Raw genomic sequence first — 72,089 nt, 5'->3', positions numbered from 1 at the left:
TTCTTTAAACAACATATTCATCACTTTCTTCATAATCAAAATATCATGTGCAATCATATATACACATATAAGTGCAAGGTCAATTTCAAGGTGTCCATAGCCATCCAAAACACAAATTTTAACTAACATGCAAGAAGCATGAACCATGCTCATGAATGCATCATGGCGAATACATCACAATCATGCCCTTTCAACTTCAATCATGGTTAAACAAAAAACTCAATGTCTTACTTAAAATTGGTACAAAGAAGTTTCAAGGGTAGTCAATCCATCATTGCATGCATCATTAGCAAGCTTCACATTTAGCATGCAATGGCTTTAACACAATAACAACTTTGGCCAAATGCCATTTCCATGGCATAACAAGGATTTGAACCATGGCTAACATGCACATCAAGTTAGCAACCAAAACATGCATGAAACTCCTAACACAACCTCATACATACCTTAATCTTGATGCAAATTTAGCCAAATCTCCTTCTAGATCTCTTCTAAACCAAGCATGAAGCAAAATCCTATCTCCTCCTTAGTATTTTAGGCCAAAAGGAAAGAACAAGGATGAACAATTTTTTCTTGTTTTTCTTTCACTTGCATGCAATGGGGAAAGGATGAGCTATTTTTTGATTTTTTTTGTTTCTCATCCAACATCATTAATTATTTTATCATTTAATTCATCATGCATTAACAAAACATGTTTCAACATGTTTTCTTTGCCCATAAACCATGTCATGGCCGGCCACTAGCTTGTTTTGGGGAAATTTGACATGCAAGTCCATAGTTTTGCATGCATGCTTTAATTAGTCATCACACATTTCCCTATCGTACTTTCAAAGTTCACTACTAAGTCCCTTCTAGTGAAATTCACCTTTATAACACTAAATCAATCATAAAAAATGTCACACATGAGCACACACATATTATAGGCATCAAAATAAATTTTAAATTATTTTTGTGCCTCGGTTTTATGGTCCCGAAACCACATCCCGACTAGGGTCAATTTTGGGCTGTCACATCGTCAGCGAGGCTCATTACACTATCTGCTATTTTGGGTACCTTTATAAATTAAATGTAAATTATGGCATGTATAGACTAAAGTGTGCTTGACTTGATGAATTTTGGTTTTGTATAAAAGCCATGCGAAAATGGCTAAATTATTATATTAATGATCGGTTATGATAGGTAAGACTTATATTAACCTTGGTTACTAAGTGGTGTGCCTTGAATGCATAATGTTTGTGATGAGCACTATATGTTTTGATAATGGCTTGTAGATTATGCTAAAAATTCTTAGTCAAATGTTTAATGAGTCTACCTATTGATAATTTATGATGGAAGTTTGGGTGCATATATGATTTTTTAGACAGTAAGGTTCGCCCTTGAATGAGTATAGATAAAACGTATGTATGGTATATTCATTATCATGTGATGGAAATATAAGATGTGACATTGTTTTATTGTTAGGGATTTATATTTTAATTTTATTAGCTTAATTAATAATGAATAATACTGCATGTGGTTCATGATTTAAGCTGTCAACCATTTGATATATTTGGGATACTTTAATATCAAGTGTTGCCTTGGCTTTTTAGGTAAATGCGTACCTTGCATTAGCATAAGATGATTATGTTACATAAATACATGTATACTGGGTTTTGAATTGAATCTATATACAGGACGTAATTATAATGTATAATAGACTTATCTTGATTATATGTACATTCGGTCATATAGCCTATTATGAATGACATTGGATTAATATAAATTATAAAATATTAGGTAAAAAGAAAAGTATATGCAAGTCATAATTGTAATGCTCATTTATTCAATAAGTTAGTACATGCGTACATGCATTTGGCCTTACATGTTAATTAAGTTTTCATGAGCTTGGTACCGGAGATGTATTACTAATTATGTATGTCTAATACTTATATGCTAATGGTTACATGAACTTGTTAAATAAGTGTAAATAATGAATGCGTATAACATATATATGATAGCCAGTCAAAGCAAGGGATGAAGTAAGTTGACTTATTACCAAATGCTTGCTATTAATATTAGTATGTAAAATATATGTCGTTCATAAAAATTTCCATGTTAGTGTCGTATTTATAGAATTGTTGATGCAATATAATTTAATATAGTTACATATAAATGTTATGCCTAATCTATATCAATAATATGAAATGTTCAAATTAAAAGTTCCATTAGCATACATTTTAAATCTTAATGAATTTTTCGAAACATATTCTTGTGATTATTTAAATGTTTATTCAATTGTTCGAATTGTGTTTTATTCTGTAATGCCCTTATGACCCAATTCCAGCGATGGATACGGGTTAGGGGTGTTACATAGGACATGGGCATGTCCCTAGGTGCTTAGGCCATGCGTGTCACACAGGCGATTAGCACGACCATGTTCAAGTTCCATACGGGTGTGTTGCCCATCCGCACAGGCATGTTGCCCATCCACACGAGCGTGTGCCCTAATCCAAAGGTCATTTTTCTAGTGTTGGTTATAGGGCCCGAGTTGGTCTCGGGTAACTTTCAAGCGGTGTTTTGGGCCTTGTAGGCCCAAGATAAGGAGTTTTAGAAAGTTTTAAGTTTTAATAGGCTTGTATAATCTAACCTGTCTGTATATATGTGATTTGTGAACGGTATTACCTCGTACCCAGTGTTAGCGCCAAACCCGGGTTAGGGGTGTTACATTTAGTGGTATCAGAGCTATGGTATAGTTGGTTCAAGGACTAACCTAGTGTAATTACGCGTCTAGCTATACATGCCGTAATTGTATATTAATAGTGTGACAACTCCTGACGAGATAAATTGTGTTTTAATTTATATAGTAAATGGATCCTGACGTAGCTACAGCGGATGATATGGAAAGTAATGCGTCGGCTTTTACTGAAGAGATTGCACCAGTAGATAGTGGGCCCGTGACACTGAGTCAGGGTGGAGGGGCTAGAGAAGCTTACCTCTACATGATGGACGCTTGGTACACGGAGTTTGTTCGAGCGAATCCGAACATTCCACCTCCCCCACCACCTCCGATTCCTCAGTATGGCCTTGTAACTCTACAAAGAGTGGATATGGTTAGGAGAGAGAAACCCTTATAGATAAAATATGAAAGTAAAGGGCCGAGAAATTTCGAGCTAATGTTAATGATGACCCAGAAATAGCAAAGTTCTCGTTGGAAAATACCATTAGGGTATTTGATAAGCTAATGTGCACGCCTGAGGAGTGCGAGAAGTGTGCAGTGTCACTCGTCCGAGACTTTGCCTACCATTGGTGGAATACTCTCGTGTCCATTGTACCAAGAGAGAGGATAACTTGAGAATTCTTTCAGGAAGAGTTCCGGAAGAAGTACATTAGCCAGAGGTTTATTGACCAAAAAAGGAAAGAATTTTTAGAGCTGAAGTAAGGCCATAGAACGGTGACGAAGTACGAGTGAGAGCTTGTGAGACTCAAAAAATATGTACAGGAGTGTGTATCTACAGAAGCTATCATGTGCAAGAGGTTTGAAGATGGTTTGAACGAAGATATTAGTCTATTAGTTGGCATCTTAGAATTGAGGGAATTTGTGGTGCTTGTGGAGAGATCATGTAAGGCCGAGGAATTGGCCAAAAAGAAGAGAAAAGTTGACATTGAGTCCTGAGACTCAAGGAAAAGACAGATGGGGAAATCACAGCAGACCCCATCTAAGAGATCGAGAGAGTTTCCTATCCGATCAAACGCGCCAATTGGTTTCTTGAGCTAGAGCAAGAACAAGCAGAACACAACGTCTAAAGCTCAAACCACTTCTATCGCTAGTATTGGTAGTGCTCGACCAAATAGGCCAGAGTGTTCACAATGTGGTAGGCATCATTTCGACGAGTGCCGAGGGAATGAGAGAGGCTACTTCAAATATGGATCACTAGACCACTTCATCTAGAACTGTCTGGAATGAGATGACAAAGAGAAAAAGAAAGATATGAGGGAAAATAGTGCTCTTTCGAGGGGTAGACCAAAGAAGAACTTGGGTAATGGAGCTAGCAGTAGAGGTACTCCTAGAGATTCGACTGTGAGGTCCGAGGGCCGAGCGCCTACAAGAACTTATGCTATTTGCACTCCCAAAGAGGCATCTTCACCAGATATGATTACGAGTACTTTTTCTCTTCACGATATTTCTATTGTTGCTTTAATTGATTCAGGGTCTACCCATTCTTATACCTGCATGAGATTAGTACTCAATACGAATATGCCTGTTGAGTCTACTGAATTTGTGATAAAGGTGTCAAACCCATTAGGCAAGCATGTGATAGTTGATAAAGTGCGTAGAGATTGTCCTTTAATGATTAGAGGTCATTGTTTTTCGGCTAACTTTGTGCTACTACCATTTGATGAATTTGATCTAATTCTTAGCATGGATTGGTTGACTGCTCATAATGTGATAGTGAATTGTGGTAGCAAGTTTATTGAAGTGAAATGTGAGAATGAGGATATTATTCGGGTTGAATTAGGTGAACCAGATAACTCATCAGTACTAATCTCATCTTTGATCACCGAAAAATATTTGAGAAAAGAGTATGAGTCCTGCCTAGAATTTGTGTTGAACACCAAAAATTCTGAAGTGAAAATTGAGACAGTGCCTGTGGTATGCGAGTAATCGGATGTATTTTCGGAAGAGTTGCCCGGGTTGCCCCCAATCAGAGAAGTTGAGTTTGGTATCAAGTTAGTCCCCAGTACGGCACTTACCTCGATTGCTTCGTATAGAATGGCTCCAACGAAGTTGAAGGAGTTGAAGAATCAATTACAAGAGCTAACGGATAACGATTTTGCGAGACCGAGCTATTCACTGTGGGGTGCTCCAGTACTTTTTGTGAAGAAGAAGGACATATCAATGAGATTGTGCATAGACTATCGACAGCTCAACAAAGTGACTGTGAAGAACAAGTATCCCTTGCTAAGGATCGATGATTTTTTCAATTAGTTGAAGGGAGCTCCAATTTTCTAAGATCGACTTAAGGTCTGGCAACTACTAGTTAATGGTTAAGGAGCAAGACATACCGAAAACTACTTTTCAGACGAGGTACGGCCATTATGAGTTCCTCATGATGCCCTTTGGTTTAATGAATGCTCCTGCGGTATTTATGGACTTAATGAACTGCATTTTCCGACCATATTTGGATAAGTTCGTTGTCATTTTTATTGATGACATATTGATTTATTCGCGTGATGAGAGCGAGCACGTGGAGCATTTGAGAATGGTTCTACAAACCTTGAGAGATAAGCAGTTGTACACCAAGTTCACTAAGAGCGAATTTTGGCTACAAGAGGTTGGATTCTTAGGACATATTGTGGTAGGTGACGGGATCAGAGTTGACCCGAGTAAGATCTCGACTATCATTGAGTGGAAACTGCCGAGGAACCTGATAGAGGTTCGAAGCTTTCTGGGTTTGGCGGGATATTAAAAAAGTTTATGAATGGATTGCCTATGATAGCCACTCCGGTGACAAGGTTGTTACAAACTCTAATGACAAGGTTGTTACAAAAGGATGTTAAGTTTGAATGGTTAGAGAAGTGCCAACAGAGTTTTGAGAAACTAAATTTTTGGTGACTGAAGCCCTAGTTTTAGTGCAACCTGAACCGAGAAAAGAGTTCGTGGTGTATAGTGATGCATCCTTGAATGGGCTAGGGTGTGTGCTCATGCAACAAGCCAAGGTAATAGCTTATGACTCGAGACAGCTAAAGCCACACGAGAAGAATTACCTGACCCACGATTTGGAGCTAGCAGCCATCGTGTTCGCATTAAAAATTTAGAGACACCATTTGAATGGCGAGAGATGTCGAATGTTTACCGACCATAAAAGTCTCAAGTATTTAATGACTCAGAACGAGTTGAATCTACGGCAACGAAGGTGGCTAGAATTGATAAAGGATTACAAGTTAGTGATTGACTACCGCCCGGGGAAGGTGAATATAGTCGTCGACGCTCTGAGTAGAAAATCATTGTTCGCCTTGAAGGCTATGAATTCTTAGTTGACCGTGACTAATGATGGTTTGATTCTGGCCGAGATGAGAGCTAGACCTATGTTCCTTCAAGAGATTTGTGAGGCTCAGAAAGGTGATAGGGGCTTACAAACTAAAATGGCTCAGTGTGAGATGGAAAATGAATCAGAGCTTTGTTTTAGTACCGACGGTTGTATGATGTACCGAGATAAAGTTTGTGTACTCAAGGATAATGAGCTTATGCAGAGGATTTTGCAAGAGGCACATAGTGGTTGCTTGTCTATCTATCCAAGTAGTGTAAAAATGTATAATAACTTGAGGAAAATGTACTGGTGGTCGGGGATGAAAAGAGACATTTCTGAGTTTATTTCTAAGTGTATAGTTTGTCAACAAGTGACGGCTGAACACCAAGTACCCTCAGGTTTACTTCAATCTATAATGGTTCTCGAGTGGAAGTGGGACCGAGTAACCATAAATTTTGTGTCAAGATTGCCTTTGACACCAAGGAAAAAAGATTCAGTTTGGGTAGTTGTTGATAGACTTACTAAGTCAGCACATTTTATACCAGTGCTTACTGACTATTCCCTTGATAAATTGGCCGATCTATATGTTTCTAAGATCATGAGACTTCATGGAGTGCCCTTGTCGATTATTTCGAATAGAGATTTCAGGTTTACCTCGCGGTTTTGGAAAAAGTTGCAAGAGGCATTGGGAATGAAACTGAATTTTAGCATAGCTTTCCACCTGCAAACTGACAGACAGTCAGAGAGAGTAATTCAGATCTTAGAAGATATGTTGCGGTGTTGTGTTCTCGAGTTTCAAGGTAGTTGGGAAAAGTATTTACTGGTAGTCAAATTCGACTACAACAACAGTTATTAGTCAAGTCTGAAAATGGCGCTTTATGAGGCTTTGTATGGGCGTAAGTGTCGAACACCCTTGTATTGGACCGAGTTGAGAGAGAATCAGATACATGGGCTTAACTTAGTTAAAGAGATCATGGAGAAAGTAATCTGTTTGAAGGCCGCTTCGGGCAGACAGAAATCCTATGCAGATTTGAAATGGAAAGATATCAAGTTTCAAGTCGGGGATAAAGTATTTCTGAAAGTATCCCAGTGGAAGAAGATTCTCCGATTCGGAAGGAAAGGAAAATTAAGTCCACGGTTTATTGAACCTTATGAGATTACAGAGAGAGTAGGGCCTGTTGCCTACCGATTTGGCTTTGCCCGAAAAAGATTCATGACGTGTTTCATGTATCCATGTTCTGTAGATATAGATCGGATCCTTCGCATGTGACCACGCCAACAAACGTTGAGATTAGCTCAGAAATGACTTATGGCGAAGAGCCACTTAAGATTTTGGCTCTAGAGGTCAAACAACTGAGGAATAAAAGTATAGCAGTCGTGAAAGTTTTATGGCATTGACATGGAGTCAAAGAGGCCACATAGGATCTCGAGGAGACCATGAGAGATCAATACCCGAATCTATTCATCGGTAAGATTTTCGGGGACAAAAATTCCTAAGGGGGAGAATTGTAACTACTCGATTTTGGGCCTAGTCGGAACAGTGGTTTTGGAACCACTGACTTGAGGGCGGAGAAATTATTTTTAATATTATTTTATGTGTTGTGGCATGATTATATGGGAGTATGCAAATTTTGGTGAATTAATTTTAGCGATTTCATACTTAATTGTAAAAAAAGAACTAAATCGCATAAAGTGTAAAAGTCTTAATTTGATAGCTAAATGTGTTAAATTGCCATGTATCATAAATTATGGGTTTTTAAAAGGCAATTAGACCCTTTAGAGAGGCTTGGCCGTCCATAAGACAATGAAAAATAAAAGTCAAATTGTTAGGTATTTGATGACCTAACGTAAGATAAAAAAATACCTTAAAGCCTAGCCTTCATCTTTTTCATTCATCCTTTCTTCTTGACTGGAAATATCAGCCATAGGTCGGTTTTGGGAGCTTCAAAAATTTTAGCCACTCTCTACTCTTGCAAGTAAATGACTTTAATGGACTTTCTTGAAAATTTTTATATTTTTAGAACCCTTGTAGCATGAGCTTCCAAATGAGAGGACTATTTTGCAAAATGGTTGAAAGTCTATGGTTTTACCATGAGTGTGTTCATGTTGTTTTCTGAAATTTTATGGAAGAAAATGAGTTATGGTGGTGTAATAAACAACTTTTGTGGAGTAGTGTTCATGAAAACCCTAGCTAGGGAATATTTTGTATAAGTTGAAAATTAGATGATAAATGTGAGAAATAATGAAAATTTTGGGTTGCTATAAGAGTAAAAAGGGTTCAGTTGGGTTAAGATATGAAGAAGTTCGACAAAAATCGATTTTTAAACCTAGGGGTAAAATGGCCATTTTGTAAAAGTTTAAGGGCAAAATGGTCATTTTACCCAATTTTTAAATTGTTGAGTACCTAGGTTAATAAAATGATTAAATATGTGAATTTTCATCATTATAGATCAAGAATTACAAAAAATGGGCCTAGACTAGGGAAAAACAAAGCAAGTGGACTAAGCTGAACTAGTCGTCTACATTTTGTAATTCGAGGTAAGTTATATGTAAATAATAATACAACTACATTGTTATTATATGTGTTTGAATTGATATAGCATAAATTGCTTATTTGTGGAAATGATTATGTATGAAGAATATTGAAATAGTAGAACTCCCGTTTGAACCTTAAGAAATAAATTGGATATTCATGCCATGACATTCGGGTTATTTGTGTGCTAGTGTAAGACATGTCTGGGACATGCATCGGCCACATTATGAGAGCCAGTGTAAAACCATGTTTGGGACATGGCATCGGCACTGAGACGAGAGCTAGTGTAAGACATGTCTAAGGCAAGCATCGACCTCGAGATGTAAGCCAGTGTAAGACATGTTTGGGACATGCATTAGCTACGAGATGTGCCAGTGTAAGACCATGTCTGGGACATGGCATTGACTTGATAGATGAGACAGTGTAAGACTTGGCATCGGCATTATACCCTATGTTTTAGGCTTAGTGAATATCCGATAACTTTCCAAATGGTTCAATGGTGAGAGTTATAGTTTAAGTTAAATGAGAAAAGTATAACCATGTTGTGAGTGGTATAGGTACCTATTTGAAATGTATGAGACTTGAGCTCAATATATATGCTATGTTAATTGTATTGGTTAGTGACGAGTAAATTGTGCTTATGCCTACTTTCGTACTATAAGCTTGATGATGAATGGTAAAGTTGTTGTTATATTTATTTGCATGCAACTTATTAAGCTTTATGCTGACTCCCTCTCTTTTCCATTTTCTTATAGTGCCGCCTAACTAGCTCGAGGATCAACAGACGTCAGAGGCATTGATCACACTATCAGCTGAAGCACTCGGTATAATTAGATTTATCATTTTGAATATGGCATGTATAGGAACTTAGACTTTTGAGTTTTGTGTCATTGTTAATTGGCCAAATTTGATGACTTACCTTAGCAGTTGATTCATTTTGTATAAGGCCATGAAAAATGGCTAATATTGAAAGTTATTATATGAATGCAAGATAGCCTTTCATGAATGTGAAATTGTTGGCATGTTTGAGTACATGAAATGTATATAAGCCTTAAATATGATTGTTTGGTTGAGAAATCATATTAAGTTAGATTTTGATATGTTTTTTGGCATTAGATTGTGTTTCATGGTGGCAAAAGGCTTGGTAGATAGCCTCATATTGTCTACACGGGTAGACACACGGGCGTGTGTCTAGGTCGTGTATGACACACGGCCAGCCCCATGGGCGTGTCGTCTGGTGTGTCCCCCTGCGTAAAATTTCAAGTCAAGTATGCATGGTAGTAAACACAGGCAGAGACGGTTTGTGTGTCTCGGTAGTGTGAAGAAGTGCAGCGTAGCACACGGGCGTGTGTCTTGGCCGTGTGACCTTTAAGGATTGCTGACGTTAGAAACAGAATGTTAAGGTTTTCGAACAGGGGCATGTCGAGGCCGTGTGAGGGACACATGCCATGAACACGGGCGTATGCCAAGCCATGTGAAAACCCTTATAGGTTCGAATTGAAAAATAAGTCTACACGGGTATAGGACACGGGCGTATCCCTAGGTGCTTAGGCGATGCGTGTCACACAGGCCATCAGCACGACCATGTTCAAGTTCCACACGGGCGTGTTGCCTATCCATACGGGCGTCTGCCCTATTTAAAGGTCATTTTGCTAGTGTTGGTTAAATGACCCAAGTTGGTCTCGAGTAGCTTCCAATAGGTGTTGTAGGCCTTGTAGGCCCAAGATATGGAGTTTTAGAAAAAGTTTGAAAAAGTTTTAAGTTTTAACAGGCTCATATAATCTGACTTGTTTGTATATATGTGATTTGTGAACGGTAATGCCTCGTACCCGGTGTTGGCATCGAACCCAGGTTAAGGGTGTTACATATCACTTGTCACATCCCAAACATCAGGTTAGTAGAAATTGAGTTAATGAACCGAGAGTGGTCTCGACCAAATTTTTATTTAGATAATCTTTTACTTATTTGATAATAAATAAATATCAATTATAGTGATTGAATAGTAGTGGAGTTGTCCTTGATGATTTGATTTCAAATCCCTTTCCTCTCATTAATTTCTTTTTGGTGTAATTTTTTTTTAAACCCTTAGCAAATGTCATCTCATGTTTTTAAATATTTTTTTATTTAAAATAATAATAAGGAAGTGAAGTGGTTAAGTGTTCTTAAGCTATCTTAAAGGTTTTATGTTCAAGTCGCCTTGTTCTTATTTTTTTATTTAATTTTTAACACAAAAACCCATGTGATTGTTAAGCTTGGCCTCCACCTTATAGCTTCCATGAATAGGAGGATTCTTTTCCTCTATTATGGCTCAAACTTACCATAAATTGAGGGAGCATGATCTCCCTTTTTACTCCATGTTTCCCTCTCTTGCCATTTCATCTCACCCTTGTCATAGAAGAGGTTTATTGAACCTAAATCAATTGACCAACCTCTCTTCTCACTCACCCACCTCTTATTTCCATCCCTTCCTCCCTCTCTCCCATTTCTGTGACAGCCCTAAAGTGACCCTAGTCAGAAAGCGGTTTCGGGACCGCTAAACCAAGTCACCAAATTATTTGGATGTGATATTTATGGTCTAAAATATGTGAATATGAATGTGCAAAAAAATTTTTAAGCTTCAATTTAGTTAATTGCATATGAATGGAGTACATAGGACTTATGTGAGAAAATTTAGAAATGTGCTAGGCAAATGTAAAATGGTCTATCAATACATGTGGGAAAGTGTTTGTCCTTGCATGTCAAATTAGCCAAATTGAAGCATAGTGGCCAGCCATGCTATGGGTGGAAACATGTCACAAACATGTTGGGTTAGTGATGTATGTAAGGAAGAATTAAATAATGAAAGGAGGAGTGATGAAAAAAAATGGTCTCATCCATGCCCCCCTTTTGCCGTGAATGGAAGAAAGAAAACAAAGAAAAAATGTTTTGTTCATCCTTGAACATCCTTGGCCAAATAGAGGAAAGAAAGGAAGGGAGGAGCTTGAGAAAATCGGCTATGGTGATTTGCTAGACAAAGGTATGTGTGATGTTGTCCATGAGATGCATGCATGTTTTAGTTGGTAGCTTGAGTTCTACCTAGCCCATGGTCTAAATCTTGCTAGGTGATGGAAATGACACTCGGCCATGGATGCATCATTCTTGCTTGGTGTTGATGTCATTTACATGCTAAAATGAAGCTTTGTAATGATGCATGTGATGGTGGATTGATGTTTTAAGGTTTAATAGAGTTTAAGCTAGTAAATACTTAATTTTTGGTATTTATATGAGAAAGAGATGAACTTGAAATTTTGAATTTACATGAATAAATCTTTTGGTTTGTCTTAGTATTAAATTGAAGGGAATGCCATAGGTGCTTGAATGTACTAACTAGATATTGTTGTATATACATCTCTCAATGGGTTCGGCTTTGTGCATGAATTTGGGGGATTAAACCTTGAATGATGTTATGTATAAGTTTCGACTATGAATCTTTGTGTTTAATTTCTTTATGTGTTGATGCTCAAATTGAAAAAGGGATGTTAGTTATGTTATAACATTTGTTTAATAAGGAAAGGACATGAGCTTAAAGCTTGAGTAGCATTCGGTATTAGAGTAAGTTAAAATTTGTTAGAAAATAACTCCCAAGTTAGTGAATCACGAGATAAGAAAGGATTTGGGTTGAATATATATATATGTATTCGCAATGGGATAAAATGTGTATTAAGGTAAGTTTCAAGGTGATTAATCGGCTATGAAATTAGCTAAATTGAATAGGTATGTTCAATGATATGCTTAGTATAATGTATGATCTTATAACTTCGGTTTGGTATTGAGATAAAGGTTAGATGTATGATTGGATTTTGGTATGTGTTAAACTGGTCAATCAAAGATTAAATGATATGTGAGTGCCAAATGTGATTGTTAAGTGACTAATATTAGTTAAGTACTTAAGCAAATCTATTGTTTTACTTAAGCTTAAGAGCAAAGAGGATCGAAGTCGGATGGGGGAAAAGAGAAAGTAAACGAATAGCCGTGGACATCTAATCGTCGACCACATCCGAGGTAAGTTTTAAGCGATTAATCGTTGAGTAAATTCACTCATAATAGGACATAATGAGTTGATTTGATAAGATATGATGTGGCTATGATATGTCTTAAGCCCAAATGGTAAGTTCATAAGTGTTTGGACTTGGAAAGTTAAGAGCAAATTGTAATAAATTGCTTGGACAGCAGCAGTAATGTGATTTTAGAAAATCACTATAAATTGTTGGTGTGGAATTATAGGCTGAATAAAACATGTAATCAAAGCTTAGTTGGTCTAGTTTCTTATAAAAGAGACCGTGGAAGCAAAGAAATTTCCTATGAAGAGATATCTAAAGTTGTGCGGGACAGTGTCGGAATGACTCGAAATCCCTGTTCTGTTTTTGGAAAATCATTATAATTTGTAGAAAAATGGTTATGAGATAAGATTTATATGCTTAGACTCCTTAATGAGTCTAGTTTCAAATAAAATCAAGTAGAACATACTTTGAATTCTGTACAATGAGAATTTTGATTTGTAGTGAAGACTGGTCAGGTTCGTCAAACAGTGAAACAGGGGAAACTTTAAGAAATATCTGGTATTGATTGGCCAAACCAAAAATTCTGAAAATTTCATGGATGGAAGATATGTGAGCCTATATTTTGAGAAAATTAACGGCAAGTGATTTGGAGTCTTGTAGCTCCAGGTATAAATAATTTAGTGACCATTGCTCAGGAAAACAGCTCGTAGCGAATATGTGATTTTGTTGTGATTTTGTTTTAGTTGCTCATAAGCTATTGATTGATCCCATATTGAATTCTAAAGTGTGATAGTGTAAAATGATACATGAGTGTTAGATGGATCTCTGATATCAAGATTCGTGAAAATGTATATATATGTGATGAGGCCTAATGGTCGATGTGATGAATGTGAAAATATATGTATATGTGATAAGGCCTAATGGCCGATGCGATGAATGTGAAAATGTATATATATGTGATGAGGCCTAATGGCCGATGCGATGAATGCGAAAATGTATGTAACATGTGATTAAGTGTACATGAAACTTGGAAATATGTTCCGGGTGAGACCCGATGACTACGTGTGGAGATTATGTCCGGGTACGACCCGATGACTACATGTAGAGATTATGTCCGGGTAAGACTTCGTAATAAGAATTGCTTGTAAATATACGCAATGCGAAAGGTTAAACAGGTATGTACTCCAAGTTTACATGTGAGCTTAATTTAAACTAAACCATAAGGTAGTTATGTGATGTATCTGAGAGAAATCTATGAGGCTACTCCCATGATTATGATGAGATGTGCATATTAGGAAAAGGGATGGTATGCCCGAAGGAAGAGTGAAATAAAATACGAACAACTATGTGATAATTTGATTGTTATCTGTTGACACTGCTTAAAACTTACTAAGCATTGTAATGCTTACTCCGTTTACTCTGTTTCCTCGCCTTATAGGTCTCATTGCGAAGCTACTGTGCTCGGGATCGTCAACAACTAGTCACACTATCGCTATCCTTTGTTTGGTACTGCTACGTTTTGGAATATCTTATGGCATGTATAGAATAGACTAGTAGTGAGAGGATATCATGGTTAATGTATAGGACTACCCTTTGCTGTTTTTCAAGTACGTTTTGTGATGTATGTATGTACAGACCATGCGAAAATGGCTCGTAAAAGTGGAGTATGGCATTAGACCATTTGTGTTTATGTATATATGTATGGTTTCATGATGTGACTACGGACTGAATGGAAGTGTTGGGCAAATGATTAGCCATTGGAATGGCTAAATATGATTATATGTGGACCTATGTATGACAAAACTCTAGTTGGTCCATGGAAACTAAGAGATAGGTAAAGTTTACCTTGAAAACAGATGCTGGCAGCAGCAGTTGTGTGGATTTGAAAAATCATTAAAATTAGTAGGAATGGAATTAAATAGTGAATAAATTATGTAAATGAACCTTGATGAATCTACTTTTATATGGAAGAAACTAAACGGTCATATGAGTTGTATGTTAAGAGATATTAAAGTTCTCGTGAAACAGGGCCAGAACGGTTTCTGGATCCCCTGTTCCAATTTTGGAAATTCATTGTAAATTAACCAGAGATAATTAGGAGTCATGCCATACATGTATAGATTCCTATCTGAGTCTAGTTTCTATAGAAACAAACGGCATCAGTATTGAAGCCCTTTACAGGGAGATATCTAATTCGTAACGCATGAAGGTCAGTGTAGTCGATCCCTGCAACAGGGGAGACTTTAACTAATAAACTGTACTAATTGACTGGACCAAAAATTCTAGAAAAAAATATGTAGATGGACATATGAGTCTAGTTTCAGGGAAAAATTACGAATCTGATTTTCGAGTTGTGTAACTCAAGTTATGATTTTTAAGGTGACAGTGATGCAGTTAGCCAGTCGTCTGAAAAAATTTTTAATTGGACTGCGAGAGTAAATGAATTAGTCGGTTAGCACCTCGTGTTCGACTCCGGTAACGGTCTCGGGTTCGGGGTGTTACAATTTCTTTCTTTTTATTATTCTATTCTCACCTATTTTCTCATTTTTTGTAAAACCACCACCCATTTCTCTTTTCATTTTTGTTTTTTACTCTACCATAATCGGAGCCTTCACCATTGACCACCACGCCTTTTAACCACTGTAATTCCTCCTTTTTCTCTTTCTTTTCCTCGTCACCGTTAATCGCCACCATGATCACCATCGCGCGCCACTGCAGATTTCCCTTCTCCTCTATCTCTCTTCCTTTCATCTCATTATTCCACCATTGTTTGTGCCAAACCCTCATAATTTTTTCCTTCACCCTTCATTGGACCGTCACTCCCCTTGTAGTCAGACTACCATCGCCGCTATTGGACCACTGCCAGTGGTTAAGTTTTTCCTCTTTTTCTTCTCATTTCTTTGCCATAAATTTTGTTATGGTTAATCTTATATTCTCTTTGCTTTGGTAATTCTTCTAGATCACCCAATTCTCTGATCTTCATTGATCCTCCGACCATTCTGAATTGATCAAGTTGTGTGAGTGTCGATTATACGATCATCAACCCTTCCTTTTTAGTATTTTCTTCTCTTGGCCGAATGGTATATTGGCCATGGAAGTTATTTTTTTATTCACGTGTTAACAATATTTCTTGTGCTCTTTGAATGTCCTATAGATAACAATAGGAGAGATCCTTAACTTTGGATCGGAGAACATCGATTAAAGTCTACAAACATTGGGGTAAGTGTTATGGTGAGATTTTTTTAGTGACTAACCTTCTAGTAATATAACATCTTTGACAAATCCTAACCAAAATACATTATATGTGTGTTAGATATGTCTATTAGGTTTAGATCCAAGAGAAATCACTACTAGGAGATTGTGACATATCGGACCTACGAAAAAGGTGTGGGTTCAATACTATTATTTGTGTGTGATGTATTTGCTTTTGTTATGTTAATAAATTAATTATAATTAATCATGAGTGCACTAAGTATTCAAAGAGGAGTTGAAAGTTGAAAAACTCATCAAGGGGAATCCAAGTAGTGACTCTAATCGATGTAATTGATTTGGCTTTCTGTAAGGACACGTTAACCCATTGATTTTAGGTTCTAGACACTGGTAACGAGGGCATTACTCCCTCTTTTGTTGCACTTTCGATATTTTTTAGGTTGGGGACGGTTTGGGCAGCTAAATTGGTGTTTTTAGGCTATTTTGGGGTGGTTTCATGACCCTTCCAGTGGCCACGCCTTGTGGATTTGGGAACTAGGGTTTTCGACCCCATTTGGGTGCCACATGGCTGTGTGCCTGATTTGGGCATTTTGTCAGAATTCACACTTCCGTGTCCCTTAGGCAGAGGGACGTATGAGTTTGGGAAATAAGGATTTGAGTTTTGGAGTCACACGGCCTAGCCACATGGTCATGTAGCTAATTTGGGGATTTAGGGATTCCACGTGGATGTGTAAGACCCTCACACGGTTGTGTCTTCCATGCACTTTATTTTAGCAAAGCTGAACAGTAAGTCACGACCTGTCAATCCCTGCTTCACACGGGCGTGTGCTTCTGTCACATGGGCGTGTGCTGCCCTTTACACGTGCGTTTGGACTCCCACATGGCCTAAGTTGCTCAACATGGCCAGAGTATACTGCCGTGTGGCCTTATCTCGCCAAGTTTTGATTTTAGGTCAATTTAAGTGCAATCGTGACCCTGAGTGTGTTTTAACCCTTGGCTTAGCCTTACTAAGGGTAATTGTGACTTTGTTCTAACTGCGGTTTATGTATTACTTGTGATTGGTTGTATGATATGTTAAGTACCGAATCTAAGTGTATAAGAGTGTACATTTCTGTAACTGATTGACTGGTTGTAAGTGACTGCTTCTGAATAACTATCTCAAATTGCATTCTGAATTGGGACATCTGCATACATACATCTGCATACACACATATGCATATAAAGTTTTTGGGTTGGGATTTTGAAAAGAAGGAATATTGAGATTGACTGAACCAGTAGCCAGTCTGCTGGTTGTTAGCCCCTAATACCTAGAGAGTCGTGGACTTTACTAATAACAGTATAGCGGATTACCTCCTTGCATTGTACCACTCGTACGTTAGCTACGCTGCATACCATTGACTGAACTGGCAGTTTTACTGCAATCTATCAGTATAGCGAATTACCGCATTGCACTGTATTGCATGTACGTTAGCTATGCTACGTACCACTATCTGATCTGGCAATTCATACTGCATGTCTGTACCACGGTTCACCGCATTGCACAGTATAGCCTATACGCTAGCTTTGCTGAGTAATTTATGTGATTGGCAGTTTATCTGCATATCGAGGGCAGTCCCAATACCCTGAGGGTCGTGGACAGTACTGATGATCATCGTTGCCGGGCAACCCAGGATGACATCATATAGAGTGCAGGGTTTGATGGGCTTTTCGAGGTCCTACTTGGAGTGTAGGGATAGGTGGGTTGATTTAATCCCCGCAGGGAGTGTAGGGTTGGATGGAGATGATGTGTTGGCTGGATGCGTGGGTTAATTTATAACTCATTTGCACTCGTATGCATCTGATTGATCTGTTGACTGAATTGAAACTTGTGAATGGTTGAGAATTTCTGATACCGTGACTGAATGTGGTACTGTGATTGAGTGCGTTACTGATTGACAGAAAGGCACTTGTGTCTATGTGATTTTGGTAGATTCTCTATGCAATAGTCTGGCTGAATTGTTATTATGATTGTGTGACTAACTTGTGAATTATTGCTACTGTATATTAATGGCACGTGAGAATGGGTGTGTCTAATTGTCCCATGTGATCGAAAAGTACCTATGGTATGTTGGTTTTGGGCGAATATGCTCAACTGTCATCTGTTGGTAAATTGCTTTGCATATATCGACTGGTTTTGAATAGTTTTGTAATGTTGTTCTGCTTCGCATCTAAATCTGACCTACTTCCAGGCTTTCTATTACCGTTCTATAGTTAAGTGGTTTGATCTCACACTGAGCTCTAGTAGCTAACCCCCTCTGTTGTTTCCCTTTTAGCTACTATTCTGGATTTTGTTGATGGACTTAGTACACGGAGATCTCGAACAGTCTCAGTGGAAATGGATTATCAGTTTGTGATTTCCAATTTTTATATTTGGTTATCATACTGTAAGACTTTATAAAACCGTGGTACAAATTCTAATTTAAGTTTTATTCGTTGTAATTATGAATTTGTATACTAAACTTAACTGAAATTTTACTATTCAAGTTTTATATGATTAAACGCTTTGATCGACATAATAATTTATTTTTGTAAAAATTTACTTACGATCACCTTGGTGATCAATGTAGCATTCCAGATTCGGTCGAGACTTATAGGTCGGGTTTGGGGTGTTACAAAATCAGTGGTGGCTTGACCACAAAGTATTTCAGTGGTAGTATATCTACATATTTGGTGGCTTGTCCATAAAGTGTTATCAGTGGCAGTTTATTTGCAAATCAGTGGTGGCTTGTCCACAAATGGTGTTTCGGATGGATGAGTTCTAGGGAACTCGATACTGGTGTGTAGCGGAGATGGGTAGGAAATTTTATAAAATGTGCATCGTTTTAAAATATGACTTGACATGTTCATATATAAGTATCAGAATTATAATTTATGAATATTATGATGATTGATATTTTGTTATGTATGTGATTATGTTTGTGTGGATCTCACACTAGGCTCTTTAAATCTCACCCATTTTACTTATGTTTTTTAGATAATCATCATGCTTAGGACTCAAATGTGGTCATTAGAGATGCTCTCAGAAAATGGTTTTTAAATAAATATGCACTTTAATTTATGATTTGGATTTCTATGGAGTTTATTGCCATTTGGGACTTTTTATGTTAAATTATGGTATTGTGTCATGGGAATTTACTTTAGGGGATTTTATTTTGATTTCCATGACTTGATTTCATGACATTAAGTTTTAAAAAGCTGCAAAAGTTAGTATTTGATAAGATTTTGTATCAAACTCTGTTTTTAAAATAAAATCTGTGAATAATATATTTTTGCGCTGCATTTCTGAAAAAAATGAGTTTTAAACAAAATTAGACTTAGTTTTCAAAATTATAAATGTTTACAAACGAGAATTCTAAAGGCATTTGATTTCTGAAGTTATTATACAAATTATTTGGAAGTATGATTGAAAATCAGAAATAGTTTTGAATAAAAGATTGAATGTCTACAATTGATATATTAATTATTTCGAATCCCAAAATTTGCATGGTTTTTACGCAATTAAAATAAACACTTTACTTCATTTTTTTTGAACTGATATGCAAATAGATTTAAAATATATTTTTTAAAATTCTAAAAGATTATTTCAGCCATTTTCATGGACTAATGGATTCGAAATGTGATTGACAATAAAGTTGAACATTCGATTTTACTAGTTTTGAATGAACTACGCAAATGGTTCAAAAAGTATGTTTGAAATTATGAAAGTTTTTTTTTTACCATTCTAGTGGCCAATGTAGCTTTCCAAGTTTGACCATTAAAACTGGGTCGGATTTGTGGTGTTACATGACTAGTTTATAAGTAAGTCAAAATTAGGTCACCAAATGTCTTAGAAGTGGATTTTATAATTGGAAGCATGTGAGGATTTATTAGTTAGTTTGACCAAGGGCCCATTAGCAAAAATACCATTAGATGAAAATAAAAGAGAGAACAATTATCACTTTAATCATTTCATAATAGGTTTGCAAATATATTGAACCATCTCTCTCAAAGTTCTCTCAGTTCATTTTTCATGTTCTTGATTCAATCTCAATTTAGGCTTGGTAAGTGAGTCCTCCATTAATTTCATCATCAAATAATAGTTTAATCCATGATTTCACAATTTTATATCTTTTTTTCTTTTTTCAATCCAATTATGAGTATAAGAGCGGACGTTCAAGTTTGGTGTTTTCTTGATGTATTTGAGTGAGGTACTTGTAAACTCGAAAATATATAGGATTTTTGTACACATTTTTACCACCCTTTTACTTAATTATTGACTTTACTCGAGTAATTATACTTGAAATGAGTGAATTTTACTTAATTAGTAATTTTAGACATGAATTTAGAAAGTATGTTAAATTATGCTTAATTATATGATTTTCATGCATATTTTATATTAATTCATGTTAATTTATTAATGTATGTATTTTTCACTATGTAAGAGGTTCATTAGAGACATGATTTAAATAAATAATAGATGACCATGCACAAATTATCCATGTGGACGGCAAGACCATGCAATTTTGGGCATGGGATTGGCTACTTTACCTAATAAAGAAGGTGATAAAAGATGGACATGTCTGCGAAGTTATTATACCGAAAAAACTGCCCAACAAGGGGAATTAAAAGCCCAATTTTGGCATTTGATTTTGGCTTCCCAAAATGTGTTTTGGGATATTTAATTGAAGGTCCTTGTAGTTGGAAAATAATCAGAATTCAGTCCAACAACTTACCTATTGAAACCATCCACACTATAGCTATTTTTAGCTTGAATTTGAATTCAAATTGAGAAGACTTGGTTATCCCTTTTCCTTGAAGCATGGTCGACCACATGAGAAAAGGAAGAAAGGAAATTTAAATGTATTTTTAGTAAAACCCTGACCTTCACCTATAAATACCTTGCAATTCCTAACTTTTTAATCATTCCTTATCACTTAACATTCTGCACTCACTCACTCTAGTTTTCTTTCAACTCATTTTCCCATTTTTCCCTTGCATAGCTATCCATCCCTTCTCTCAGTCTTAGCCTCAAAAGCTTTGTCAAAAGCACTCTCTATCCAGCTACCTTCTAAACCCTTAGAAAAAGAAGCTTCAATTGGAATAGAGGAGCACTTCAGTTAGAATAGATCCAAAAGGCTGCTGAACAGAGCAAAGTTGAGCACATCAGTCAGAATAGATCTGAAAAGCTACTGAACTGTGTCTACTATTTCCTCTTGGTTATTTATTTTAACATGTTTTTTTTTTATTTTATGCTTTTGACATCAACTATGAAGTTCTAATTCCTATTTGCTAGGATAATTATATTAAGTAAATTAGATTTATTTCATTCATGTTAACATGTTTTGTGACTCTGTCAATTACGTTTTCAATTAATATAATGATGCATTTCATTCATACGTGATTGGGTGCCCTCAGATTAGCTGAGCAATCCTAACCAGACGATGGGTAGTAGACGCATAATTGAAAAGTGCAATGTTTAATTTAGGTTATTGAAATTGACTAAGTTGACGTTCATAATATCTTTAGTTAGCTCTATTATCTTATATGGATTTTAGGTTTATGTAATTAAACTGTTGCAAACATAAATGTCCGTGTGACCTTGCATAAATGCTACAAAACCCTTAAGGTACGTTTGGTTTATTGTAATGGAATAGAGTTGTATTTGAATAGGGCTGTAATTGAACAGAGTTGTAATCAGTAATTCAACTGTTTGGTTGAATGGAATGGAATAGAACTGTAATAGTATTCTTGTGTTTGATTGAATGGAATGGAATAGAATACCTTTAGTAGAATTTTTTTAGGTAGATGATTATTATTATTGTTATTAAATTTTAATAATATTATTATTGAAAATAATTTAATAATTTAACCATATTTTAATATAATTATTATTAAATATAATTTAATAAAAATATTATTTAATAACATTTTTATATAATTATTATATGAATTAAAAAATCAAAATATATAATACTAAAAAATATATATATATAATGTATTTTATTATTTTAAACTGTAATACATATTTAATGTGCTAAAATATTATTAGTGAAACAAATAATTTAATTATTCTACAATAAAAATAAAATATTAGAAGTAATAAATAACTTGAGAATTATATTTCATATCCAAGCATAATATTCATATATTGATAAAAGTTACAGGCCAAAAGTTTTAAGAACCAAGTTGATAGTCAAATTGATTTTACCACTAATTTATCAATGAATTAATTAAATAAATTATTAAAAAATATAAAATAATATTTATAAAAATTAAAACCGGTTAACTAGTTTTTTAACCTAATTCAACAATTTATAAAAATACATAAGGCAACAAATTTGATGCCTTTTCCAACTTGATACCCAACCAATTCCTTATTAAACCAACCAATTTGATCAAATCCAAACATCCATGATGGACCAATTTGATCGAGTTCAAACATACATGATGGAAACAAGAGTTTTGCAAGAATCAAACATGTTTTGGGTTTTTTATAAATAAATTCCACATGAGCATTAACTTGTAAAACTAACATCACAAGTTACAATTTTTGTTTAAGGACTACCTATGATATGAACAACAATAATAAAACCTACAAAATTTTAATAAAAATATCACCATACTATTTTCATTAAACATTCCTACTTATAACATGAGATTCATATAAAACATTGCCAAAAACATAAAAAATGCGATTGATAGATTCATAGTTCATTATGTTCTACAACTCCAATATAAAATATACCAATATAAAACTATGAAAAAGGGCTCATAAAGAACAGTTATTACCAAATAACCAAATGCCAGTGCCACCAAAAAAACACTTAAAAGGATAGATTTGCTACAACATAATGTGATAGTTTAAAGCCTTCTCCCTCTTCTACCACACTTTCTTTGGGTGCTATTAGCCGGAATGGGCGTAACATCCTCTGAAATAACATAAAGAATAACATCGTAAGGGTTCGACAATAATATGTAAGGGAGAGCAACTTTCAGTTTCAACCAAAAAATTTGGAAAAAAAAACCTCACTTTTGACCTTTATTTAATTGGTTAATTCAATAAGTTTTTAATCAGAATACCAAACTGACTGAAAAATAGTTCAGTAAGTTTTTAATGCCAATACCAAACTGACTGAAAAACAGACTTATTTTATATCATCTTAAAATTATTTAAAATATATTTATATTTATAATATTTAATAGATATATAACCATATAAGCCGAACAGCACAAGGTCAATTAACCAAAAAAACCAACCGAACCCACCAATTAAACCAATTGCTCTCCCCTAGTAATTTGAAAAACAAAGATTGCTCCTCTGCATTTTAAAATACTTTCAATTAGTTGTGGCCCTTTCGATACGGCCAATTTTCATCCCGGAGCGAGCAAGAGCCTTGAGAGCTGCCTGAGCACCTGAACTAGGGGTCTTGGTTTTGCTACCTCCTGTAGCACGTAATTTGATGTGGAGTGGCGTGATTCTGAGTTCCTGCTCAGCATAAAGATTTGCAACTCGTCAACAATAATATAAATCTAGCAGTAATGTCAGATATTGTATGTCTTCTAGTAACAAGTTAATGTAATGAATGTAAAGTGGCAATTTCGGGTTTTTCTTAAATGATAAAAACGAATGGAATGGTATATGACCTTGCATCTCTAGGAAACATCTTGTGCTACAAGCATAGCAGCATAAGGTGAAGATCCAACCCTCCCTGTCAGCTTTCACCTTCATACCACCTGGATTTATTCAAGAATTTCAAACTCAATCTAAAGAACAAATGTTCAACAATACAAATGTCAGGCTATCTTTAAGTACCTAAAAACTTGTATCTAACACATTTATATATGGATATAATTGTGTCAAGCACATGCTTTACTCACATTGACACCCAAGTTAGAGTAACATACGTCCAACGTTCAATTTTTGTCATTATTTATAGACATTTCAAACAATCCCTTTCCACTAGAATATAAAAATTGGCAGCTAAATGATATGTTAATGCAATCCCAATATCGTACTTGTAATACAAACCATAGTCTCTCTTCCAGAAAAATCAGTCACATGCTATCATTATCAAAATACCAAAGGAAAAAAATAAAACCAATTAAAATTCATAGCTTAAAAAAATCATATCGAAATAGAAAGAAATATGTGTTACCAAGTAAAAGAATTCAAAAACCATGTAACTTACAATGGAAGTGTGGTTAAAAGATGCAAAAATGTGGGCAACATCGAAAACATGGTCTCCGTCTCGTACAGCAAGCCCAAGGGTCGTAGTCTCTTCCTTTGGCTCCCTAACCTTTCTTCCCAACTACAAAATCACCAACATAATGAGTTTTGTGTAAAGCATAAATAGAAGTAAATCCCCAAAGTTCATATAAAGATTCAAACAAAGGAAAAAGAATACCATTGCTAATGCTAACCATAGTATACATTTAGCTAGACTTGATACATGAATCTTTCAAAATCTAAATTAAATTTGATTATAATATGGCAAATACACGAGCACAAAGCGCATACACAAATTGATAAGTAAACATTCAGGCATTAGACCCCAAAATCTATAAAATTATAGTATGCCCCCAAGAATGATAAAATATTGATTTAGTCCTAAAAACTATAAAGATATAAGATAATACAATGGTAGAATTGCATTTTAATTCTCATAAAAATATATACCTTAATCTCAACCCCAAAAAAAATTACTGGCTTTGCCCTTGTTATTATACAAAATAAGACTAAGATTTACACACAATCTTAATTTTCTTCAATTTTTAAGCTAATGATCTCAAAATCAAGTGTTTTGTTCGATTAAACTGATCATAATAAGCTTACAAACTGACATAAAAAAACACCTTCTTTCTTCCCAATCTTATCCTCGTTTCCTCGGCAACCAAACAAAACTTTTCCAAGTAAATTCAAATGCATCGAAATGAAAGTCTAAAGCTTCTTCAAATAGTTTCATGTATATATCAAGGAAAATCTAAAAATAATAATATTGCATTTTAGCTCTCACAGAAATGATAAAATTGTAATTTAGCCCAGGTTACTATACTAAATAAGACTAAGATTTACACATAATCTTAGATGTGAAATGAAAAATGCATTGCTCTAAGCATCTATTAATACTTTATTAGTTTACATTCCATTTTAATTTTCTTTAGTGTTTAAGCTATTGATCTCGAAATCAAGTGTTTTGTTCGATTAAACTGATCATAATAAGCAAAAAAAAACATAAAAAAATTAACGCCATCCTTCTCCCCGATCTCACACTCGTTTTCTCGGCAGCCAAACATAAATTGCCTAAGTAAATTAAAATGAATCAAGATGAATGTCTAAAGCATCCTCAAATAGTTTTATATATATAAAAGAAAATCTAAAAATGTAGAAAAAAATATCATTTTAATTAATCTAAGGGTTTTTCTTACGATGGCTGAGGATGCAATAAGCAGAGGCATCAATGGGGAACGAGATTTTAAATGATAGAGAAGATGAACAAAACTTATAGTGTTTGTCAAAGGGTTGGTCAGGATAAAAGCATGAAAAAGAGGGAGAAGGTTGGAAGGAAATGGGAAGAAGAATGAAAAAAGAAGATGCTTCAGATGTGAGAATGAAAAAGAGAGAGAAGGTTGGAAGGAAATGGGAAGAAGAATGAAAAAAAAGAAGATGCTTCAGACATGAGAATAAAAAAAAGGGAGAAGGGTAAAGTTGAAACTCACACACGCTGAATGGGTATTCCGTGGGTAGAGTGTCGAATGGTAAACAACAGTTTTAAATTGAATAAGATAGTATGGAATAGGGCTGTAATAGCCATTACAGCCAACCAAACAATGGAGTAAGGATGGGCCACTAAATTCAGCTATAATGGTTTAGCATTACGGCCAAGCAAACATACTGTTAGTCTTTTATGATCAGTAACATGCATATTTAACTAAGTAAAAGATCCGAAAGGACTTAGTTCCGTTTCTGAACCTATAGGAGATCAAGTTACCATAGAAGTAATTTCGAACATGTTAGCATGATGAAAGTATATTGAATTAATTAATATAATTATACTAGCCAATTTAATGTTGATTGTTTTAGTTGCTAAAGCCTTCATTCATACACTTAGGTACATTGCATTTAGATTAAAAATTACATTAAGGGATCAATCTTGCATTTAATGAATCTAATCATGACTATCCAAATTTATTGAGTTTTTTTTACATCAAATTGTTAATTATAATTTTGCAATTAATTGCTTAAGCTTATACAATCCCTGCGGAGATGATAACTCATTTTTACTTATTTATTACTTGAACGACTACGTACATTTGTGTAAACACATTACAATTCGTTACAAGTTTTTGGTGCCGTTTCCAGGGACTATTATCTTAATCATTCTTTGTGAAATTAATTTCGTAGTTTGGTTTTTATTTAATTTTTAACACTACTAATTTATTCTTTATTCCTTATTTTATTTGTGATTTCTTTTCAGGTGTTTATGAGCATAGATCAAATAATTGATCTATTACTCGTGGACCCTAAAATTGAGCAGACTTGTAGACAGAGAAGACACGAGAGATTTGCTTAATGACAAAATAAGATAGACCTTGGAAATCAAAACGAGGAATAAGGTAATTGAGTCAATCAAGTGCACAACTCAATCCTTATTGTTGATGATAGGGATCGTGCCAAAAGATAATACGCTGTGCCACTCTTAAATGATTTAAATCTGAGAATTAAAAGGGTGGATATCGAGGTACCCTAATTTGAGTTAAAACCAGCGATGTTTCAAATGCTTCAAATTGTGGGCTAGTTTGGTGGTATGCCCATGGAAGATCCACACTTACACCTTCAATTATTCATGGAGGTAAGTGATTCATTTAAGTTAGCTAGTGTGACTGAAGATGCATTGAGGTTGAAACTATTTCCATACTCGTTCCGAGATCAAGCACAAGTATGGATGAATTCACTACCACCAAGTTTAGTATCTACTTGGCAAGAATTAACAGAAAAGTTTTTGGTAAAATATTTTCCACTAAGTAAGAATGTAAAGTTGAGTAATGATATAACAAGTTTACAACAATTGGATGTCGAATCTTTGTATGAGGCGTGAGAAAGATTCAAGGAATTACTTTGTAAGTGTCCTCATCATGGGATTCCTCACAATATCTGATTGGAGACATTTTATAATGGTCTCAACGTATACACAAGATTAATGGTGGACACTTTTGCGAATGGTGCAATTTTGTCTAAGTCTTATGACGAGGCTTAAAAGATCATTGAAAGAATCGCAAATAATAACTACCAATGGCCGACAAATCGAGCAGTTTCACGAGTAGCCAGAGTGTATAAAGTGGATCCAATAACCTCACTCTCTGCTCAGGTATCTTCTATTTCCTCTATGTTAAAATAGTTTACCACTAATGGTTTGAATAATTTTGCAGCTGAATCACCAAGATAGTATGAGGTAGTTTCTTGCATATACTGTAGGGATGAACATTTTTTCAAGAATTGCCCTTCGAATCCCGAATCAGTGGACTGCGTGAGGAACCAATACCAAAATAGAAGTGGACAAAGATTGCAGTCCAATTTCTAGAATCCATGTCATAGAACTATCCGGACTTTTCCCAGAGTAATCAAGGAAATGGACCGAACAACAATCAAATGCAGCATAAACCCAACCAAACCCAAGGGTTTAATCAACAAGCCCCAAAACCACCTCAAATTGAATCATCAAACAGTTTAGAGGACATGTTGAAGGAGTACATGGCGAAAAATGACACATTGATCCAAAGTTAAGTAGCAATGCTGAAAAATCTAGACAACCAGATGAGTCAGTTAGCTACTAAGCTTCGTAGTAAACCACAAGGAGCCTTGCTGAGTGACACAAAAAATTTGAGAAATTTGTGTAAGGAGCATTGCAAAATGGTAAACTTACAAAAGTGGTAAGACTTTGGAGCCTAAGAAGGTTGTGGTTGAAGATGAGCCTACTGAAAAGGAGGAAAGTCAACCAACGGTTGAAGTTCCCACAATAAAAAAAATGATATGATGAAATATTTGATGAGGTAAACCCTAAAATAGTGAATTCTAAAAAGCTAACACCCTCTTTTGTAGTTTTACTGACACTAAACTAACTAAAATCACAAAAAAGGCAAGCGCACCTATCGAATAGAAGTATAGCTGTAGTGAGTCGGGAATATTGTATCCACAAGGACTAAAAGTACTAGTAATTACTATCTTTTTATTATCTAGCCTATAAATTAAAGGGGATGTTTTTAATCTAAATTTAACTAAACTAATTATTAAGAACGCGACAAAGGATAGAATGAGAAAATACTTGAATATAACCAAAGAGAAACACAATACCCAGGAAAGAGTCCACCTAGACTTCACTTATTATTCTGAATCTGAATTAGACGATTTATTCACTTGTATCTTGATTCGTAGAAATCCATAAATTATGTTAATATCTCTTTCGAGAGTAAGAACAACTAACTCTAGGTTGATTAATTGAAATCTCTTTCTAATTAAAACCCTTATTGTCACATTAATTCGATCTATGGATTCCCTATTAGATTTGACTCTAATCCAGTAGATTTATGTCGTCCTATTTCTAGGATTACATGCAACTCCACTCAATTATGCCAGATCTACTCTTAAACAGGGACTTTTGCTCCACTGAAATAAGCACATCACACTTGAATTAATATCCTGAAAATATTAAAGCAAGAAATAAACATACATAATTGAGGACAAGAATCAAGTATTTATCATATAATTCAAAAAATCAAATAATAAGATCCATCATAGGTTTCATATTCCCTAGGTATCTAAGGAATTTAGTTCATAATCTAGAAGGGAAACATCTCAAAATTAGAATAACAACAAGACTTAAAAAACCCAATAAAACTTTGAAGGAAATTTGAATGGAGATCTTCAATCTTGAAGGAGATCTACTTCTGAGTTGATTCCCACAGTGTTCTTCAAGTAATTTCTTTGTTCTTCTCTCTGTGCTCTCCTTTAGTCATTTTCTAATAGGTATTTATAAACTTTAGAATGCTTGGAAACCCTAAAAATTAGTTTTTTAATGTAAAAGAGAAGTAGGGTTCGAAATTGACACGGGCTGGCACACGGGCGTATGGCCAGCCTGTGTGGCTCACACGGGCATGTGGCCAACCCTTATGGCTCACACGGGCATGTGCCCAGCCCTTGTGGAAGTTCCCAGGCCTTCTGGTTCTTGAAAATATCTTTTTTTGTCGGATTTTGGCCTATTTTTCACTCATTTCAGTTTCTTATGCTAACCTAAGTATAGAAACATAAATTTAAAGGATTAGGAGCATCAAATTCACTAATTCACATAATAAATCATCCAAAAACCTTCCAAGCATGGGATTAAAACATGTTACTTTTATGGTTTATCATTTTTCTCCTCAAAAAAGTTGTCCATGTCAACCTAAAGTTTCATATCCTCAAAGACTTCAGCAGAATAAACAGAAACAAGAAGTAGAATTCAAGAAGTTCTTGGATGTTTTAAAGCAATTACACATCAACATTTTGTTGGTAGAAGCTTTAGAGCAAATGCCTAACTATGTGAAGTTTATGAAGGATATCTTGTCGAAAAAGAAATAACTTAGTGAGTATAAGACTGTCGTTTTGATGAAAGAGTGTAATGCGTTCTTACAAAATAAGCTACCTCTGAAACTGAAGGATCCTGGAAGCTTTATGATACCTTGGAACATTTATGAATCATATTGCGGTAAAGCTTTGTGTGACTTAGGAGTAAGCATCAACTTGATGCCAAAATCTATTTTTAAGCTATTAAGAATAGGTGAAGTAAGATCCACTACTATAACACTTCAACTTGCAGATTGATCATTAGCATATCCTGAAGGAAAGATCAAGGATGTTTTGGTAAGAGGCGATATATTTATTTTTCCTCTTGATTTCATTGTTTTGGGTTTTGAAGCAGACAAAGAAGTTCTCATCATCCTGGGGAGACCTTTCCTAGCCACGAGAAGAACGTTGATAGATGTGTGAAAAGGCAAACTCACGATGCAAGTTCAAGATGATAAGGTAACGTTTAACATTTTGAAAGCAATGAAGTTTCCCGATTCGATGGAAGATTGTTTAGTAATGGAGGAAGTAGAAACCTTAGTTTCTATGGAAAGTAATTTTGAACCATTTGGAAATGAAAAAGGTAATCAAGGTTTGGCTTTGATGGAAGCCAACCTGAGGAGTTATATTCAACCATTGCGGTTCAAACCACTAGAGTTGGATGTTTGGGGATTTACACAACCCAAGTCATCAATCGAGGAACCGCTTTTGCTGGTTCACGTACAGAAGCAAAGATTTTACAAGCTGGGTTCTTTTGGCCTACATTGTTCAAGGATGCTTATGAATATATGCGGAACTGTGATAGATGCCAAAGGAATGGAAATATATCAATAAGGAACGAGATGCCCTTGAGAAATATTTTAGAGATAGAACTTTTCTATGCATGGGGAATTAATTTTTAAGGTCTATTTCCTTCTTCATATGGTAATAACTATATCTTGGTAGATGTGGATTATGCTTCCAAGTGGATTGAAACCGAGGACTACCCAACTAATGACACTAAGGTAGTCATGTGATTCCTACATAAGCATGTATTTACACGGTTTGGGACTCTTAGAGCTACAATTAGCGATGAAGGATCTCACTTTGTAAATAAGTAGCTTAAGTGATTGCTTGACAAATACAATGTGAAGCATAAGATTGCTACTGCCTGTCACCCACAATTGAATGAGCAAGTTGAAAGGGTGAATCGTGAAATTAAAGGTATACTTGAGAAGGTAGTGCACCTTAACAGAACAATTTGGTCTCGAAGGCTCGATGATGTACTATTGGCCTATCGAACTGCTTTTAAGACACTGTTAGGAATAACTCCTTATCAGTTAGTTTGTGGAAAGACATGTCATTTTTCACTCAAACTGGAGAATAAAGCTCACGAGGCTTTGAAGCGGTTGAATTTTAATCTTAAGCAAGCTGGTGAGGATGTTACAACTCGATAAGTTGGAAGAACTGAGGTCATTTCATACGAGAATGGCAAGATGTGTAAGAAAAAAATTATAAGAAATGGCATGATAGTCGCATTCAACCTCACGAGTTCAAAGAAGTTTAGAAAGTGTTTTTGTTTAATTCAAAGCTAAGGTTATTTCCTAGACGTAACACCCCTTAGTCTAGTATGGGGCCGAGACTGAGTATGAGGTATTACTAAACTTAAACACATGCATTTCAAAATTTACAAATCTTAAAAACTTGATCCAACTTAAAGCTTTTCAAACCTTGTCTAGCATTCCTTATTACGGGCCTACGAGGCCCAAAACAAGCTTTAAGGATGATTCAGAACCAAACCGAGTCCTTTAAAGAACTGTGGAAAATGACTCTTGAAACAAGGGTACACGTCCGTGTGGAAGGGGCGACAGGCCCGTGTGGCCTTCTTGACATGGCCGTGTTGAAGGCCTGAGCAATTCACACAGCCTAAACATATCGGGACATGTCCGTGTCCCTAACCCATGTGGAATTAATTCCTAATTCGAACCTACAGGGGTTTTCACATAGCCTGGCATACGCTTGTGTCCATGGCCCATGTCCCTCACACGGTCCTAACACGCCCTTGTCTCAGCCCGTGTCCAAAAACCTTGACATTTTGTTTTTGATGCTAGAAACCATTTAGGGGCACAAATTTGTGTGCTAGGCCATGTGGTGAATTTAAATTCCACATTTAAGGTGCAGACTTCACACGGGCTGGGCACACGCCCATGCCCAGAGGTCTTGTCCTCCACACGGCTGAGACACACGGCCGTGTCTCTGGTCGTGTGTTTACTACCATGCATACTGACTTGAAATTTTAAGCTGTAGAGGACACACAGCCTGACAACAAGCCCATGGGGCTAACCGTGTACCGCACACGGCCTAGACACATGCTTGTGTATCTACCCGTATGGACAAAACAAGGCTATCTACCAAGCCTTTTTGCCACCCTTACTTGCACCAACCTACACAACAACAAATATCTCCAATTCACACAACAATATAAGACTAAATCAACCACAACATGACATTCAAATGTAAACCATATAACACTCTAACAATTGAACATGCACTAGATCATTCATACATTTGTTCATCCAGGGAATCATCATCATTTGCAATTATCAGTAATGAATATTAACTATTAACCATGGCCTTAAACAAAAAGAAGGTTTTCGTCCCATGCCAACACAATTGGCTAACTTAACAATATGGCACATAACAAAAAGACTCAATCCCTATACATGCCATACTCAAGTTGTAAAACTAACTATACCAAAATCTTAGAGTTATAGCGTGAGTGATGCCTCCGACGTTCTTTGATCCACGGGTTGATTTGGCGGCATTACAAGAAAATGGAAAGGAAAAAGCTAAGTACAAAGCTTAGTAAGTTGCATGTAAATAACAAAATAACAACATGTTACCACATGTGATTATACTCCCAATATATCATAACTCGCACAAAGAGTTAATGTTCATTCCTCGCTATTCATACAACAAGAATAGAGTTCACATATCATCAATTTCATTTAAGTACCAGTCACAACATGGTCATAGGTACTATCATTTTGACATAAACCATAAATTTCTCGTTGAGCCAATTGGAATACTACAGGATAATCACCAAGTCTCAAACATAGGGTACGATGCCGACACCATGTTAAAAACATGGTCTTCACTAGCTCTCACATCTAAGTCGATGCCATGTCCCAGACAGGTCTTACACTGACTTACATACATCGAGGTCGATGCCATGTCCTAGACAGGTCTTACACGGGCTCTTACTTATCTGTGTCAATGCCATGTCCCAAACAGGTCTTACACTAACACACCTTAAGCCGATGCCATGTCCCAGACAGACCTTACACTAGCTTGCATATCTTGAGGCCGATACCATGTTCTAGACTAGTCTTACACTGGCTCGCACTTAGCTGTGTCGATGCCGTGTCCCAGACAGGTATTACACTGACACACATATCACCCAAATGTCATGGCATGGATATCCAAATTATTCCTAAGGTTCAACTAGGAGTCTCTACTACATAAATTCTTATCATGCACATTCACAACAATAGCCCACAATTTATTCCATATTAATTATACAATACATAAATACAAATAAATTACATTATCTACGAACAACTTACCTCTGTACACAAAATGTAGAAGACTAATTGTATTTAATCCGCTTGATTGGATTTTCCCCGGTCTAGGTCCAGATTTCCTATTTCTTGATCTATAATAATAAAATTTCACTCATGTAATCATCATATTAATTAAAACATTCTACAATTCACAATTCGGCAAAATGACCGTTTTGCCTTTACACATTACAAAAATTATGATTTTGCCCTTAGGCTCGTAAATCAATTTTTATTGAGTTTTCTCATTAACCAAGCCTAGTAAAACTCTTTTTATACCTATAGAAACTCACAATTTCAAACATTTCACACAATTACCACCTATTTTACAAGCTTTACAAAATAGCCCATTTAGATGTTTTTGTGAAACCCCTTTCACAAAAGTTATTTATTTAACAACCAAGATTCATTTTCTTTCATAAAATTTCAGCTAACCACATAAATTCTTTCATGGAAAAACCCTAGACTCTCAACCATTTTGCAAAATAGTCCCCTCATTAGATAGCTTATGCTACAAGGGTCTCAAAAGTACAAAAATTATCAACAAAATCATAAAAATCACTTACTTATGTGAGAACTTAATGGCTGAAATTTTCAAGCCTTCAAAACCCATTTCTTACTGAAAATTTTGGTGGAGAAGAGAAGAAGAGAAAAAAATAATAATAGCTAGCCTTTAGGTTTATTTTTTATTTATCCATTAAGTCACCCACCCCATCCCATGAATTAAGGCTCCATGTCCATCCACTAACATTTTATTGGTCTATTTGCTCAATAATGACCTCTAATTTAATGCTCCATAGCTATTTGACACCTTTAGTTAGCAGAACAATATTTTTGCATTTTATGCGATTTAGTCATTTTTTGTAATTGAGCTCCCAATCGCTAAAATTAATTAACCAAAATTTTTATGAATTCATATAATCATGCTATAACACCAAAATAATAAAAAATATTTCTCTGACTCAGGATTTGTGGTCCCGAAACCTATAACAGTCTAATTGAGACCCTAATCAGAATAGTGGCTTCGAGACCACAAATCTGTGTCAGAGAAATGTTTAAATAATATTTACTGTATTTATGATGTGTGAATTAGCATCTGTGAAAGCCTCGTATGAAACTTCGAATGTTTGTGTGCTTAATTTAATAAAAAGGACCTAATCGCATAAAATGTAAAAGCTGTGTGCTAGATGTTAAAAGTGCCTATTTGACTTGACTCTATAATTGAGAAGTCCTTATGTGGTTATTATGCCATTTACATGTATAATGGACATTTTATCCTTATTATATGTGAACATAAAATGATTTATTAAAGGGGTATTTTGGTCATTAGCATATTAAACATATATTAAATAAAATAAAACATTTTATTGGATGACTCATTCATCCTTATTGCTGATAATCACAAGAAAAAGAAAAGAGTAAAGCTTACCTAGGGTTTGGCCTTGGTTTCCTTTGATTTAGGTATATATTTTGATAAGTTTTTGATAATTTCTACATTTTTGTAATTGTTGTTTCGTATACAATTAAACTCATGCCTCAATTTCTAATTTTGATGATGATTTTGAAATGTGCCATTGATGAAATTATGAGCTTTGTAAAGTTAGTTGTTGATAAATGAAAGTTTGATGTTGGGTTTATATGTTTTGCCTTTGGATTTTTTATATTTTGAGTAAAATGGACTAAATTGTGGAAATGAGAAATTGAGGGACTAAATTGTGAAATAAATGAAATGTGTGGTCTAGTGTGAGTACTAGGAGAATTCAGCCAAGCATGAGTATATGCAAATTATGTGTATTTTGTGATTTGTGATTTAGGGACTAAAGTGTCGAAATGTGAAAATGTGATGGCTAGTTTGCAAAATGCCCTAATTGTCTGTATATGGATTGGTTTGAATGATTTATTGAATAAAAGAATTAATTTTGAATACATATAGATCAAGAAAAGATAAATTTGAACTTAGACCGAGGGAAGTCGAAGATTATAAAGTAAGCAGCCCGAGTCGACAATTTTGAGTACAAGGTAAGTTCGTATGTAAAACTTAATATTGCAAGTATGTTTTGATGTTTTGGTTATACATAGATTGTATATATATTTGTTTTGGATGAATACGATGATAAATGAATGGTATTTGGAATTAAGTGTGCAATTTAAACAAGCTTCGGCTATATGAGGCATTCAGTGTGCGATACCGAGATAGCTTCGGTTAATTGAGATGGCACTAAGTGTACGGAATTATTATAGCTTCTGCTAATCTTTAAAGCACTAAGTGTGTGGATGTTTAAAGCATTGGTAATCTTCAGAAAATCTTAAAATATCCGAACAAGAGGTGAGAATGAAAATGAATGAATTTGGGACGGTTCAGGTAAGTGAGATACCTATGTGGTAGATCGTATTATTCTTACAAAGTTCATTGAATTGGTAAGATCATATCGATGGTGTTCGCATAAAATTGATAGATGAATTGAGAAGTTATAAATACTTATGTGTAGATGTTTTATATTTTATATACTGTTGATGATTTTTGGTACGAGCTTACTAAGCTTTTGAAAGCTCACTCTGCGTATGTTTGCATTGTTTTATATATATCGAAGCTACTGTGAGCTTGGGGATCATCGAGGATAGTCACTACACTATCGAATCTCATTTTTGGTACCTTTTGAAAATGTTTATAGTAAAGTATGGCATGCATTGTAGGTTTTGTAATGTTTATATTTACCCATGTGATATGGTTTGGAATGGTTGTGGATATTTCATGAATGGCTTATGTTTTGGTTGTGAATTGGTCATATAATGTTGGGCAAATATGCTTGGTTTGGTGCTTGTAGGTTTGACCCAATTGGGGTGGTAAGTTGGCTATTCAAATGGCCTATTTTTGTCCACACGGGCAGGAACACAGGCGTGTGTCTCAGCCTGTGCGACACACGTTTATGTTGCACGATCGTGTGTCCCCTGGGGTACCTTATAATTGTAAGTTAAGCTCGAGCCCAGCCAAGAGACACGGGTGTGTGACTAGCCGTGTGGTCCAAGTTAGATTCAACCATGACCAAAGCACACGAACGTGTCTTGTGGTCGTGTGAACAAGTCATTTTGACACGGCCTAGACACACGGGCGTGTCTAATGCCATGTAAGGCAAACGGCCTATTCACACGACCGTGTGACCTGTACTTGTTTAAAAAATGTTTAAATTTTGGAGAAATTTTGTATGTGTTCAGTTTAGTCCCGATCCCGTTCTAATACATGTTTACGATCTCGACGCACTATATAAGGGACTCGATATTGATGATTGATATTTAATGCTTCGATGCTTATGAAATGAATGTTAATGTTCTAATTTTGTCTAGTAATTCCTTTAACCCTAGTTCGGCAACATATACGGGTTAGGGGTGTTACATTTTATTGATATCAGAGCTATGGTTTAGTCGGTTCTAGGACTACCATAGCGTATGTGAGTCTAGCTATACATGTCATATTTATGAACTACGATAGTGTGATGAATCCTGATATTGAAATGTGATTTTGTATAGCAAATGGATCCCGAAAGAGCTGTAGCGGACGATGTCGAAAGCAATGCACCTGTTCCTGCACAAGGGACGGCGCCATATGATTCTAGACCCACTACGAGTAGTCGTGATGGTGAGGCTAGACAAGCCTTCTATTAGATGATAAATGATTGGTTCACCCAATACATTAGATCCAATCCGGCTGTACAATAACCTCCACCCCCGGTTAATCCTCTTCAAACTCCTGTTATGCCACCAGTGAATCTGGTTCAGTTAAGTAGACCACCAGACGATAAGATTAGAAAATATGGGGCTAAATAGTTCCAAGCTACAATGAGCGATGATATTGAAAGAGCTGAGTTTTGGCTAGAGAACATGATAAGAGTGTTTGATGAATTATCATTAAATCCTAAAGAATGCATAAAATGTGTTGTTTCCCTTCTGAGAGATACGACATACCATTGGTGGAAGACTTTGAGATCTGTGGTTCCGAGTGAACAGGTTACTTGGGATTTCTTTCAAGCTAAATTTCAAAAGAAATACATTAGTCAGAGATTCATCGATCAAAAACATAAAGAGTTTCTCGAGCTTAAATAAGGTCGTATGTCTGTCATAGAATACGAGCGAGAATTCGTAAGGTTGAGTTAGTATGCTCGTGAATGTGTATCTACGGAAGCAATAATGTGCAAAAGATTTGAGGATGGCTTAAACGAAGATATTCGTCTGTTAGTCGGGATTTTGGAAATCAAAGAATTTGTTTTACTTGTTGAACGAGCATGTAAAGTTGAAGATTTTGGGAAAGAGAAAAGAAAAGCTAATTTTGAAGTTAAAGAGGTATGAAAGATATTATCGGGCAAGTCATTTTACTCTGGATCAAAGAAGTTTAGAGATGATACTAGCCGTTCAAAGGCTAGTGTGGGACATTCGAACAGATATCGTGCTAGATCGCAATCAAGGTTTAAAGCTTCAGCTACATCTATTGCCAATGTTGATAATGTAAAGAATGAAAAGCCTGACTGTGATCAATGTGGAAGATGACATTTTGGTAAATCCTGGGGAAAAAGTAATAACCGAGATTGTTATAATTGTGGTTCACGAAATCATTTTATAAAAGATTGCCCAGATTTAGCTGAAAAAGGTAGTGTTCAGAACTCGAGGCCGAGTGGCAACGCTTCTCGTGGTAGACCTCCCAGAAATACAGGAAATTGAAGTGGTAGTCAAAGAGGAACAAAAGATACAATTGTTAGACTCGAGGCTCATACACCTGTTAGACCCGAGGCTCGTGCACCTGTCATAGCCTATGCTATCCGAGCTCGTGAGGTAGCTTCACCGTCAGATGTGATTACGGGTACATTTGCTCTTTATGATACTTCTGTGATTGATTTGTTAGATCCTGGATCAATACATTCGTATATATACATGAACTTAGTGAACAGTAAGACTTTGCCGTAGAGTCTACTGAATTTGTAATTAGAGTCTCGAACACCTTAGGCATATGTGTTTTGGTTGATAAAATCTGCAAGAATTGTCCGTTAATGTTTTGAGACACTTGTTTTCTGGCTAATCTGATACTGTTACCTTTTGATGAATTTGATATAATTCTTGTTATGGATTGGTTACCTTTGCATAATTCTATTGTGAACGGCAAACGAAAAACTATTGATTTGAGATGCAAGAATGGTGAAATAGTTGGAATTGAGTCTAGTGATTTGAAATGGATTGTCTACTATAATAACTTCGATGAAAGCTTTGAGTATGGTGAGAAACAGTTGTCAAGCTTATTTTGCATATATGATTGATTTGAGAATGTCAGAAAAGAAAGTTGAATCTGTGCCTATTGTCTGTGAGTTCCTTGATGTGTTTCTTGAAGAACTTCTAGGTTTACCTCCGGTTAGAGAAGTAGAATTTGGCATTGAATTGGTACCTAGTACTATTCTGATTTCGATAGCCCCTTATAGAATGGCTCCGACCAAACTGAAAGAATTAAAGTCCTAGTTGCAAGAGTCGACCGATAGAGGGTTTGCTAGACTGAGTTTCTCACCTTGGGGTGCTTCGGTACTATTGTGAAAAAAGAAAGATGGTAAGATGAGAATGTTTATAGATTATCGTCAGTTGAATAAAGTGACTATCAAAAATAAGTATCCTCTACCTTGAATTGATGATTTGTTTGATCAATTGAAAGGAGTTGCTGTGTGTTCGAAAATAGACTTGAGATCAGGCTATTATCAGTTGCGAGTGAAAGACTCAGACATTCCAAAAACTGCTTTCAAAACGAGGTACGGCCACTATGAATTCTTAGTCATTCCTTTCAGTTTGACCAATGCACCTGCTATTTTTATGGATTTGATGAATAGAATTTTCAGACCTTATTTAGATCAATTTATTGTTGTATTCATTGATGATATATTGATTTATTCACGTGATGAATCTGAACATGCCGAGCATCTGAGAATAGTGCTACAGATTTTGCAAGATAAACAGTTATATGCAAAGTTAAGTAAATGTGAATTCTAGTTGCGAGAGATCGATTTTCTGGGTCATATTGTATCAGCATCTGGTATTCGAGTTGATCTGAATAAGATTTCAGCTTTTTCTGGATTGGAAACCTTCGAGGAACGTCTCTGAAGTCTATAGTTTTCTGGGACTTGCAGGTTATTATAGAAGGTTTGTGAAAGACTATTCTATGATTTCAACTCCATTAACGAAGCTACTTCAGAAAGATGTAAAGTTTGAATGGTCCGAAAAGTGTCAAAACAACTTTGATCAGTTAAAAACTTTGTTGACTGAAGCTCCTGTATTAATACAACCCGAATCGGGTAAAGAATTTGTAATCTACAGTGATGCTTCATTGATTGGACTGGGATGTTTTTTGATGCAAGAAGGAAAAGTCATTTCTTATGCTTCATGACAGTTGAAGTCACACGAAAAGAACTATCCGACGCGCGTTCTTAAGTTGGCTGCAATTGTGTTTGCTTTGAAGATTTGGTGCCACTATCTATTTGGTGAGAAATGTCATGTGTATTCTGATCATAAGAGTTTGAAGTATTTGATGACTCCGAAAGATCTGAATCTATGACAAAGAAGATGGTTAGAGTTGCTAAAAGACTATGAACTTGTGATTGATTATCATCTGGGAAAAGCGAATGTTGTTGCTGATACCTTGAGTCAAAAATCATTTTTTGCTTTGCGTGCGATGAATGCTCATTTGGTTTTGTCCGATGATGGTTCAGGTTTAGCTGAATTGAATGCAAGACCTTTGTTCTTATAGTAGATTATTGAAGCTCAGAAGATTGATAATGAGATTTTAGCTTAAACAGCTCAGTGTGATGCAGAGTCTGATTCAGAACTCTAAGTTGATAAAGATGATTTTTTGAGATTCCGAGATCAAATTTGTGTTCCAAGAAATTTAGAGTTATTTCAGATGATTTTGGGTAAAGCCCACAATAGTCTGTTATTTGTGCATCCAGGTAGTACGAAAATGTATAATGATCTGAAATAGCATTACTGGTGGTTTGGAATGAAAAAAGATATCTCTGAATTTGTTTCTAAATGTTTGATCTGTCAGCAAGTTAAAGCTGAACATCAGGTGCCATCTGGTTTGTTACAACCGATTATGGTTCCGTAGTGGAAATGGGATCGAGTGACAATGGATTTTGTTTTAGGTTTACCACTGTCTCCGAGAAAGAAAGATGCAATCTGGGTTGTAGTTGATCGATTAACGAAATCAGCTCATTTTATTCCAGTGCGATCTGATTATGCACTAGATAAGTTGGTTGAGTTATACATTTTCGATATTGTAAGATTGCACGATGTGCCATTATCTATTATATCAGAAATTGCAAGATGCTCTGGATACTAAATTGCATTTCAGTACTGTTTTTCATCTGCAAACGGTTTAGCCTTATTATGTGGTTATTATGTGGTTATTATGTCATTTACATGTATAATGGACATTTTAGCCTTATTATATGTGAATTTAAAATGGTTTATTAAAGGGGTATTTTTGTCATTAGCATATTAAACATATATTAAATAAAAATAAAACATTTTATTGGATGAATCATCCATCCTTATTGCCGAAAATCATAAGAAAAAGAAAAGAGAAAGGCTTACCTAGGGTTCAGCCTTGGTTTCCTTTGATTTAGGTATGTATTTTGATCGATTTTTGATAATTTCTACGTTTTTGTAATCGTTGTTTCGTATACAATCAAACCCATGCCTCAATTTCTAATTTTGATGATGATTTTGAAATGTTCCATTGATGAAATTATGAGCTTTGTAAAGTTAGTTGTTGATAAATGAAAGTTTTTTGTTGGGTTTACATGCTTTGTCTTTGGATTTATTATGATTTTGAGTAAAATAGACTTAATTGTGAAAATGAGAAATTGAGGGACTAAAATGTAAAATAAATGAAATGTGTGGTCTAGTATGAGTACTAGGAGAATTCGACCAAGCATGAGTATATGCAAATTATCTGTATTTTTTGATTTTGTGATTTAGGGACTAAAGTGTTGAAATGTGAAAAAGTGATGGCTAGTTTGCAAAATGTCCTAATCGTGTGTATATGGATTGGTTTGAATGATTTAGTGAATAAAATAATTAATTTTGAATACAATAGATCAAGAAAAGAGAAATTTGGACTTAAACCGAGGTAAGTCGAAGATTATAGAGTAAACAGTCCGAGTCGACAATTCCTAGTACAAGGTAAGTTCGTATGTAAAACTTGATATTGCAAGTATGTTTTGATGTTTTGGTTATACATAGATTGTATATATATTTGGTTTGGATGAATACAATGATAAATCAATGGTATTTGGAACTAAGTGTGCGATTTAAACTAGCTTTGGCTATATGAGGCACTAAGTGTGCGATACCGAGATAACTTCGATTAATTGAGATGGCACTAAGTGTGCGGAATTATTATAGCTTCGACTAATCTTTAAAGAACTAAGTGTGCAGATGTTTAAAGCATTGGTAATCTTCGAAAAGTCTTAAAAAATCCGAACAAGAATGAAAATGAATGAATTAGGGAAGGTTCAGGTACGTATGATACCTATGTGGTAGATGGAATTATTCTTATAAAGTTCATTGAATTGGTAAGAACATATGGATGGTGTTGGCGTAAAATTGATAGATGAATTGAGAAGTTATAAATACTTATGTGTAGATGTTTTATATTTTATATACTGTTGATGATTTTTGGTACGAGCTTACTAAGCTTTTGAAAGCTTACTCTATGTATGTTTGCATTGTTTTATAGATATTGAAACTATTGTGAGCTCGGGGATCGTCAAGGATTGTCACCACACTATCGAGTCTCATTTTTGGTACCTTTGGAAAATGTTTATAGCAAAGTATGCAATGTATAGGCTAAAAGTACTTTGAATAGGTTTTGTAATGCTTATATTTAGCCATGTGATATGGTTTGGAATGGTTGTGGATATGTCATGAATGACTTATGTTTTGGTTGTGAATTGGTCATATAATGTTGTGCAAATATGCTTGGTTTGGTGCTTGTAGGTTTGACCCAATTCAGGTGCAAGTTGGCTATTTAAATGGCCTATTTTTGTCCACATGGGCAGGAACATAGGCGTGTGTCTCAGCCGTGTGCGACTCACGGCTATGTTGCACGGCCATGTGTCCCCTGGGGTACCTTACAATTGTATGTCAAGCTCGGGCACGACCAAAGCACAAGGGCATGTGACTAGCCGTATGGTCCAAGTCAAATTCGACCACGGCCAAAACACACAGACGTGCATTGTGGTCGTGTGAACAAGTCAATATGTATGCCTTGTTTTGACATGACTTAGACACACGGGCGTGTCTAATGCCGTGTAAGGCACACGGCCGTGTGACCTGTACTTGTTTGAAAAATGTTTAAATTTTGGAGAAATTTTTTATGTGTTCGGTTTAGTCTCGATCCTTTTCTAATACATGTTTAAAGTCTGATGATCTATATAAGGGACTCTATATTGATGATTGATATTTAATGCTTCGATGCTTATGAAATGAATGTTAATGTTCCAATTTTGTCTAGTAATGCCTTTAACCCTAGTTCGGCAATGGATATGGGTTAGGGGTGTTACAAAACCACTATTACAAGAAGGCCCAAAATCGGGTTGTCACAATTCTCCCCCCTTAGGGATTTTCGTCTTTGAAAATCTTACCGGCTAAAAGATTTGGGTATTGGTCTCTCATAGTCTCCTCGGGCTCCCATGTGGCTTCTTCGACTCCATGCCTATGGCACAAAACTTTCACGAGTGCTACGCTCTTGTTCCTTAATTGCTTAACCTCCCGAGCCAAAATCATAACTGGCTCTTCTCCATAAGTCATATCTGAACGAATCTCAACCTTTGCTGACGAAAGAACTTACGAAGGATCCGAACAATAACGGCGCAACATCGACATATGGAAAACAGTGTGGATCTTTTCTAACTCGGATGGCAAGGCAAGTTGATATGCTACCGGTTCAATTTTCTCCGTCACCTCATAAGGTCCAATAAACCACGGACTTAATTTTCCTTTCTTGCCGAATCAGAGAACTTTCTTCCACAGGGACACTTTTAGAAATACCTTATCACCGACTTGAAATTCAATTTCTTTTTGTTTTTAATCAGCATAGGATTTCTATGTATCCGAAGTCACTTTCAAGCAATCTCTAGTCACCTTTACTTTTTCTTCAGTTTCTCTGACTAAGTCGACCCCATGAACCTGACCCTCTCTAAGTTTGGTCCAATATAAGGGCGTTCGACACTTACATCCATACAAAGCCTCATAAGGTGTCATTTTCAGACTTGACTGATAACTATTGTTGTAGGAAAACTCTACCAGCGGTAAATACTTTTCCCAACTTCCTTGGAATTCAAGAACACAACACCGCAACATGTCCTTAAGAATCTGAATTACTCTCTCCGACTGGCCGTCGGTTTGCGGATGGAAAGTCATGCTAAAATTTAATTTCATCCCTAATGCCTCTTGTAACTTATTCCAGAACCACGATGTAAATCTCGAATTTCTATCAAATATAATCGACAAGGGCACTCCGTGAAGTTTCACAATTTCAGAAACATACAACTCGGCTAGTTTATCAAGCAAGTAGTCGGTACGCACTGGGATAAAATGTGCTGACTTTGTGAGCCTATCAAAAACAACCCAAACGGCATCCTTTTTCTTTGGCGTCAAAGGCAACCCCAACATGAAATCCACGGTTATTCAGTGCCATTTGTACTCGGGAACCATTACGGGTGAAGCAAACCCAAAGGTACTTAGTGTTCAGCCTTCACTTGCTGACAAACTAGACACGTAGAAACGAACTCTGAAATGTCTCTTCTCATTACGGACCATCAATACATTTTCTTCATGTCATAATACATTTAAACAATACCCGGATGGATAGATAAGCAACCACTATGTGCCTCGCACAAAATCCTTAGAATAAGCTCATCGTCTTTAGGTACGCATACCCTATCTAGGAATATCAAACAGCCATCGGTACCAATCTGAAAGTCCGATTCATTGTTCATCTTGCCCCGAGTCATTTTAGCTTGTAAATCCTTATCACCCTTCTAAGCTTCACAAATCTCTTGTAGGAACATCAGTCTATCTCTTAATTCTACCAAAACTGAACCATCATCAGCCACAGACAGCTGAGCATTCATGGCCCTCAAGGCGAATAATGACTTTCTACTCAAAGCGTCAGTGACTACATTCACCTTTCCTGGGTGGTAGTTGATTATCAACTTATAGTCTTTTATCAACTCTAACCATCGCCATTTCCATAAGTTTAATTCTTTTTGAGTCATCAAATACTTGAGACTTTTATGGTCGGTGAACACTCGACATTTCTCACCATACAAATGGTGTCTCCATATTTTCAATGCGAACACGATAGTGATCAACTTTAAATCATGCATCAGGTAGTTTTTCTCGTATGGCTTCAACTGTCTCGAGATGTAGGCTACAACCTTACCTTCTTGCATGAGCACGTACCCCAATCCATTCAAAGAGGCGTCGCTATATATTACAAATTCTTTTCCCAATTCCAGTTGCACTAAAACTGGGGCTTCGGTCAATAAAGTCTTTAATGTCTCAAAACTCTATTGGCACTTATCTGTCCATTCAAACTTGACCTTTCTCTATAACAACCTCGTCATCAGAGTAGCTATCATAGAGAATCCTTTAACGAATCATCGATAGTACCCTGCTAAGCCAAGAAAACTTCTAATCTTCGATACATTCCTTGGTGGTTTCCACTCAACAATAGCCAAGATCTTTCTCGGATCAACTCTAATCCCATCATCCGATACGATGTGTCCTAGGAATCTGACCTTTCGGAGCCAAAACTCACTTTTACTAAACTTAGCATACAACTTCTTATCTCTTAAGGTTTGCAAAACAGTTCTCAAATGCTCCGCGTGCTCTCTTCATCACAAGAATAAATTAATATATCATCAATAAAGACCACAATGAACTTATCTAAATACGATCAGAAAATGCGATTCATTAAGTCCATAAACACAGAGAGAGAATTTCTTAAGCCAAAAGGCATAACGAGGAACTCAAAATGCCCATATCTCATCCAAAACGCAATTTTCAGCATATCTTGCTCCTTAACTCTTAACTGGTAATAACCGAATCTAAAGTCTATCTTAGAAAACACCATAGCTCATTTTAATTGATCAAACAAATTGTTGATCCTTGGCAACGGATGCTTGTTCTTCACCGTCACCTTGTTGAGTTATCTATAGTCTATACACAACCTCATCGCCCCGTCTTTCTTTTTCACAAAAAGTACCGGAGCACCCTACGAAGAATAGCTCGGTCTCGCAAAACCCTTATCCGTCAAATCTTGCAACTGCACTTTCAACTCCCTTAACTCTATCAGAGCCATCCTATACGGAGCAATCGAGTTAGGTGCCGCATCAGAGACTAACTCGATGCCAAACTCAACTTCCCTAGTTGGGGGCAATCCGAGCAGTTCTTCCAGAAACACATCCGGATACTCACATACCACTGGTACTGACACGATATTCACTTCAGATGCTTAAGTATTCAACACAAAAGGGAGATAAGCTTTGCAACCTTTTTTCAAATATCTTTCTGCAGTCAAAGACGATATTACTACAGGCAAGCTATCTGCTTCACCTGATTCAACCCGAAAAACATCCCCGCTTTCACATTTCAACTCGATAACTTTTTCTTCACAATCCACTACAACATCATGAGAAGTCAACCGTCCATACCGAGAATTGCATCAAATTCATCAAATGGTAATAACATAAGGTTAGTCAAAAAACAATGGCCTCTAATTGTCAAGGGACAGTTTCTGCATACTTGGTCTACTAACACATGTTTGCCTAATTGGTTAGACACTTTTACCACAATTTTAGTGGACTCGAGTAGCATGCTCATACTGGGTATCAATTTCATACAAATATAGGAATGGGTAGACCCCGGATCAATCAAAGCAACAATAGGTATATCATGGATAGAAAAGGTACCCATAATCACATCCGGAAATGTAGCCCCTTCATGGGTGCGAATGGTGTAAGTCCTTGTAGATGCTCTACCCTCAGACCTCACAGCAGCATCTCTAGGTGCACCTCTACTGCTAGCCCCACTTCCTAGGTTCTTATGTAGTCTACCCCTCGAAAGAGTGTTACCCGATCTCACACCTTGATCCTTATCTTTCTCGACCATCTCGGAACAACTACGAATAAAATGGTCCAGTGACTCATATTTGAAACAGCCTCTTTCATTACCTCAGCACTCACCGAAATGACGTTTACCGTACTGTGAACATTCTGGCCTGTTTGTTCGAGCATTACCAACACTCGCGATAGAAGTGGTTTGTGACATCCCAAAATTTACCCTAGTCGGGATGTGGTTTCGGGACCACAAAACTGAGGCATAAAAATAATTTATAATTTATTTTGATGCCTATAATATGTGTTAATTCATGTGTGACATTTTTGATGTTTCGATTTAGAGTTATAAATGTGAATTTCACTAGAAAGGGCCTAGTAGTAAACATTGAAAGTATGATGGGGAAATGTGGGATGACTAGTTGATAATGCATGCAAAAATAAGGGATTTGCATGTCAAATTTCCCCCCCCTAACATGAAGTGGCCGCCATGACAAGGAATCATGGGCTAAACATGTCATGAAACATGTTTTGTTGGTGCACTAGGGAGAAACAATAAACAAATGAGTATGGGTAATAAAGAAAGAAAAAAAATGTGTGTGTGTGAGTGAAACCCCCCTTGCCGTGCATTGTGGAAGAGAAAAGAAAATTTTGTTCATCCATTTTCTCTTCTTTGGCCGAAAATACTAAGGAAAAGGAGGATTTTTGCTTCATGCTTGGTTTAGAAGAGAACTAGAAGGAGATTTGGCTATACTTGCATCAAGATTAAGGTATGTTTGAGGTTGTGTCATGAGATTCATGCTTGTTTTGGTTGCTAACTTGATGTGCATGTTAGCCATGGTTCAAATCCTTGTTATGCCATGGAAATGGTATTTAGCCAAGGTGGATTTTGTGTTAATGCCATTGCATGTTAAATATGAAGCTTGTTAATGGTGTATGTGATGGGGGATTGATGGCTCTTGGACTTTCTTTTTAGTATTTTTGAGTGAGACATTAAGTTCTTTGCTTAATCATGACCAAAATGATGGTGTTGTGATGTATTCGGTCATGGTATATCCATAAGTATGATTCATGCATGTTGCATGGTAGGTAAGATTTGAGCTTTGAATATGTGTTTGCACATGATGAATTGGTATGACATATATACTATTTCAAGGTATATATTTGCTTGGGATGATGTTTTCGGTTATGTAGTACATGAGAGATGTGTATTGAGCTACAATATGTAATGCGTTAGTTAGTAAAATGCATGCTGTTTTTGTGTGGTATTAAGTGCATAATCGGCCTCAACATGGGCATGCATATTCGGCCACATGAGGGGAAATTGGTGTGCATGCATTCGGTTAGAGGCAAGCATATTGATGCCTATTCTTGGCTTAGAAAATTCGGCTAAGAGGAATACTAACTAAGGTGTTGAGTTCGATTCATGATTTTGTACATATGCGACTTTGATGCCTAATGAGTAGATATTTATATATTGGCTAGGCATCTTGAATTCCTCTTCCGATGCTCAAATGATAAAACCAATTTATTTGTTAAATTTAGCCCAAGAAGCTAGAGGTGGAGAATCAAGCAAAGGCAAAGGAAAGATAATCGAGTAGTCGATTGGAAATCGTTTCATCCAATATAAGGTAAGTCATAAAGCATATATTTGGCATTGATTTAAATGATCATAATATATATATGCAATTGTGTTTAATGAATTGATGTGTAAGTGGAAATGTATGTGTATGGAATGATGCCATTGTTGAATGTATAAAGGTAGTAAAATGCATAACGTATTGGTCTTGGCACTAAGTGTGCGGGTATAAATGGACACGGTGACAAGATTGGCACTAAGTGTGCGGATTTAAAATTTGTACAGCACTAAGTGTGCGAATTTGATTATATAGCACTATGTGTGCGAGCTGATTATATAGCACTAAGTGTGCGGACTTATTATATGCTTTTGCATCACTATTGGCACTGAGTGTGCGATATTATCGAGTTGATCACGGACAGCGGATCGGGTAAGTACCTCGAGCTCATGATGAATAGAAAATACGTCCATGCTTGGGGTTGAATTGGTAAGCCTTAAATCTATGTGATGATTGAAATTGTATGGTTGTGCTGGAAAATGAGTTAATGTGTAAAAAAATGCTTCGATTATCTTGTTGTGTAGAATATGAAATGTGGATGTATGAATTGGTACGAGATTGGACCGAAAGGTTCGAGGTATTATGGTATGGATTCGATATGGACGAGTACCTAGTTTCATTTGTTGTACATGTAGTAGTAATTTTATCAGTGGATTGACGAATGCTTATGACTTACTGAGTTGTAAACTCACTCAGTGTTTTCTTGTCACCCATTTTAGGTCACTGGGACTCGTACTGTTGTGTGCTCGGAACCGTCGTTGAAGTCATCACACCGGCTGAAATCTTGTGGTATTACTTTTTTGTTGTTGAAGAACATTTGGCATGTATAGGCTATTATATTTTGTCGATTTGTGGGATTGTAAACTTTAAGCCATGTGAAAATGGCCTATGTGGTCGTCGAGTGGGATGCTAGAACCTATAGCCACGAGTCTTAGAAACTCAAATTTTGTTAAGGTGGCCATAATTTGTGTCATGTATGATGGATGATTAAGGCCAAGGAAAAATTCATGAAATTGGCATAGTCTACTGCAGTAACTGTTGCGGACAGCAGCAGTGAGATGAGATTGAAAAATCACTAAAAATAGTATAAGTAGAATTAAATAGTGAGTAAATTATGGAACTGATCCTTGATGAATCTATTTTATATGGACGAAACGAAACGACCATATGAGCAGTATACTGGGAGATATTAAAGTTCTCGTGAGACAGGGCCAGAACGATTTCTGGGTCCCCTGTCGTGACTTTGAAAATTTACCATAAATTATCCAGAAAGAATTAGGAGTCATGCCTTATATGTACAGATTCCATTTTGAGTCTAGTTTCATTAGAAACAAACGGCACCAGTATTAAAGCCCTGTACAGAAAGATATTCAAGTTGTAACGCGCGGAGGTCAGAGCAGTCGATCCCTGTAACATGGGTGACTTTAACTAATAAACTGTACCAATCGGCCCAACCAAAAATTCTAAAAATAAATCCATGGATGGATATATGAGTCTAAATTCAGGGAAAATTTACGAAACCAGTTTCCGAGTTTTGGAACTCGAGATATGATTTTAAGGCGACGGTGACGCAGTTTTCCAGCCTGTCCAGAAATGCCAAATTGGTCGGTACTTTAAGAGGATTTGTCTCGTTAACCCCTCGTGTCCGACACCGGCGCCGGTCACGAGTTAGGGTGTTACAATTTTATTGGTATCAGAGCTATGGTTTAGTCGGTTCTAGGACTACCATAGCGCGTGTGAGTCTAGCTATACATGCCAAATTGATAGTGCTTAATAATGTGATGACTTGACGGTTGAAATTTTTGTTTTAATTAGCGATGGAACCCGGTAGAGAGACCCTTGGCGGATGACGTTGAAAGTGTAGCGGCTGCTCCTGCGCAAGGGACACCGCCTGTTGAGCCTCGGTCATCCGCGAATAATCAAAATGAAGGGCGAAACAAGCCTTCTTCACTATGATGAATGAGTGGGTCGCATAATATGCCCGAACCAACCCTACTGTCCAACCATTCCCGAATTTAAACACTCCACCCCAAGAGCCCGCAATGCCTCCGATTCATCGATCCCGTGAGGCTGAGTAAACCACCTGTGGACTTGATTAGGAAGCATGGGGCCGAGGAGTTCAAGGCCATAGTTACCGATGATGCCGAAAAGGCCGAAGTTCGCTCGATAACACCATTAGAGTGTTAGATGAATCGTCATGCACACCGACGAATGTCTTAAGTGTGCTATATCCTTGTTGCGAGACTCACTTACTATTGGTGGAGGACTTTAATTTCCATAGTCCCAAATGAACGAGTTACTTGGGATTTCTTCCAATCCAATTTCGAAAGAAATACATTAGTCAACGGTTCATCGATCGAAGCGTAAGGAATTCTTGGAACTCAAGCAAGGCCGGATGATCAGATCTCGAATACGAACATGAGTTCGTAAGACTTAGTCGGTATGCTCGGGAGTGTGTGGCTGATGAGGTTGCGATGTGCAAAAGATTTGAAGAAGGATTGAATGAAGAGTTAAAGTTACTAGTGGGAATTTTGGAGATAAAGGAGTTCGTGACACTAGTCGAACGAGCACGCAAGGCGGAAGAACTTGGGAAGGAGAAGAAGAAGGCTGAATTTGAAGCAAGAGATTACCGTAAAAGATCGACGAGTAAAGCTCCGTTCTCGGCTATAAAGAGGTTCAGGAGGACACCAAGAAGTCGAGGACGATCGGGAATTTCCATTAGAACCCGACCATCGACGGACTCCGAGCTACTTCAGTAGCTAGTGTGGGCAATAATCGTCAAGAGAGACTGAATGCCCCCAATGTGGAAGACGACACCTAGGTGAATGTTGGGGTAAGTCTTAATAGGGCTGTTATGGATGCGGTTCAAGGACCACTTCATTAGGGATTGCACGAGCTAGATGAGAAGAATAAGATGCAAGGTGCGAGATCTAGTGGGGCGACACTAGAGGTAGACCCCGAGGGTTTCAGGAGGTAGGGCGGTAATCGAGGGGAGCCACCGACACGGCTGTTCGATCCGAGACCCGAGCTCCTGCTAGAGCATATGCCATCCGCGCACGAGAGGAGGCATCCTCCCCGACGTTATCACTGGTACTTTTACTCTCTTTGATACTAGTGTGATTGCATTGATTGACCCGGCTCTACTCATTCATATGTATGTGAAACTTTAGCATCCAAGAAGACTCTCACCGTTGAGTCTCATCGAGTTCGTAATTCGAGTGTCAAACCCTTTGGGTCAATACGCATCGTTGATAAAGTGTGCAAGAGATGCCCCTAATAATTCGAGAATCTGTTTTCCTACCGATCCGATGCTTTTACCATTTAATGAATTGATGTTATTCTTGGTATGGATTGGTGACCGTACATGATGCAATGGTGGATCGCAAAAGGAAAACCATTGATTTGAGGAGTACAAATAATGAGGTAGTCCGAGTCGAGTCTCATCGATTTAAAAGGAGCGCCAGCGATAATATCTTCTATGACCGCCGGAGGTACGTGAAAAGGGTGTGAAACATACCTTGCGTATGTGTTTGGAAGTAAAGAGACGGAAAGGAAACTCGAATCGGTACCAGTGGTTTGTGAGTATTCAGATGTTTTTCCCGAGGAGTTACCGGATTGCCACCGGTTCGAGAAGTGGAATTCGCATCGGTTGTACCGTACTACGCCGATTTCAATAGCCCCGATCGTATGGCATTAACGGAATTAAAGGAATTGAAGGTTCAATTGCAAGAACCGACGGATAGAGGTTTCGCCGACCGAAGTTTTTCTCCATGGGGCGCTTTGTATTGTTTGTGAAGAAGAAGGACGGAACCATGAGGTTGTGCATCGACTATCGTCAACTCAATAAAGTGACGATAAAGAATAAATATCCATTGCCACGAATTGACGATTTGTTTGATCAATTAAAGGGAGCCTCGGTGTTTTCAAAGATAGATTTGAGGTCGGGGTACTATCAGTTGAGGGTCCGAGAATCGGACATACCCAAAACCGCTTTTAGAACGAGGTATGGTCACTACGAATTCTTGGTGATGCCGTTTGGGCTCACTAATGCCCCTGCGGTGTTTATGGATTTAATGAATAGAATTTTCAGGCCATACTTGGATCGGTTCGTAGTTGTATTTATCGATGACATTCTGGTCTATTCGAGAGATGAAACTGAGCATGCTGAACACCTGAGGCTAGTGTTGCAAATCTTACGAGATAAGCAGTTATACGCAAAGTTCAGTAAATGTGAATTTTGGTTGAAAGAGGTTAGCTTTTTGGGGCACGTGGTGTCCGCATCGGGTGTCAGGGTGGACCCGAACAAAATTCTGGCCATAGTCGATTGGAAACCACCAAGGAATGTTACCGAAGTTAGGAGCTTTTTGGGGCTTGCCGGTTATTACCGACGATTTGTAAAAGGTTTCTCGACAATAGCCACGCCAATGACAAAGCTACTCCAAAAGGATGTTAAGTTTGAATGGACGGAGAAATGTCAGAAAAGTTTCGATCAACTGAAAGCTTATTTGACTGAAGCCCCAATTCTAGTGCAACCCGAATCGGGCAAAGAGTTTGTCATTTATAGTGACGCATCCCTACTTGGGTTGGGTTGCGATTGATGCAAGAAGGGCGAGTTGTGGCCTATGCGCCGAGACAATTAAAGCCACATGAGAAAAATTATCCGACCCATGATCTCGAATTGGTCGCCATCGTATTCGCTTTAAAGATATGGCGACATTACTTATTTGGTGAGAAGTGCCATGTGTATTCGGATCACAAAAGTCTCAAATATTTGATGACTCAAAGAGACTTAAATCTGCGACAAAGACGATGGCTCGAGTTGTTAAAAGATTATGAACTCGTTATTGATTATCACCCGAAAGGCCAATGTGGTTGCGGATGCCTTAAGTCGGAAATCACCGCTTGCTTTTACGAGCGATGAATGTACACTTGTCTATTCTACCCGACAATGTGTTAGTAGCCGAATTGAAGGCCAAACCATTGTTGGCTCATCAAATTCGGGAAGCTCGTAAAGTTGATGAGGAGTTGCTTGCAAAACGGGTGAGTGTGTTCGAGCAAGGAATCGAGTTTCAAATTGATGATGACGATTGTTTAAGGTTTAGAAGTCGTCTGTGTGTTCCAAAGAATTCGGAACTTATTTCGATAATTCTAAATGAAGCCCATTGTAGTCGAACGTCAATCCACCCGGGTAGTACTAAAATGTACAATGACCAAACGCCAATTTTGGTGGCCCGATGAAACGAGACATTTCGAATTTGTTTCAAGGTGTCCGATATGTCAACAAGTGAAAGCGGAACATCAAGTGCCATCGGATTACTTCACCGATCATGATACCCGAATGGAAATGGGATCGAGTCACAATGGACTTTGTATCCGGACCGCCATTGTCGTGAGTAAGAAGGATGCGATTTGGGTCGTTGTCGATAGACTAACTAAGTCGGCTCACTTTATCCCCGCACGCACGGATTTTTCAATGGACAAATTAGCGGAATTGTACGTTTCTCGATTGTGAGATTACACGGGTGCCTATTTCTATCGTGGTCGGATAGAGACCCAAGATTTACGTCGCGATTTTGGAAGAAATTGCAAGATGCTTTGGGTACCAAGCTGCATTTTAGCACCGCTTTTCATCCCCAAACCGATGGTCAATCCGAACGGATAATTCAAATACTCGAGGATATGTTGAGATGTTGCATCCTTGAGTTTAGTGGTTCATGGGAACGGTATTTACCTTTGATTGAATTCGCCACAACAATAGCTTTCAATCAAGCATTAAGATGGCGCCTTACGAGGCTTTATACGGTCGTAAATGCCGCACCCCATTATTCTGGACTGAACTTAGTGAAGGTAAATTCTTCGGTTGATTTGGTTAAGGATGCCGAGCAAAAGTTCGAGTAATTCGTGAAAGTTTGAAAGTCGCCGGATCGCCAAAAGTCGATGCGGATTTGAAAAGAAAAGATATTGAATATCGTTGGAGACAAGGTCTTTCTCAAAGTTTCACCTTGGAAGAAGGTGCTTAGATTTGGTCGTAAGGGCAAATTGAGTCCGAGGTTTATCGGGCCATATGAAGTATCCGAACGAGTTGGGCCAACGATATCGATTAATTTTGCCCCCGAGCTCGAAAGGATTCACAACGTTTTCATGTCTCGATGCTTGACGATATAGGTCTGATCTATCGCACGTAATTGCTCCATCCGAGATTGAGATTCAGCCTAATTTGAGCTATGAAGAGGAACCGGTTCGCATTATGATGCGTGAAGTAAAAGAGTTACGCAATAAGAAAATCCCGTTAGTGAAGGTGTTATGGCATAAACACGAATTGAAGAAGCCACTTGGGAACTTGAGGACTCTATGAAAGAGCGATACCGAGCCTATTTACGGTAAGATTTTCGGGACTAAAATTTCTTAAGTGGGGAGAGTTGTGACATCCCAAAATTTACCCTAGTCGGGATGTGGTTTCGGGACCACAAAACCGAGGCATAAAAATAATTTATAATTTATTTTGATGCCTATAATATGTGTTAATTCATGTGTGACATTTTGATGTTTCGATTTAGAGTTATAAATGTGAATTTCACTAGAAAGGGCCTAGTAGTAAACATTGAAAGTATGATGGGGAAATGTGGGATGACTAGTTGATAATGCATGCAAAAATAAGGATTTGCATGTCAAATTTCCCCTAACATGAAGTGGCCGCCATGACAAGGAATCATGGGCTAAACATGTCATGAAACATGTTTTGTTGGTGCACTAGGGAGAAACAATAAACAAATGAGTATGGGTAATAAAGAAAGAAAAAAATGTGTGTGTGAGTGAAACCCCCCTTGCCGTGCATTGTGGAAGAGAAAAGAAAATTTTGTTCATCCATTTTCTCTTCTTTGGCCGAAAATACTAAGGAAAAAGGGAGGATTTTTGCTTCATGCTTGGTTTAGAAGAGAACTAGAAGGAGATTTGGCTATACTTGCATCAAGATTAAGGTATGTTTGAGGTTGTGTCATGAGATTCATGCTTGTTTTGGTTGCTAACTTGATGTGCATGTTAGCCATGGTTCAAATCCTTGTTATGCCATGGAAATGGTATTTAGCCAAGGTGGATTTTGTGTTAATGCCATTGCATGTTAAATATGAAGCTTGTTAATGGTGTATGTGATGGGGATTGATGGCTCTTGGACTTTCTTTTTAGTATTTTTGAGTGAGACATTAAGTTCTTTGCTTAATCATGACCAAAATGATGGTGTTGTGATGTATTCGGTCATGGTATATCCATTAAGTATGATTCATGCATGTTGCATGGTAGGTAAGATTTGAGCTTTGAATATGTGTTTGCACATGATGAATTGGTATGACATATATACTATTTCAAGGTATATATTTGCTTGGGATGATGTTTTCGGTTATGTAGTACATGAGAGATGTGTATTGAGCTACAATATGTAATGCGTTAGTTAGTAAAATGCATGCTGTTTTGTGTGGTATTATGCATAATCGGCCTCAACATGGGCATGCATATTCGCCACATGAGGGGAAATTGGTGTGCATGCATTCGGTTAGAGGCAAGCATATTGATGCCTATTCTTGGCTTAGAAAATTCGCTAAGAGGAATACTAACTAAGGTGTTGAGTTCGATTCATGATTTTGTACATATGCGACTTTGATGCCTAATGAGTAGATATTTATATATTGGCTAGGCATCTTGAATTCCTCTTCCGATGCTCAAATGATAAAACCAATTTATTTGTTAAATTTAGCCCAAGAAGCTAGAGGTGGAGAATCAAGCAAAGGCAAAGGAAAGATAATCGAGTAGTCGATTGGAAATCGTTTCATCCAATATAAGGTAAGTCATAAAGCATATATTTGGCATTGATTTAAATGATCATAATATATATATGCAATTGTGTTTAATGAATTGATGTGTAAGTGGAAATGTATGTGTATGGAATGATGCCATTGTTGAATGTATAAAGGTAGTAAAATGCATAACGATTGGTCTTGGCACTAAGTGTGCGGGTATAAATGGACACGGTGACAAGATTGGCACTAAGTGTGCGGATTTAAAATTTGTACAGCACTAAGTGTGCGAATTTGATTATATAGCACTATGTGTGCGAGCTGATTATATAGCACTAAGTGTGCGGACTTATTATATGCTTTTGCATCACTATTGGCACTGAGTGTGCGATATTATCGAGTTGATCACGGACAGCGGATCGGGTAAGTACCTCGAGCTCATGATGAATAGAAAATACGTCCATGCTTGGGGTTGAATTGGTAAGCCTTAAATCTATGTGATGATTGAAATTGTATGGTTGTGCTGGAAAATGAGTTAATGTGTAAAAAAATGCTTCGATTATCTTGTTGTGTAGAATATGAAATGTGGATGTATGAATTGGTACGAGATTGGACCGAAAGGTTCGAGGTATTATGGTATGGATTCGATATGGACGAGTACCTAGTTTCATTTGTTGTACATGTAGTAGTAATTTTATCAGTGGATTGACGAATGCTTATGACTTACTGAGTTGTAAACTCACTCAGTGTTTTCTTGTCACCCATTTTAGGTCACTGGGACTCGTGATTGTTGTGTGCTCGAACCGTCGTTGAAGTCATCACACCGCTGAAATCTTGTGGTATTACTTTTTTTGTTGTTGAAGAACATTTGGCATGTATAGGCTATTATATTTTGTCGATTTGTGGGATTGTAAACTTTAAGCCATGTGAAAATGGCCTATGTGGTCGCCGAGTGGGATGCTAGAACCTATAGCCACGAGTCTTAAAAACTCAAATTTTGTTAAGGTGGCCATAATTTGTGTCATGTATGATGGATGATTAAGGCCAAGGAAAAATTCATGAAATTGGCATAGTCTACTGCAGTAACTGTTGCGGACAGCAGCAGTGAGATGAGATTGAAAAATCACTAAAAATAGTATAAGTAGAATTAAATAGTGAGTAAATTATGGAACTGATCCTTGATGAATCTATTTTATATGGACGAAACGAAACGACCATATGAGCAGTATACTGGGAGATATTAAAGTTCTCGTGAGACAGGGCCAGAACGATTTCTGGGTCCCCTGTCGTGACTTTGAAAATTTACCATAAATTATCCAGAAAGAATTAGGAGTCATGCCTTATATGTACAGATTCCATTTTGAGTCTAGTTTCATTAGAAACAAACGGCACCAGTATTAAAGCCCTGTACAGAAAGATATTCAAGTTGTAACGCGCGGAGGTCAGAGCAGTCGATCCCTGTAACATGGGTGACTTTAACTAATAAACTGTACCAATCGGCCCAACCAAAATTCTAAAAATAAATCCATGGATGGATATATGAGTCTAAATTCAGGGAAAATTTACGAAACCAGTTTCCGAGTTTTGGAACTCGAGATATGATTTTTAAGGCGACGGTGACGCAGTTTTCCAGCCTGTCCAGAAATGCCAAATTGGTCGGTACTTTAAGAGGATTTGTCTCGTTAACCCCTCGTGTCCGACACCGGCGTCGGTCACGAGTTAGGGGTGTTACATGGTTTAAGCTTTAGACACTACATGCTCTTGTTCTTGTTTCTGCTTGAGAATCATACTGACGCATTTTATCGAGTAGGAAACTCTCTCGATCTCTTAGATGAGGTCTGTGTGATTTACCCATCTGCCTTTTCTTTGAGTCCCAAGACTCAATGTCAGCTCTTCTCTTCTCTTTGGCCAATTTTTTGGTCTTGCAAGCTCTCAACAAATACCACAAACTCCCTTAACTCTAAGATGCCAACTAATAGACGGATGTCTTCATTTAGACCATCTTCAAACCTCTTGCACATGGTGGCCTCTGTAGATACGCACTCTTGGCATATTTGCTGAGCCTCACAAACTTGCGCTCGTACCCCGTCACTGTCATATGGCCTTACTTCAGTTCAAGGAATTCTTTCCTCTTTTGATCAATAAACCTTTGGCTAATATACTTTTTACAAAACTCTTCCTAAAAGAATTCAAATGTTACTCTCTCTCTTGGTACCACTGACACGAGAGTATTCCACCATTGGTAGGCTGAGTCTCATAGGAGTGATACTATACACTTCATGCACTCCTTCATCGTGCACGATAGCTCATCAAATACTCTGATGGTATTTTCTAGCAAGAACTTTGCTCTCTCTGGTTCATCATCAACACTAGCCCGAAATTCCTCATCCCCATGCTTTCGGATTCTGTCCATTGGAGGTTTCTCTCTTCTAACCATTTCTACTCCATGAAGAGCTATAGGGGCAGGCAGTACGATCGGAGGAGGTGGGAGAGGTGGAGTGTTTGGATTCGCACAAAGAAACTCTAAGTACCAAGCATCCATCATACGGAGGTAGGCTTCTCTAGCCCTTTCGCCTTGACTCATTGTCATGGGCTCACTTTCAACTGACGCGATCCCTTCAGCGGGAGCCAACACATTACTTTCCATATCTTCTACCATAGCTCCATTGGGATCCATTTACTATATAAAAACATTATTTATATTCGTCAGGAGTCATCACAATATTGATATACAACTATGGCATATATAGCTAGACTCGTACCACGCTAGGTTAGTCCTAGAATCGACTAAACCATAGCTTTGGTACCACAAAATGTAACACCCCTTACTCGAGTCTGAGGCCGGGACTGAGTACGAGGCATTACTAAACTTAAACACATGCATTCCAACATTTACAAATCTTAAAAACTTGATCAAACATAAAGATTTTCAAACCATGTTTAGTATTCCTTATTACGAGCCTACGAGGCCAAAACAAGCTTTAAGGATAATTTGAAACCAAACGCTCCTTTAAAGAACTCTGGAAAATAACTCTTGAAATAGGGGTACACGCTCGTCTGGAAGGGGCAACACGCCTGTGTGGCCTTCTTGACATGGCCGTGTTGAAGGCCCGTGCAGTTCACATGGCCAAAACACATCGAGACGCATCCGTGTCCCTAACCTATGTGGAATTAATTCCTAATTCGAACCTATAGGGGTTTTCACACGGCTTGGCACACGCCCATGTCCATGGCCCGTGTCCCTTACACGGCCATGACACGCCCAAGTCTCAACCCTTGTCCAAAAACCTTGACATTCTGTTTCTGACTTCAGCAACCATTTAGGGGCACACACTCCCGGGTGCTAGGCCGTGTGGTGAATTTAAATTCCACATTTAAGGTGCAGACTTTGCACGGGCTAGGAATACGCCCATGCCCAGAGGCTATGTCCTCCACATGACTAAGACACATGGTCGTGTCTCTGCCCGTGTGTTTACTACCATGCAAACTGACTTGAAATTTTAAGGTGGAGGAATACACTTCCAAACAACATGCCTATGGGGCTGACTGTGTGTCGTATATGGCCTAGACACACCCGTGTGTCTACTCGTGTGGACAAAACAATGCTATCTACTAAGCCTTTTTGCCACCTATACTTGCACCAACCTACACAATAACAAATATCTCCAATTCACACAACAATATAAGACTAAATGAACCACAATATAACACTCTAGCTACCGAACATGCACTAGATCATCTATACATTTTTCATCAAGGGAAATGTCATCATTTGCAATTATCAATAATGAATATTAACCATTAACCATGGCCTTATACAGAAAGAAGGTTTTCGTCCCATGCCAACACAATTGGCTAACTTAAAAATATGACACATAACAAAAAGACTCCACCCCTATACATGCCATACTCAAGTTAATAAAACTAACTATACCAAAAGCTTAGAGTGATAGTGTGAGTGATGCCTCTGACACTCTTTGATCCACGGACTGATTTGGCGACACTACAAGAAAATGGAAAGGAAAAGGGTAAGCACAAAGCTTAGTAAGTTGCATGTAAATATCGAAATAACAACCATGTTACCACATGTGATCATACTCCTGATATATCATAACTCCCACAAAAAGTAAATGTTTATAACAATTCTTACTCATGCTCATTCTTCGCTATTCATACAACAAGAATAGAGTTCACATATTATCAATTTCATTTAAGTACCTGTATCACTCACAACATGGTCATAAGTGCTATCATTTTGACATAAACCGTAAATTTCCCGTTAAGCCATTTGGAATACTACAAGATAATCACCAAGTCTCAAACATAGGGTACGATCCCGACGCCATGTTTCAAACATGGTCTTACACTGGCTCTTACATCTAAGTCGATGCCATGTCCCAGACAGGTCTTACACTGACTTACGTACATCAAGGCTGATGCCATGTCCCAGATAGGTCTTACATTGGCTCTCACTTATCTGTGTCGATGCCATGTCCCAGACAGGTCTTACACTGGCTCTCACTTATCTATGTCAATGCCGTCTCCCAGGCAGGTCTTACATTGACACATACATCACCCAAATGTCATGGCATGGATATCCAAATTATTCCTAAGTTCAACCGGAAGTCTATACTACACCAATTCTCACCATGCACATTCACAGCAATAGCCCACAATTTATGCCATATTAATTATACAATACATAAACACAAATAAATTACATTATTTACGTACAACTTACCTCGGTACACAAAATGTAGGCAACTAACTGTATTTAATCTGCTTGCTTGGCTTTTCCCCGGTCTAGTTCCGGATTGTATATTTCTTGATGTATAATAATAAAATTTCACTCATTTAATCATCACATTAATAAAAACATTCTACAATTCACAATTCGACAAAATGTCCGTTTTGCCTTTAAACTTTTCAAAAATTATGTTTTTGCCCTTAGGCTCATAAATCAATTTTTATTGAGTTTTCTCATTAACCAAGCCTAGCCAAACTCTTTTTATACCTATAACAACTCACAATTTCAAACATTTCACACAATTACCACCTATTTTACAAACTTTACAAAATATCCCATTAGGTGTTTTCATGAAACCCCTTTCACAAAAGTTGTTTATTTAACAACCAAAATTCATTTTCTTTAATAAAATTTCAGCTAACCACATAAATGCTTTCATGGCAATACCCCAGACTCTCAACCATTTTGCAAAATAGTCCCCTAATTAGATAGCTTATGCTACAAGGGTCCCAAAAGTACAAACATTATCAAGAAAAATCACCAAAATCACTTACTTATGTGAGAACTTAATGGCTGAAATTTTCAAGCCTTCAAGACCCCTTTCTTGTTGAAAATCTCGATGGAGAAGAGAAGAAGAGGAGAAAAAATGATAGCTAGCCTTTAGGTCTATTATTTATTTATCAATTAAGCCACCTACCCTTTGACTATCTTATTAATTAAGGATCCATGTCCAGCCACTAACATTTTATTGGTCTATTACTCAATAAGGACCTCTACTTTAATGCTCCATAGCTATTTGACACCTTTAGTTTGTAGAACAAAACTTTCGCACTTTATGTGATTTAGTCATTTTTCGTAATTGAGCTCCCAATCGCTAAAATTAATTCACCAAAATTTTCATGCATACATATAATCATGATATAAAACCAAAATAATAAAAATATTTCTCCGACTCAAGATTTGTAGTCCTGAAACCACTATTTTGACTAGGCTCAAAATCAAGTTGTTACACTAGAAATATCAAATCCCGATGGAAATAACCTTATACCATCTACAAAGTTTATCCATATGGAGCTATAGAATTCTACGATAACCATTGAGGTACATTTATGGTAAATGGTCAACGTGTCAAACACTATTGAGATGGTGAAATTGAGCGAATTAAAACCTCATTCAAATTAAGAGACCCTTAATTTTTCAGAAATCATCTTTTTAATAAAAATTTAGAAATTATTTTCTTAAATTAGTAAATTTAATTAACTTTGTCTAAGGAGAATTAAGTGGGACCGTTGTGACCCCTCCAACCTTTCTTGAGAATTAATTTTATGTAATCTTTAAGAAGAAAATTTCTAATTTTAAAATTTTTACTTTTAGTTTTATTTTTATTTTTAATTTTAATTTTGAATTTAATTTTAATTTTAATCTATATTTTTACTTTTAATATTAGGTTTATTTATTTTAATAATGGGGTCAATTTGGCCCAAGTGCTAATAAGCTTATTTGTTATTTAGTAGCCCAATTTTTAAATAAAGGTTGGGCTCAAGGCCTGAAACAAAAAAGAGGAGAAAAAATCACCCCATATGTCGTCCATAGGGATCCCTAAAGCCCTAATTTTTGCCACCATATCATCCCTCCATCTTACTTGCTACCCACGCCACACAAAATTAGCTAAATATTTGCTACAAGACTATCTTGCCATCCAAGTCACTTAAATTAACTAAATTTTTGCTACAAAATTACCATAATTCATCACTATATAAACCCCTCACTACCTTCATAAATTTCACAACCCTTCAAGCTATTTTACATTCATTCTTTTCCCTCTTAGTTGTTGGCCTAAATTTTGAAACTTCTACTCAATTTTTTTTCGTTGTCGCAAACCTCTAGTATTGCCGTCATGCGACTTTTGTCGGAGCAACCCGTTCGCTTCTCGCCATAGCAAGCTTCGTGCCATCGCAAGCTCGTTGCGCCACAAATTGATCGTCGCCACAACATCTTGCTCTCATCCTTTGCCGGTTGCTTCTTCTATTCTTTTTTCCGAAATGTTGCTTATTTTTCGGGAAAAATGTCCATATCGCGTAAAATAACTAGATCTTCCAAGACCTCTACCGAAAATTCCATTGTGATTCAAGATGAAGAAGTGAAAGAAAGGTTTGATTCTATCTTCAAGAATCAACCTATGATAAAAAAAAGTTTTCAACTTGGAAAGAAATCATAAGATGGTTGTGCCTTTGCCAATTAGAAAGATTATTGATACCTCAATCGGAATTATTTTTGTGATGCACGATCATTACTGAAAGAAGAGTTAGTTTGAGAGTTCTATGCTAATCTGACTAAGCTAGATGCTACTGAAGTTCTTGTTTGCAAGAAGAAGATACCCCTAACATTCATGTCTATTAATGATTTGTTTAACTTACCTAATGTTGAAGAAGATAAATATTTTGCCATGATGACAAACATAAATTGGGATTTTCTAAAACAAGTGATTAATGATGTGACAAATCTGGGATCCCAATAGATTATAAGGAAGCATGGTAGTCATTGGTAGTTATTCTTGACAAAGGGAATATTTAAAGCCATTGGCTAAGGTATGGTTTTACTTTATTCGATATAGTTTCATACCTATCTCACACAATTCAACCATCTCGATGGAGAGAATTCTTTTATTGTATGCAATTATGATATAAATGTCTATCAATGTTGGGAAGATCATTCTTAAGGAGATCCATGATTGTGCTAGAAAGAAGACCAAAAGTGCTTATTTCCCATCATTAATAACTTCACTTTCCTTAAGGGCCCAAGTTAATACAAAAGCAAACCTGAAGGGCCCATATTTCAAGGTTGGATCACAGCCCATGATCTTGAAAAGTTAGTGGAGAATATCCCCGAATTAAATCCAATTGAACCAAGTGAGTCGACAGATCCAAAAACTGATGAGTCACCGAACATGTTTGAAATAGAAGTTGACTCAGTTGATGAGACGGAAGAGGTAAAATCAGAGGAAGAACCAAATGAGATTGGACTAATAAAGGAACCAGAAGTCTTTGAATCAAGAGAAAAGTCGAATGCTAATAAGCTAGTTGAACCAAGTGTTGATCCTGAGTTGACTATTCATAGGCCTACTTCTTCAAATACTGTGAAGAAATTAGAATTTTTAATTACGATGGATATGATGAAATTTATGCATAACCAACAACATGCTTATTAGAAATATGCAAAAGTTAGAGATGATTCCATAAGAAATACTTTTAAAAATATCTCTAACAATTTTATTCCTGAGTTCCTAGATTATTCCTGATCTTACTCTTATGTAGTATTTTCATGAAAATTTGATTTCTTTAGAAATAAACATGTATAAATGTTTAAGTCTTTAGAATTGACTTAGTAATTTTGTTGAGGTGAAACCCTAAGATATATAAGAATCTAATATAATATAAGTAAAATTTCTTTGGATCGTTTGAGCCTTTCAAGACAACCTTATTAAATTACCCCTAGAAACTTAAATTTTGAGCTTAATGGCCTGTTTATTGCAAAGTTTCTACATTATAAGCCACATTACCATCTTTTTTATTTCATCCTATTCTTTTGCACCTATCTTAACTGAATTTGTCTTGGTGATAAAATTTAAAGGAAAGATATGAAAAGATGTGCATACTCTTCACATTATTCAAAAAAAAATATGAATGTAAGTTTGAAGAATAAAAAGCAAAGAATATATTGCGCAAAATCTAAAAAATAAAGAGAAAAGTTTGTTCAAAGTTTGAAAAAAAAAATTAAGGTTGAGTATGAGCTCGAAATAAGTTTGGGGTGTTTCAAAGACCCAATTTTATGAAGGTTGTGACACAACAAGATCCAAGACAAATTTGGGTTAAGATGATTGAACCTCAAAATTCAATTCTCTTTATCCCCACCTTTAGCCTAGCCCTATTACAACCTAATAAAAGGCCTATTGATTGGATGATTATACCTGCTACATTAGTAAAGAGGAATTACTAAGCTCAACTTATGAAGACCACTAATTAAACACTAGGATAGCTATGTTTAGTTGATAAGGAAAGCATATTGATTGGTGAATGTTATGTATGACTTTGAAAATGCATGCAAACTATGATTCATGTTGACATTATGATGAACTTAGTATAAAGTTAGAAATAATATTTTCATTCTAGCTACTTATCAATAAAAAGTATTTTTGAGCATGATTTTGTTGATGCATGATTATGTGTGAAGACTGATGCAGATTTCTCATTTTGCAAAATTGCCTTAGCAAAAACTATGTTGTGCATGAACATTACTTGGGACGAGCAATGGTTTAAGTTTGGAGGTGTGTAAACTCAAAATTATATAGGATTTTCTATATTTTTTACCACCTTTTTACTTGATTATTGTGTTTATCTTGAGCAATTATTATTGAAATGAGTGAAATTTACTTAATTAGTAATTTTAGACATGAATTTAGAAAGTATGTGAAATTATGCTTAATTACATTATTTTCATGTAAATTTTATATTAATTCATGTTAACTTATTAATGTATGTATTTTTCACTATGTAGGAGGTCCATTGGAGACATGATTTAAATAAATAAAAGATGGTCACGCACAAATTATCCATGTGGACGGCAAGACCATGCAATTTTGGGCATGGGGTTGACTACTTGACCCAATAAAGAAGGTGATAAAAGATGGACAAGTCTACTAAGTTATTGGACTGGAAAAACCATCCAATAAGGGGAACTAAAATCCCAATTCGACACTTGATGTTGGCTACCCAAAATGTGTTTTGGGATATTTAATTGAAGGTCCGTACAATAACAACTTCCTTGTTGAAACCGTCCATTCTATAGCTAATTTTAGCTAGAAATTCAAATTCAAATTGAGAAGACATGGTCATCCCTTTTCCTTGAAACATGACTAACCATATGAGAGAGAGAAGGAAGGAAACTTAAACCTATTTTTAATAACCTCAAACCCTTACCTTCACCTATAAATACCTTGTCATGCCTCACTTTTTAATCATCCCTTATCACTCAACATTCCTCTCTCACTGATTCTAGTTTTCTCTAAATTCCTTTTCCCCTTTTTCCCTTACATAGTCGTCCATCCCTTACATAGCCGACTACCTTTTAAACCCTTAGAAAAAGAAGCTTCAATCAGAATGAAGGAGTGCTTCAATCAGAATAGATCCGAAAGGCTATTGAACTGAGTCTACTCTTTCGCCTTGATTATTTATTTTAACATATTTTGTAACACCTCTAACCCATATACGTCGTTGGAATAGGGTTTCAGAGCATTACCCGAACTTTCAGAACAATTTTTAAGTAATTTATGTAAATTACTATTTATTAACCGAGATCATTCAAAATGTCTCTTGATTGGACCCTCGATGCCCAATACGAGCATTAGAATCGAGTTAGGACTTAATGGGAGCTCTAAGAATTTTTCGCGAAATTTCAAAAATTTTCCAAGGTGTAGGGCTAATACGCCTGTGTAGTCCAAGGGACACACCCTTGAGCTAGGCCTTGTGGTTAATTAATTCAATTCAAAATTAGGTGCAGGTTTCACACGACCAAGACACACACCCGTGTTCTAGGCCGTGCAGCACACACGGTTGAGACACACGCTCGTGTATTCAATTCTGAGCATTTGTTTCTCAAAATTAAGATGCAAGGTACACACGGCCTTACCACATGCCCATCTTACCAGGCCATGTGTCACACACGATCTAAACACACGCCCGTGTGTCTGCCATATGGACAAAATAAGCCATTTCTAGCTTCATTTCTCACTCAAAGTTTCACCCAAGACCTGCACTTGAAACACACATCCAATACCAACCATTCCAAGCATTCAAATTAAACAATTCCATCATTCATCATGGCATACCATTACATGTATATGTGTTTATAAACTTACCTTGGATTAACTTAGAATTAACATCATTTGATCACTATACTTAACATATCACATATGAATATATCATAATAACCTTCTTAATCATACCAAAATAAGTTATTACTAGCCATTCTAATGGCTAGTTACAAAACATCATTTTCATGCCACTAATGGCCAAGTTGTCCTATACATGCCATTATACCAAAATGATTTTACTATGTATACCCAAAACAAGCTAGTCGATAGTGTGACAATGATCCAATGATCTTCCAACCTTCGCGAGCTTCCGAGCACTATAAAACAAGGCAAATAAAACGGAGTAAGCATTACATGCTTAGTAAGTTCGTATAATGGAAACTATACTTACCAATCCCGTTTATTAAATCTAAGCATACAACATCATGCTTACCATCCATTAGCAATATTGCCTAAACATGTGCATTCAATCAAACATGTTAGTCACCAAAACTCCTCATAACAATCAAGTAAACATAGATGAGCTCATCATGCAATATTTCTTTTCAAGTCATTATCATTTCATCTCATAATTCTCATACCATGTCAAGAGTTTTATGTCTGTTGAATCATTGAAATTTCGATGGTTGCTCAAGTAGTACACTCAAGGTGTACGGTTCTATAATACATCAATTCTTATTCGAGGGTACCCATTAGGGCACTTAATCAAAGAACTCACTCTCGAGCCACATATTATATAACAAGATTACCAGTCTAGGCTAAATCCTTTATATAATGTATTCAGAATTTTTCTTCAATTTCACAAGTTTACATTTTAGTCCCTAAATCATGTTTTCATCAAAAATCACTTTATAAAAGTTGATTATCTATCAACAACCTTTCCTTTTCTACCATAAATTTCTAATTTTTAGCTATACATCCTTGACCCATTTTCCATACTTTGATAACTTTTCAAATTAATCCCCTAAATAGATAGTTTATGTTATCCCGATTTCAAAAATATCAAAATTTCCTAAAAACGGGACAATAAAACTTACCCAATTAAGCCTTGAAAGTTTCTTCTCTCTCTCTCCTAGGATTCCATATACTTTTGGGGTTGAAGATGACAAACTAAGATGATATTTTCTTTTTATCATCTTTTAATTAATTAATTATTTCAATTTCCAATTTAGTCCTTACTCTTTTTTAATTTTTCCATGGATGGGTCACCAAAAATCTACATACTTTTCTTTAATGGTCTAATTACCATATAATGACCTCTAGATTTGAATTCCATAGCTATTTAATCTTTATAGCTACTAGAATTCAACTTTCGCATTTTATGTGATTTAGTCCTTCTCGTAATTAAGCATTTAATCGATGAAATTTTTGTATCAAAATTTTCACACGACATGCCTATCATAATATGAACCATATAATTAAATAAAAATAAACTTTATTTTTGGGTCAAATTTGTGGTCCTGAAACCACTATTCCGATTTCACTGAAAAATGGGTTGTTACATATTTGCTTTGAGTTTTATGTTTTTGACATCAACTATGAAATTCTAATTCCTATCTGCTAGGATAATTATATTATGTTAATGAGATTTATTTAATCCATGTTAACATGTTTTGTGCCTCAATCAACTATGTTTTCAATAAATATCATGATGCATTTCATTCATACGTGATTGAGTGCAATCAGATTAGCTCTATTAAAACCACCTAAGGTAAGGTTCATAATTTCTTTAGTTAGATCTATTATCTTGCATGGTTTTTAGGGTTATGTAATTAAATTGTTGAAAACATAAATATCCCTATAACCTTGCATAAATGCTAAGAAACCCTTAGTCTAATATGATCAGTAACATGCATTTTTAACTAAGTAAAAGATCCGAGAGGACTTAATTTGGTTTCCAAACCCATAAGAGATCGAGTTGCCATTGAAGTAATTCTAAACATGTTAGCATGATGAAAGTGTAACATCCCAAAATAGGGCCTAGTTGAAACAATGGTTTCGGGACCACAAATCCGACATTGAAATATTTATTTTATGATTATTATGAGGTCTAGAATATGATATATGCATGTGTTAAAGTTTCATGAAGAAATTCTATGCGTAAGGTGTCTAAATTGGAAATTAAGGACCAAATTGAATAAAGTGCAAAACTTGGATTCTAGAAGCAATTTGCATGAAATTACTTTAGATTATTAATTAGAAGTCCTTAAAGAGCAATTTTCTCAATTTCTAAGTTTTTGGATAAAAATGGGCATGTGTGGATAAAATTTTAAAGAAAGGGCTTAAGGGCATTTTGGTCATTTAGCTAATTAATGAAATAAAATGGGAAAATAAGCCAAAAATCAGCTCATCTTCTCAACCTCGCTGCCAAAATTTGAGAGCCACTACAGCTAGGGTTTCTTCACTTTTCAAGCTCAATAGTAAGTGCTCGCATGCCCCATTTTTAATGTTCTTCATATTTTCGAAATCCTGGTAACTTACTCTCTCCATTTCTACCCATATTTTGAGTTAGGGTTCATGTATGTAAAGTGACCCATGTGTGACATGTTTATTCTTTAATGATTTATGGAGGAATATGAAAGTTGGACGTGTGTTAAACATCTTTTTCTAGGTGATTTTCATGAAAAACCCCTAAAATGACATTTTTGCAAAAGGTGTAAAATATGTGGTAGAAATGTGAAATAATGGAAAAATGTGGGCTGCCATAAGAGGAAAGAACATTCGGCTAGGCTTGGATAATATAGAAAATTCATGCATTTCATCGTACGAGCCTAAAGACTAAATCGTAAATAATGTGAAAGGTTAGGGGCAAAATGGTCATTTTGTCTAGGGTGAAATTTAGACTCGAAAAGAATAATGTGAGGTATTAATGATTCATATTTATTGTTATAGATCCAAGGAACAAATTTCGGAGGTCGATCGAGGAAAACAAAAGGTTTCAGAATAACCGAGACACAAAACTGAAATGGATACCAAGTAAGTTCGAATAACTTTAAGTAAACTATTAATATGCCTAGTTACTTTTGTTATGAATGTATGATAATTGGTTATAATGTTGGCATGAAAATCCATGAAATATGTTAATAATAATGAAATGATAATAAATGTCCCGGTTGAAGTCAAAAAGGGTAATTCGATGGAAAAACCATGGCTTACATGACTTGAGATCCTGCATCTGTTGTAGAAAAGATTTAGCCCGGACGTGTAATCTGTTGATCTCAAATATAAGAAGGATCTAGCCTGGACGGGTGTTCCTTGAGTGATTGACCCTCTCGAAGAATATGTGTGCATTGTGGATTTAGCCTGGACGAGTAATCCAACTAGGGTCTAAATTTAGCCTGAACTAGTAATCCCGACATCACCCTATGATTTTACATTACAGGGGATTTAGCTTGGACTGGTAATCCCGCCGTATGATGTGAGGTTTGCGGAAGTGCATACTTGAGATGATCGCTCTTATGACTTGATAGCAAACGGATAATCCATCGAGACTTCCGAGAAACTCAATGGGATTAACATGAGATATAAAAATGAAAATGTTAAATGATGAGCTCATCTAAGGCAAATTACATAGTGCATTTTTATGAGACTAACTTGTTGATTGAGTGTATGTAATAGGGAAACTATTTCATGCTTGTTGTTTTTATTGCCTAATATGGATGCATGCTAATTAATCGGTAAGTTTACTTTCCAGTTATTCAGGCTTACTAAGCATGAAAATGCTTACTCCTCTCTTTTCCCTGTCTCACAGAGCTTGTGGACTCGCAAAGATTGGGAGATGTTTGGAGAGTCAACACACTATCATCTTGTCTAGCTTTGGTATATAGTTACTTTTATTTTGTTCAATGGTATGTATAGGCCTTTTGTTATTTTGTTATATGTGTCATTTGATTAGCCAATATGAAGGCTTATAAAAGTATACATATTCACTTGTATATGGCCATGGAAATTGGCTCATGTTGGTGTAGGTTATGACCTACCAAATTGTGCATGTTATTTTCCAATGTTCTTGTGATGATTAAATATGGTGTATTACAATTAGTCATATGTAGCATGACTAAATCACATGGGGTCGTTAGGCCACAATTTGGCAATGAGTTAAGATAATGAGCCAATCTTAACTGAGTTACAAGTCATGGAAATCCTCAATATAAAAGGGACAACCTAGCATGTATAAAAATTGATGAGATGAGGTTTACATGCAATGAGGTATATTAAGGTTATTTAAGAGTATAATTAGACCATGTTAAGTGTTATTGAAAACTATAAGCGGATATGGTTATTAGAGGGTGACCTAAGGTTTGGAAAATAGCCTAACAAGGTCCACATGGGTGGACACACGAGCATGTGTCTAAGTCGTGTGTGACACACGGACCGCCCCATAGGCGTGTGTCCCCTACACCTGAAAATATCAAGTCAGAATGCATAGTAGTAAACACATGAGTAGAGACACCGCCATGTGTCTCAATTGTGTGGAGGGCACGGCCTAGCACACGAGCGTATGTCTTGGCCATGTGCCCCTAAATGCATGCTGATGTCATAAATAGAATGCTCGAGTTTTTAGACATGAGCGACCACACGAGCGTGTCTAGGCCATGTAAAGGACACGGGCATGTGCTTGGCCATGTGAAAACCCCTGTAGGTTCGAAATAGAAAATAAATTCAATTAATTCCACACAAGTAGGGGACACGGGCGTGTCCCAAAGCACACGAACGTGTGCATTGCCTCTACACGGGTGTGTGAGGCTTAACTTAGAAAATTTTTCAAGAACTTTCTCAGGTCCTCAGTTTAGTCTCGGACCTTTCTCAATATATGTTTTGGGCCTGGTAGGTCCATAATAGGGACACTAAGATGTTGTTTGATTGGGTTCAAATTGGAACAAAATTTTATAACCCGCATTTCCCGAAAATATTTGAGTACATGTCTGGTAACGCCTCGTATGGTCCTAGTCTCGGTTACAGGTAAGGGGTGTTACATTTAGTGGTACTAGAGTTACGGTTTTGTCAGTTCTAGGACTATCGTAGAGTGTATCGAGTTCAGTTATACATGCCATTATACGAACGTTGATAGTGTGATATCTCCTAACTGTTTAATTGTCTTTGAATATAGTAAATGTCTTCTAATCATGCACAAGATGAGTTTGAAGGAGCCGAGAGCCATGCTTCAGCTTCCGTACAACGAGCTACTCCTAGTAGTTGTAGCCTATGTCTGAAGGCCGAGAAGAGGCCAGAGCCACCTTCTTTGACATGATGGATAAATGGTTTTGGGATTATTTGAGGAATTTCCCCAACATACCACGACCTCCCCGCCCCTTAACCGACCTGATGAGAAAGTGCCACAAGGTATGGTACCTGTAAGAGTTGGTAAAGCCCCGATGGACAAGCTTAGAAAGTATGGGGATGAAGAATTTAGAGCTAAGATTGATGATGATGCTGAACGAGCTGAGTTCTGGCTTGAGAATACTACACGAATATTGGATGAATTATCGTACACACCTGAAGAGTGTTTAAAGTGTGTTGTATCTCTCCTAAAGGATGCTACATACCATTGGTAGAAGACCATATCTTCAGTGGTACCAAAGGAAAACGTTACTTGGGAATTTTTCCAAGTGGAGTTTAAGAAGAAATACATCAGTCAAAGGTTCTTAGACTCAAAGTGAAAGGAGTTCCTGGAACTCAAAAAATAAAATAAGACTATAGCGGAAAACGAAAGGGAGTTTGTAAAGCTAAGTCAATATGCGACTAAATGGGTTCAAACAGAGTCAGAAATGTGTAAACACTTTGAAGAAGGTCTGAATGAGGAAATCAAGCTATTGATTGGGATTCTTCAGATACGAGAGTTTGCTTCATTAGCTAATCGGGCGAAGAAGGCCGAGGAACTCAATAATGAAAGGAAGCA

General features: G+C 36.6%; 1 long non-coding RNA gene, 1 other non-coding gene and 1 pseudogene across 2 annotated transcripts; 1 reads left to right on the top strand and 2 right to left on the bottom strand.

The window, feature by feature from the left end:
* Positions 1-22,670: 22,670 nt before the first annotated feature.
* On the bottom strand, positions 22,671-46,205 carry LOC108459990 (uncharacterized; annotated as a pseudogene).
* LOC128292126 (small nucleolar RNA R71) lies at positions 26,843-26,949 on the bottom strand. Its single transcript, XR_008282111.1, has one exon. It is a non-coding gene; the product is annotated as a small nucleolar RNA R71 (small nucleolar RNA).
* Positions 46,206-47,693: 1,488 nt separating the features above from the next.
* Positions 47,694-48,800, top strand: LOC128291509 (uncharacterized). Its single transcript, XR_008281319.1, has 2 exons — positions 47,694-47,781; positions 48,507-48,800. It is a non-coding gene; the product is annotated as an uncharacterized LOC128291509 (long non-coding RNA).
* Positions 48,801-72,089: the final 23,289 nt, after the last annotated feature.

Source organism: Gossypium arboreum, chromosome 4 (assembly GCF_025698485.1).
Source record: "Gossypium arboreum isolate Shixiya-1 chromosome 4, ASM2569848v2, whole genome shotgun sequence".
Lineage (NCBI taxonomy): Eukaryota > Viridiplantae > Streptophyta > Magnoliopsida > Malvales > Malvaceae > Gossypium > Gossypium arboreum.
The sequence above is the reverse complement of the archived record's forward strand: the minus strand, read 5'-3'. Positions and strand labels throughout refer to the sequence as shown.